Source organism: Ursus arctos, unplaced genomic scaffold, assembly GCF_023065955.2.
Source record: "Ursus arctos isolate Adak ecotype North America unplaced genomic scaffold, UrsArc2.0 scaffold_11, whole genome shotgun sequence".
NCBI lineage: Eukaryota > Metazoa > Chordata > Mammalia > Carnivora > Ursidae > Ursus > Ursus arctos.
This window is the reverse complement of record NW_026622775.1, coordinates 858,227-930,315: the sequence shown is the minus strand read 5'-3', so window position 1 is coordinate 930,315 and position 72,089 is coordinate 858,227.

Here is a 72,089-nt window from a genome sequence, read left to right as displayed (position 1 = left end):
TTGTGAGACTTATACCTAGGTATTTCACTGTTTGGGGCATTATGCTAAATGGTATTTTTTAAAAATGTTAAGTATTTATTATTAGTGTATAAGAAAGCATTTTTTATGTACTTATTTTGTACCTTGTGGCCTTGCTATACTCGCTTATTAGTTCCAGATTTTTTGGTCATTTTTTAAAAGTTTTCTACATAGACAATTATGTCATGTGAATAGAAATAATTTTATTTCTTCATTCCTAATCTTTATAATTTTTCCTCCCTGTCTTGTTTCATTGCATTCACTAGGACTTCCAGTATAATGTTAAATGAGAGTGATGAGAGAGGACATTCTTGCCTTGGTCCCAATTTTAGTTGGAAAGTGCCCAGTTTTCCATCATTAAGTATCCACTATTTAAAGCTGTTGAGTCTCTCCAGCCTCCAGAACTCTCTAAGCTTCTTGTTAAAATTTTCTTCATAAAAGCTAACCATAATCATATGTATTTTATTTCATTTAGTATCTGTGTTTTGGAAGTAGAGTGTAAGCTCCACAAAGAGAGGATTATTTTTAAGGAATATTTATTTACTATATCCATACCACCAAAAATAGTGCACTTATGGATGTTTAATAGTATTTGTTGAATAAGTGAACAATTGAAAACGTGAAAATAAATATGCACAGATACGCTGAGTTTAAATATATGCACAGAGATGGAAAATTATTTATTTCAATTTTTGCTCATATACATGCATATATTTACTTATATACAGAAATGGATTATCAAGGTCAGCAGGTCAACAGTTTTGATATCTTTCCGTCATAGTCTACATAAATTAAATTGGTTCCAATAATTACAATTCACATTCATATAGCAGTTTATGATTTTCAAAGCACTTTCGTATAGTATTTCATATAATCCTCATCTCCACGGTATTATTTCTGTACGTCCTCTTTTCATGTAAAGAAACTGAAACCCAGTTTCTTGCCAAAGGGGATGCATCAAATGAGTGTCAAAGTCTAAAATTAACTCCAGGTCTTATTATTTCAAGTCTATTTTCCTTCCTTTCACACAGTGCCCTGTGTTTTTCATTATTTATAATGATTATAATTATACAGCACATTTCTATCAATTGCATAGGGTTAGTTGAAACCTGTCATATACGGAAATACAAAATGATCAGTGGGTGAATATAATTGGCATACTTAATAGCTAAAAGTTTTCAACAATTAAAAAGCTAAAAGAACCTTTATATACTCGAAAACTCTATCACTGCCTTTAGGAGGGCCTTAGTTCAATGTCCTTAAGACTAAAACCAGAGTAAATGATGCTGTATATCTTCTCCCTACACAGATTTTCATTGTTTCTAAACTTGACCATGTTTGCTTTCCTTGTTGTTGGCATCAGTTTCCACCAAAATAAGATACCTGAGAAATGTACTTAATTTCTACTTTTCCTAGCCTCACCACTATAACTAATTAATGATCAAAATCTGTTAATTTTACTTAGCAAATACTTCCAGAATATGTGTATTTTCCACTTCCCCTTTCTCTGTAGTAGTTCAGGCTCTCACCATCTTTCACCTGACCTCCAGAGACAGCATCTTAACTTTTCCCCCTTGAACAATCTCAGACAAGTCTTCAGTACGTCCTCTGCATAATGGTATTTCTCTACCACAGCCCCATGTATACTCTTCTGTAAAGGATAGATAATAAATATTTTAGTTGGGGCATATGGTCTCTGTTGCAACTACTAAATTCTGCTATTGTAGTGCAAAAGTTGACATAAACAACATAAAATTGAGCAGCTGTGTTTCAATAAACTCTTATTATAAAAACAGACTGTGAGTCAGATTTGGCCCATGGGCGTTAGTTGCCAATTCCTGTTCTTAGAGAATAGGGCCTTTGTTATCATCTATGCCATCACCACCTAGGTGCTCAGCACTTAGTAGAAGCTAAATAAAAACTGATTGGAAAAATAAATGAGTGATTCAAAAAAGGAATAGATAGTGGGTGACCAAAAGTCACACATCTACCCCAAGAGACTTTAGGTATAAACTGTGGAACTGATTTGGTCACTTAGAAATTGTCCATGAGAGGGGCGCCTGGGTGGCACAGCGGTTAAGTGTCTGCCTTCAGCTCAGGGCGTGATCCTGGCGTTATGGGATCGAGGCCCACCTCAGGCTCCTCCGCTATGAGCCTGCTTCTTCCTCTCCCACTCCCCCTGCTTGTGTTCCCTCTCTCGCTGGCTGTCTATCTCTGTCAAATAAATAAATAAATAAATAAAATTAAAAAAAAAAATTGTCCATGAGAGAAAAATATATAATCTTCCATTGTACATAATTAGTTTAAGGTCTTCATAAGTTAGCCAATGTATTTGGTTGGTTCTGGGCTGGAAATGTAAATTTTGGAGGTAATAGCATAGCAGTAGCATTTGAAGTCATAGCTATGAGGGAGCTGAGTGATTACAGAAAAACCAAGGGCGCAACTAGGGAGTACCAAGGACGTAACTAAGGAGAACATCAACTTTAAAGAGCTAATAATGATAGTAGATGCTACCTACAGAGGTCTGAGATATAGCCAACACGAAAGAAACAATCCTGAAAATGACACTTTCATGAGTCAGGGTGAAAAGAGCTTAAAAAGTAAAGAAGTAAGCAAGATGGTAAATGCCACCAAGATACTCAGTAAAGTTAATCACTGAAAAATGGTCATGAATTCAGAATTAGAAGTCATGAATCACCTTATCAATTTATCAATTTAGAGCAGTGAAGATAAAAGCCAAATGCTGTGGGGTTTACTAGTGGATGTGAGGTAAGAAAGTGGAGATAAGTTAGTGACTTTAAAAGAAACAAACAGTGCACCTGGGTGGCTGTCAGTTAAGCATTGGATTCTTGGTTTTGGCTCAGGTCCTGATTTCAGGGTCATGAGATTGAGCTCCACATCGGGCTCTGCACTCAGCACAGATTCTGCCTGAGATTTTCTCCCTCTCCCCCTCCCCATCTTCCTCCTGCTCACTCTCTCTTTCTCTCTCAAATAATAAATAAATAAATAAAATCTTTAAAAACAAACAAAAAACACTGTAGAACTATTGAGTATGCCATATCATGGGAGAGTTTGTTTTAGGCTTATCTTGCTTATTTATGAGTTTCTGTAAGATGGAAAGGCATTGTGCATATCTAAGTGGCTAAAAGGGATCAATACATAAGACTATATTGGAGATTCAAGAAAATCTCAAAAGAAATAATGGACAAAGTTCTTAAAACTGAAAATGAGAAAAATAGCTAGAACAGAGTTGGCCTAAGGGAGCAGAGGAGACACATCTTCATCTGAAAGTATTGGAAGAAGTTAAGGATAGAAGTAACAGAAACATTGTAGACAGAGAAGAAGCTGAGAGTAAAAAAACAAAAACAAAAACCAAAAACCAAAAAACAAAAACGGTTGATCTTTTATGTGGAAAAAATATAATAAAGTAAGTCCAATAGCTGAGAAGGAGACAGAAAGAAAGAATTGAGAGCTTAAGGAAGTTTCAGAAAGCTTTTGAGAGAAAATGGGCGGAATTGATCATTAAGTACATGTAAAGGGTTCTAGGGTAGTACGGAGCGCAGAGCTCTGAGTAAATCTTGAATCTCTAATAGCACAAATACACACCGTTAGATTTTTGTTTTGTTTTGGCTTTTTGCAATATTCAGCAGCACAGTGTGGGTGCCGAGAAATGAGATGCCGAAAATTATCTGCCATTGGGATTTGGATAATCCATGAAATCAAAGAACAATGCCGTAAAGGAAGGAGGGTGTTACCAATAAATAGCAATTGAAATGATATCCCATAATTGTCGTGTTACAATGATAGGATCAAAGCTACAAGGGAGCTCGTAGAAAACGGACATCTGTGGCTGCAGATCACTGTGAAGTTAGGGATAAGTCTTCTGGAGATGAGTGAGAATACCAGAAGGAGAAGAAGTTATGTTCGGAAATGAGATACTAGAATTTATACCTCCAAAGCAGAAACGTTCTGGGCAATGAGAAGAACCAAACTGTAGCTACGGTTATTGGAGTCTGATGTAGAGTGCAGGTAAAGGGGAACTCATGACATCAGGGATTGTTGTAATTGCTATCCACTGGAGCTGACACTGCAATGCCCTGCTTCACTCCTTCACCTGTACCAATTACCAGCCTTACATCTTATTGCCAACCCCCGTGCTTTCTTTTTCCCCTGAGGGTTTCCCTAGTTTCTGGAGCCTGCTTTGCTGTCTGTGAGATAGAATGGAAACGCTGGAAAATTAATGTCCTCTCTTCTCCTTAAAGCTCTTAACCAATGATGGACCAGCTCCCTCACCCTTTGGATGGGATAGCACTCAGTGTGTGTTTTGCACAAGTTCAAAGATTTCTTCCAATAGAAATAAGTTTCAGTATTCAGTGGTAGTTAGTTTGAAAACACTCTTTCCTGGTTCCATTTTCTTCCTTATCTATCTTGTTATTTTAAACTCAAATTTTTACCTTTGGGTTCTTTTTCCACCCACACTATGACATTTACACGGATCCTCAAGTTCCTTACAGTGACGCAGGCAGTGGAGGGTGGAAGCAGCAGATAAAACAAGAGTCAGAGGTGACTTCAATGAGAAGAGTTAAATAATACGTATTTACACACAGGGATTGAAATAGAACAACTTAAAAAGCAGATGAGGAGCTATAAAGAATGACTGACAGAGCTTCTTGTCCCAGTGACACCAATGCATAGTAACTCTTCACAGAGAAGACCCCAAAACAGTACTCAAGAAGAAGTCCACAGTCATCTAACAAACTTTATTGAATATTTATCATGTGGTAGGACTAAACGAGGTCCCAGAAACATGAAAATAAATAAGGTACCATTCGTGACCTTAATGTGTTTGCATACTGTTGTGGAGTAAACGTCTAATCAGAAAATTCTAACGCAGTGTAAAAGTAATGACTAAAATATACATTGTATGTTGTTGGCATAAATACAAAAGATACCTTAAGGTCTAGACACACCAGAGAAGACTTCATGGAAGAGATGACTTCTGAACTCAGTTTTAAAATTAAGTAGATGTTGGGGCCCTGGCTGGTTTATTCGGTAGAGTATGAAACTTGATCTTTCAGGGTCATGAATTTGAGCCCCACGTTGGGTGTAGAGATTACTTTGAAAATTTTAAAAAATAAAAGTAAGTAGATGCTAATAATCAAAGGAGTAGAGGTAAAGAGGTTGGGTATCTTAGGATGAGGGGATGAACAACGTTACACAGGGTAAAAGTAGCATGATATGCATAAAAAATTACAAGAAGCTTAGTGCTTCGGGAACTAAGGAGGGGAAAAAAAGGTGTTGGAGAGCCAGGCAAGGGACAGATCATTACTTGTATGTTGGCTCTTGGAAAGCTCTCCTTATACAATGAAGTGTAATTGAGGAATGTTCAGTAAGTGAAAAAGTTTGCCAACATTTGTACCAGAAATAGAATAGAGTGTGTGTGTGTGTGTGTGTGTGTGTGTGTGTGTGAGTGTGTGTGTGTGTGTGTGTGTGTGTGGTGAGATTGAGAGAAGTTAATTAACACAAAAATAAATTCAAAATCAGAAAAATATCAGAGATTGGTAGAGAATTTATCTTTGACGATGTAATAATGCATGGGTAATTTCTGTAGATGCACGAGCTTAGTAGACCGTCTCTGAAGAAGCAGAATATATGGTGAGATTTAAATAATTAGGAGCCAGCTATGTGAAGGTAGAGTAGGGCATACAGACAGAGAAAACAGCTAGTGTGGAGGGCCTCTGGTGGATGTGATTTGTCCTGACTGCGAATAGAATATTCTGGCTGGGATAGTGGTACAAAGGAGATGGATTTGGAGATAGTAAGAGAAGCCTAGATAAAGTAGGGTTTTAGAAACCGAAATAAAAAGTTTGTGTTTTATTCTAGTGTGATGCTTGTGAAACAGAATAATGGACCTCCAAAGTGATCCACATCCTAGTCCCTGGAACCTGTGAATAGGTTATATTACACCTGGTAAAGAGAGTTAAGGTTGCAGGTGGACTTAGGGTTTCTAATCGGCTAACCCAAGATAGGGAGATTATCCTGCATTATCTGGTTTAATCGCAAGCATCTTTGAAAGTGGAAGAGGAAGAAGAAGCAGAAGAAAGAGTCAGAGGTAGATATGGCTATGAAAGAAAAGCACAAAGAGATGCAGTGTTGACGGCTTTGAAGATGGAGAAAGGAGCCTTGAGCACCGGAATGTGAGTTACCCCTAGAAGCTAGAAAAGACAAGAAATGGAGCTCTTTTCGATCCTACAGAAAAGGTAGGTTTGCCAATATTTTTATTTTTAGTCCTGGGGGACTCAGGTTTCTCACCCAGAACTGTAAGATAGTACATTTGTATTATTTTAATCCACTCATTCTGTGGTAATTTATTATAGCAATAGTAGAAAACTAATGCATGAAACATAGGGGGTTGGCAAACGAGGGGATTGCAATAACCACATATGATTTTAAAATTTTCTGTCATTGTATGGACGGTGGGTTATGGCAAAAGAACAACAAAAATAAGGAAGTCAGTTATGAGTTGGCTACAGTAATTTAAGTGAAAGATGATGGTTGTTTGGACACCAATATTAATGGTAAGTATAAAGAGAACTGAACAGGTTTGGGTTATGATTTGGAATTAGAATTGAGAGAAGTTGTTCATTGATTGGATTCAGGTAGTAAAATAAAAGTAGCTATCAAGAAAAATACATACACTCACATCGGGCTGATTGTGACACCACTCACAGAGCAAGGGAAGAACAGTGCAAAGGCAAGTTGGTGAGACAAATGAAGAGTTCTGAGACTATAATGCTATGTTATATTCCTGCTGTCGTATCAAGGAAACAGTCGGATATATAAGTCTGAGTTTTGGGGAAAGGTCAGACATGTATGTTTAGATTTGGGAATCGTAAGCAGGGAGGTGCTCTTTAAAGCCATGGGTCTAGATTCCGTCATCGAGGGAAAAAATATATATCAAGAGAAAAGGAAATGAGAGACACAGCAATGGTGCCCTGCAAAAATGAGGGATAAACAAGCATACGAGAAAATAAAGAACCTAGAAAGAGCGGTCAGGGACATAGGAAGACATCAATCAGAGCTACATGATACCACAAAAGCCAAGGTAACAACATGTTTCTAGAATAGGTCTCAGATACTGCTGTGGGGTTAGTAAGATGAGTTGAAACAAAACAAAACAAAACAAAACAAAAAGATGAGTTAAAACCATTAGATTTGGCAAATGGAGGTAAACAGAAATCTTGACTAAGTCTCAGTGAAGTGCCAGTAGGAGCCCAACTGAAGTAAGGTGAGGTTAGACTGAAAGACCAGGAAGGATAGGCAGTGATTTCATGGTAATCATTTCAATACATTTTTCTGTAAAGGGAATCATCAAAGTGGGTTAGTGATTATAGTCAGGTGTTTTCCTTGTCAGCATAATAACTTTCCAATAAACTTACATGAAGTGAATGTTTACACACCACTTTTCTTCCTCCCACCTCATCCTGAAGCATAACCCTTAACTTACTTTCCACTTCAAGTACATTTATTCATTATTTAGTCACTTGTTTATTTCCTCATTAATTTTCAATAGATGTTGATTGAGTGCCTCAAAGTAGAAGGCACTGAGGTGCTATCTGGAGAGAGGTCCGATCTGTAGGTTTAGATTTGGAAGTCATAAGCATAGAGAAGACGTATAGATATAGATAGTATTTGGCATCTAAGAATAATAATTTAGTAATTTCCCTTAGATTACAGTTCTTCATATAGTAAAAGTATATAGATTAGTTGTCCAAAACCATTGTCATGAACTAGTAATGGCTCTATTCAAAATTGCCTACCGTCCTTAAAACCATTGCTTTTTTAAGGGACTATTATGCCACTTTCAACACATATTTTGTATTTTTATTTCTCAGTGCTCTCTGTTTTCCTTAAGAATATTTTCTGTGTCAGGTCAATTCATAGAAATAGTAGACATAGAAATTGAGGACTTACTAATATTTTACTTCATCCAAAAGTCTTTGGAAAAATTGACTATCCAGCCATAGAGATCTTTTTGCTTTGAAGTATTGTATCAGTTGTCGTTCACACTGTGTATATGGACTTATCATAGTGCTTTAATTTGCCTGTGGGGAAGGGGTTCTTATCTTACTTTCACTGTGTTCTCAAAAATATCTTTCCAGAGTGATTAAACTTAGTAACTCTTAATGAATACACGTTGAATAGATATCCTGCACTGCTTCGTGAAATAATTAGGGGAAAACAACACAAAACTGAGCTCTCAACATGCTAAAATGATTGATTCAGCCCATATTCTAGCTGCTGTATTTACTAGTGGCTAGATACAAGCAAATCCCTCCAAATCTAGCTTAATGAAACAAGATCCTACAAATTCTCTAAGGCATTTATTACTGATGTGTTATTCTGTGAATGCTACCTGCTTCTCTTTGGTATTCATTTGATAGAAGAAATAGCAAGTTCATTTTATAATGAATTCAGAGAGTCCCATTCAAACGTTCTTTTAACCTCATTACAGTCAAATGGCATGACAGATACTGAATGCCGAACTTAAATTTTGAGAACTTATGTTAAATAGATGAATGCTTCGTCAGCAAGGTCTTTCATCAGCAATTGATTATTTTAGGCACTGAAATATAAAAAGTACTCTTGAAAGTTAGAAGAAAAAATGTACAGCCCCCCGCCAAATGATTTAAATTGAAATAATTCTGTGTTTCATTTTGGAGAAAATTGTAAAAGATCAGACTTTCCCCATAGGAATTATAGTACTTCCAGGTTTGGGTTTAAGTTATAAATATCTCAGAAACTGCCTTACTCATGGTGTTTCAAATTATTCCCAGTTGGGTCTCATACTGAAACAAAGATGCATGACTATGCCTGTATATAGTGGGGGAAATGTTCCAACTCTTTGAAAAGGTTACATCTAGTTCAAATTTGGATCTGGCCTTTCCATGAGCTAAACTAGTTTTTCAATAATTACAAAAAGAAAAGGATTCTATGATACCCTTGCCTGGTGTGTACATTTTATTTTATCTGAAACTGATCTCGTACCTTCTGGGCTTTTGGGGAGGGGGTATTCGTCCACATATATGAAATGTCATGAAGATGAACAGCAAACATCCCTCTATTTTAGTATCTATCAAAAGTCCAAAACACATTGCGACATTATATTAAAATAAAATTTTCTCTGTATTTTGTCACATGATACGGAAACCTAATAATTATTTCTCATTTTTAAATCCTAAAGTTGAATACTGTATGTGAGCTTATATTGTACACCATATAGTAATAAAAGCAGGGAGTCAAGTAAGAGGATGACAAAAGTCAAACAACAACAGTCACAGAGAAAAAGGAGAAAAATATAGAATTTCCAGATAGTCTTTGAAAGAAGAATCATTACAAAGAAGCTGCATTTCATAGTAAGGAAGCAACATGTTTGTAGCCTGAACCCCACAGGCACTGTCTCTGAGCTTTTGGCAGGAAATAAAATTGAATCAGCAAAAGAAAATTCATCTGCTTTATGAGTAGGTTGATAGACAGTGTTAGCAAGATGTCAGAAAAAAATAAAACAGCTTTATTTTTTTTAAGCATTAGAAAAAGAAAATCAAATTTTAAATATTCAGCCTCTTTATAAATTCTGAACTTCCCGTTTGTATGACTATTCATTATTTCATTTCCTTGATTTACAAACAGAAACATGTTTGTTTCCTTCTCATAAAACTTCTTCCTACTAAAGTTATAACAAATAGTTTCAAATGTAAGTGATCAGAACTTCTACATCTTGGAATGAGGATTAGAAATTGAACTTTTTCTTGTAAAGTTCAACCTGAGATATATCAGAAGGTGTTAGCCGCATTCAACCCTGCTCGTGATTATATAGCAATTACCCGTCGGCCCATTCCCAATTCCACACAAATAAAAATGTGAGAACCTAGGTATTAGGGGAAGAAATTTGAGAAGTGTGATGATTTTAAAGACAGAGAAGGGCTACGCAGCCTAAGAGAAATTTTATGTTCCTAATTCACAGATTGATCTCCTGTAGCTTCTGGCACTTGCTCCCAGCAGTGATTCATACACGCTACAACACAGATGAACGCTGAAAACAGAACAGCCCAGAGTTTGACTAAGCTACTCCGTGGTGATGGTGCCTCGACATCTATTTTGGGTGACCAAGCAGCCTGTAGGGAGGGACCTTAGCCTGACACTAACCCCTCACACAGCACATGCCCTAGATAACAGCCACAGAGTCACACACAAATGTAAGTTCCTGGTGAGCAACAGTTCTGCCTCCAGGGTCTTCCCCTTATTCGCCACATAGGAAAGCCCTCCCTGAGCCTCATCAAGACTCCTTTCTTTTGGTTTGAATGGATCAGTTCAGCCTGAGCCCAAGAACCCCCAGACACTCTCTCTGGACCCTAAAAAAGGCATGGACCCCAGGTGTTCTTGTTCTCTCCATCTGCACTCTGGTGGCTCCATGAGGCCGGCCAGGTACTTCCTCCAAGACTGAGTAATAAACCTCTATTTCAATTTCTCTTGTGGTTGGTTGTTGAACCAAGGCTCACCATCCCGCATCTGTGCTCCATTTAACGAGTATGAATTTGATAGACTCATAACGACAATGCTGGGTGAAAGAAACTAGTCACAAAAGAGCACATATTGTATGATTGCACTTACATGAAATATATGAATCTATCTGGGCAAATATGTACACACAGAAAGTAGATGAGTAGTCGCCAGTGGGGAGTGGTGAATGGCGGCTAATGAGAATGGAATCTCGTTTGGGGAACGAGAACCTTCTAAAACTAGGTAGCAGTGATGGTAGCATAATTCTAGAAATACACTAAAAGTGAAAAAACATGATTATATACTTAAAAAAGGGTGAGTTTATGATATATAAATTATATCTCAATAAAACTGCTACAAAATTCAGTGTGGCAAATTTTGGATATGCAGCCAATGATTTAAATATTGTCTTTAATTGGCAAACTAGACTATACATATTTAATACTATCATGTATTTTAAAAACTGTCTACTTTTATACAGTGCTTCACAGAATGTAGTTTTATATACATTATCTTTCTTAAACTCACAATAACTCTGTTACTGAAATCACAGTTCTCATTTTAAGGAAGAGGACTTTAAGACTTAAAGAAAGTGAATGATTTGTCCAGTGTTAATGGATCTAGTGAGCGACATATTTAGGACTCTTTTCAGTCAAGCTTCGCCATCTTTCCTGACATTACAGATGACTCCTTAAAGATTTACTGAGAGCAACACATGAATGGATAGGAGTGAAATGGGAGAGTCTGGATTCCAGAGAGGACTGCTTTAGTCATAACTACCCTCTCCAGAGAAAATGCGGATGGTGCAGAGTGGGAAGTCAGCAGCAATTTATTGTTTGATTTCCACATTCCCAGCACTAATGTAAAAAGAAACCACTGAGTATGGGGTTATGGTTAGACAGGGGATGCTGTTTTATAGGAACACTGAAAATAGAAATGATTCAGTAAAATTTAAAAGTAAGAACATGGAAATGCCTGGGAAGAAACAGAGCAGAACATTTCTAGAAAAAATATTATTATTAGAGGTATGAAAAAAAGTTATTCACGATCATCAAATATTCTTATATTTCTGTATAAGGACCACTTGACTAGTTCCAGCAAAGGAAACGTGAACGGAAGTGAAGAACGTCCTATCTACACAGAGGAAGTGAAAAACCCACGCTGCTCCTTCATCTTGCTCTCTTTCCAGTGGACCTGTCATGCTCCAGGTTGCACAATGACAAGATGGACTTACATAGTGACTCACATTAGACCGTGAGGTAAGAGAGAGAAAATGGTTTTTTTCTTTTAAGCTACCAAAATTGTAAGGTTTGCTCGATCTTGCAGTATAGCCTATCCCATCCTTGCTAACCTGAAGTTAAGTTCTGTCCTTTTTTTTTTTTTTAAATATGTGGTGGCACAGATGTAGCAATTGGTAAAAGCAGAGGGGAAAAAAACAATTATGTGGAATTTCAAAAGTTAGCAATCTATAGTATGCCCAGACCACACAGTAAAACATTCTGGGATGTAATGTGAGTCAGACTGCTTTGTGTGTGTGTACTATTCACTGGGGTTGGCAAAGTATTCAAAATAAAGAAACATCATTAAGGCAGAATTAACCAAGTTGTAAGCAGAACTAGAAAGAAATAGAGTTGTTTGAGCTCAGAGGCTCAGCCAACTGGAAAATACTTCTAAAAATAGGATAAAAGAGCATTTGGGCAATAAAGACCTATCGGGCTTTCTCAGTTGATATAGACCAAGGACCCAGGTAAGGGTGTGGTTTTTTCTCCCAAGCCTGACAACCTCAAAGCAGCCATTGTTAATGAGGTGGGGGTTTGAGGATGAGAAAGTGAGAGAAAACAAACGCAACAGATCTGAAACAGATGTCTCAAAAAGATTTGGGGTATGGATATTGACACATTGAACTGACTGGAAGAAAAATAGATTCAAACACTCATATTTGAAGAAAATGGTATTGATAAAATGAATTCAAGTGTTTAAGACTTAAAACAAGCCTTAGGCCTTTAATCTTTCTTAAGCGGGTATTGGACTTAGAAAAAGCTGTCTATTCCCCAAGCAGAGCATACTCACCATCTCCAACCTTCAGATGGAGTCAAGAATGATAATGGAAAGGAAGAAAGCTTTCCTAGAAGCTAAGGAAAACTGTGGACAAAAGTGTTCCTAGATAGCAGAATTACAGACTAAAAAAAAACAACAAAACAAAAGACAAAAAACAAAACTCCTCTGCTCCCAGGGCTAGGGACCTCACAGTGTTTGCTATGCCTCCCATTATCTTGTTTTCTGATTAAGGGCTTTATTGTGGTTATGTCTTTGCTATACTCTTCTTTTGAACATGTTTGCTTTTTAGTTCATATGACACAACGCCAGTAGGAAATACATTTGGACCTAATGTGAAAGGCTGTGTGGACAAGCTTCCTCCATTTGCTACGAAGGAAGTAGAGGACATTGGACATTGGGAGGCAAACTGTAGCGTCATCCCATTGTGTGGCACCAATAAATACGCCCTCGGCAGTAGTACCCAAGAAAATCATTCATTTATTTGCTATTTCATACTGAATTTAACATAAGTAAGAAGAGTAAGGGGATTAGATCCATATCCTTCCTTTTAACAAAAGAGATATTTATATATTCCTATTTATATACTCGTCTTTATTGTTTTTCTTTAATTATGGTAGTATATAGGCAAATGGAGAACTTTAAAATGGTATAAAAGACTTACATTTTCTCACTTTCAGCTCTGTTTAAATTATATGCATTATTCTTATTTGCTCAACATCCCTTCTCTCCATCTCCCGGTGGCAGACCTCTGCTCCATGGCTATGTTTGTGGGCATACCACCTAAACAACGTCAGATGTAGTAATTCAGCTTCTGTGGTCACAGTGACTATTTCAGAGGCTGAGCACATGGTCCTATACCTTATATTTTGTATGATTTTAGCCAGTGTTCATAAGTTCACACGGGAGTAAACTCAAATCTTTAGGTGATAAAGTTACCCTGCCTTCTGGATAAAGTTGATTTGATATAATTATGTTATTATATGAGAAAGGGTCAGATTTTCTAAGAAGACAGGCAGAAGAAGTTCTGGGCTTCTTTGAGTCTCTGTGATTTCAAACACTCCTGGGCCTAGCACCACATTTGCCTTTTCTACTGATAGACTTATAGATTAATGGAAATAACATTCTTCTTTTCATTTAACTTAGGTTGGCTTAGATTTTTGCCACTGTGAATAAAATGACTTCTAATTAATTTCCTTCCAGCCGTACCCGTAGTGGTAAATAGTTAGTACGTGTTTCCTTGTGTATTGTCCCAGAAAATTTCCGTCCATATGTATACTGACTATCTAGGTGTAGCATGTTTTACGTACTGTTTTGTGCAACTTTATTTTCACTGGAGAGTTAGTCATCATTCCATTAGACTTCTTTGCTTATTTATTCCGTAATTTCACGTGGTGCCGGCCAACTTGAGTACCGTAGATGAACTAGAAAAAGCCACTCTACCCAAGTAACTGAGATTATAATCAGACTGGGGAAATACTTTTTTGGGTGGCCCAGAAATGAAGGATCTGGGGAAGTGCATTTGGGATGGTCAGTGCACAGCTCTAAGTTGAGTATCCTGGAGTACTAGAGAACAGCCCAGCGAACGCAATAGGCAGTAATAAATCGGGGTCACAGAGGTTGTGGAGGTACTTGTACAGTAAGGAAATCCCCAGATTGTTTTGAGTGGAGAACTGAAATGATCTAATTTAGGTATTAAAAAGAACACTCAGGGGCACCTGGTTGAGGGCCCCGAAACTGGGTTTCGGCTTAGGTTGTAATCGTGTGGTTGTGGGATCAGCCCTGCATGGGTCCTCCCTTCAGAGTCGGCTTCGGATTCTCTCCCCTGCCCCCTCTGCCCTCCCCACTGCTCTTGTGCTTGCATGTGCGTGCTCTCTCTAAAATAAATAAATAAAATCTAAAAAGAAGAAAAAGAGCAACACCACCACCACTCAGGCAGCTTTAAAGAAAACAGACCAGAGGAGAGCTACGTGCAGTATGGAAACCAACGGGGATGCTACCCCACAGGCAAAGCAAGAGATGGTGGTGGCAGTGTTGAGAGAGGGTTAAGTTCTGAATATATTTTTAAGGAAGTTGTGAGAAAATTTGCTGATGAAGTGAATATAAAGAAAAAGAGGAGTCTGACTCTGAAATTACTGACCCAAGAATTAGAAGAATGGAGTAACCATTTATGGAGAGGGAAAAGGAGGAGGAGGAGCAGACTTGCAAGGTAGTGGGCAGCAATCAGAAAGGTCAGTTTTGGAAATATTCATTCTGAGATATTCAAAATGTGAGTGGAGTATTGGGGATCTGGCTATAGAAATGAATTTGCAAATTGTGAAATGCGATTCCCTAAGTAACAACCACAAATAGAAAAAGGAAGATGTCCAAGAACTGAATTCAGGAAAATATCAATATCAGAGGCTGGGGGACTAAAAGGAGACAGAGAAGGAGTATCCTTTTGGTTGGGGCAGAAATCCTAGAAAATAAATGAAACAAGTGTTTCAAGAAAGAAGCGATCAAAGCACCAAACACTACTAATCGGTTGAGTATGACCCGGAGTGAGAACTGACTCTAGGATTTGATACGTGAATAGAAAAAGAAAGCTCGCTGCAGAGCAATGAAATTCAAAAGTATTTATTTTAAATATTAAGTATAATGGTAATTATTTGTTTTAAATGGAAAAATTGATAGTGTACAGAAGACAGAAAGGAGGACAAATGTCTTTTAATAACCAAAGACAGTGTAATCCACTGTATTAATAAGTGAAGGTTTTGGCATCAAAAAGGAACAAAGTCTTGGAAGAAAGAATAACATGGGTACAGAGGCTGGTAACTTTGTGGATATTTATGTGGGTGTTGTATTTGTCTTAAGACTGTTATCACTTTTGCAAGCAAAATAAGAAGGGCATCATCCAAGAAAAAAGAGGAAGGGGTGTTGGAGGTTGGGAAGCAAGGAGAGAACAGATACAGTTGTGGAGAGTGTGGGAGAAGAAATGTACAAGGATCACCGGACAACACTAATGGTCCACCCCAGGTCTGTGACAATGAACACGAAGTATAGCAAGTTAGGATGATGGGTTTTGAACTCTGTTTTAGTTACACTGAAGATTACAGGTGCTAGGTGAACAGCGTATCGGATTTCCCAAGATTTGAGTTTTTTCCAGCTAGGTGCTCTGGATAAAAAATAAAGTGTCAGGGGAAATAAAGGATGAAAGCAAAGCAGCAGTTTAATGATGGATCGAGGCTGGGAAATGATGGGAAGAAGCACATGGAAGGGGCGAAGGACAGAAAAAAATGTAGCGGATCAGTGGAAGAAAGATTCTAGTCATGCAAAAAATGTTTTTGAAGTTTGAATATTAGAGAATTGATCGGGAAGGCTAGGAAATTTGAAAGTGAGAAGCTTGAAATTCTGAGGGCAAAGGGCTATGAGGTTATTGGATATGTAGGTCGAAGGGTGATGAGAAATAGCTAATGAAATGGAGACCAGGTTACAGGAGGGAACTTCACTGTGGATATTGAAAATTATCAAGAATTATGATAGAAGTATTGCAGAGAGAGAAAGAGAAAGAAAGAGAGAAGGGAGGACAAAGGGTGGGAGGAAAGGAGGAGAGAGGGAGGAAAGAGCCCTCTGTGTTGAGACATTGAAGGGCCATACGAGCTCACACAAAGTGGGTAACTGGCTGCTACAAGTGGAGAGAGTTCATGGCAGTGTGTGATGACAGAGAGGTTTCAAAACTCCCTCCCCTTTCTTTGTTAATGGCTGCACAGAATACATTGTATAAATATATAACAACTCATGTTGTCAATACCTGATTGAAACAAGTAGAGCAATTGTTAATTCGAAGTATGTGTTTCTTTGAATTGGGGTAATATTTTTTCAAATTGATCTCCCAAGTTTTTTGAATACTGCCTTTTTCACTATAGCTTTAAAGATTTAAAGGGTGCCTGGGTGGCTCAGTTGATTAAGTGTCTGCCTTTGGCTCAGGTCACGATCCCAGGATCCTGGGATTGAGCCCCACATTCCTCTCCTTGCTCAGTGGGTAGCCTGCTTCTCCCTTTCCCTCTGCCTACTGCTCCCCTCACTTGTGCTCTCTTGCTCTCTCTCTGTCGAATAAATAAAATATTTTAAAAATAAATAAATAAAATGTTTTTCTAAAATGAATTGATCTCTGGCAATCCGATATGTAAGGGAAAAAAATCTCATTTCTTAAAAAAGAACAGATTTATAGAGATATAATTACATAACTTACAATTCACCCTTTTAAAATACACAATTCATTTAATTTTAATATATTCACAGACTTGTACAACCATTCACCACAATGGATTTCAGAACATATTTATCACTTGACCAGAGAAAACCCATACCTATCAGCAGTCACTCATTCTCTATTTGTCCCCAAACCCTACAGCCTAGGAAAAGACTAATATGCTTTCTGTCTTTATAGATTTACTTGTTCTGGACTTTTCATATAAATTAATAATACAATATGTGGCCTCCTGTGACTGGCTTATTTCATTTAGTGTAATGTTTTCAAGGCTCACCCATGTTATAGCATGTATCATTTTATTTATTTTTATGGCTTAATATTATTCCATTGTACAGATGTATTTTATTTATCTGTTCATCAGTTCATGGGTATTTAAGGTTGTCTCCACTTTTTGGTTGTTATGAGTAATGCTACCAAGAACATTTCTGTACAGACGTTTTTGTGTTGACATATGTTTTCATTTCTCTTGAGTAGATACCTAGGACCGGAATGACTGGCTCCTATGGCTATTCTCCGTTCAACATTTTGAGGAATTGCCAAACTGTTTTGAAAAGCAGCTGCACCATTTTACATTCCCAGCAGTAATGTATAAGGTCCTGATTTCTCTACATCCTTGCAAAGCTGGGTATGATCTATCTTTTTTATTATATACATCCTAGTAAGTGTGAGTATATTTCATTGTGATTTTGATTTGTAGTCCCTAATAGCTAATAATGCTGAGCATTCTTTCATTTTGTTATTGGTCCTTTGTATCTTTGAAGAAACATCTCTTCAAAACCTTTGCTCATTTTTTGATTGGGTTATCTCTTTATTATTGAATTGCAAGTTTTTTACATATTCTAGGTATAATTTATAAAACTTCCAAATATGTTCTTCATTCTATAGGTTATCTTTTTACATTCTTGATAATATCTTTTAATGCACAAAAGTTTTCAATTTCTATGAAGTCTAATTTATTTTTTACATTGCTTGTACTTTGGTGTTGTATATGAGAAGAATTACCTAACCCGAAGTCAAGATGTATTCCTATGTCTTCTCAAGTGTTTCATAGTTTTAGCTCTTATATTTAAGCTTATGATCCATTTTGGATTATATTTTGTGTAGGGTATAAAGAAGGGGTCCAACATAATTCTGTCAAAATAAAACTGAATAGCATGTGGCTGTCCAGTTGTCCCAGTATTATTTGTTGAAAAGACAATTCTTTTCCCATTGAATTGTCTTGGCATTTTTGATAAAAATCATTTGACATTAAAAGAGAGAGAGAGAGAGAGAGAGAGAGAGAAACCAAGAAACAGAGTCTTAACTATAGACAAACAGTTGGTTACCAGGGGCGAGGTGGGTGGGGAGATGTGTGAAATAGGTGATGGGGATTGAGAGTACACTTTCCATGATGAGCACTGAGTAATGCATGGAATTGTTGAATCACTGTTTTGTAAGCCTGAAATGAGTATAACACTGTATATTAGCTACACTGGAATTAAAATTTTTAAAATCATTTGACCAGGGATGTAAGGGTTTGTTTCTGAACTCTCAGTATTATTCCACTGATCCATGTCTGTCCTTATGCCAGTACTATGCCGGTTCACTTAATTTGGAGTAAGTTTGGAAAACTGAGATGTGTGTGTTCTTCAGTTTTTCTAAGAGTATTTTTTCTGCCTATTTGGTGCCACTTGCATAGGCACATGAATTTTATAATCAGCTTGGGAATTTGAAAGCGATTGCATTTAATTTAACATACAGGTAAGTTTGAAGATTATTGCCACCTTGAAGATAGTAAGTCTCCCAAACTGTGAACATGGTATATCTTTCCATTTATTCACATCTCCTTTAATTCCTTTCAACAATTTTTTGTAGTTTCAGAGTATGAATTTTGTACATCTTAGGTTAAATTTATCCCGAAGTTTTATTATTTTTATGCTATTGTAAAGGAAATTATTTTCTCAATTCCAATTTGAGGCTGTTAATTGCTGGTTTAAGGAAATGCAATTAGGTTTTGTGTATCAATCTTATATCCTGATATGAGTTATATATTAGTTATTTTTTTGTGGATTCCCTAGGGTTTTCTATAAGTAAGATCATATTCTCTGCAAATATAGTTTTACTGCTTCCTTTCCAATCTGAATGCCTTTTTTTCCTCCTCCCTCCCTCCCTTCTTTTCATTTTTTCCCTAACTGTCCTGGCTAGAACTTCCAGTGCTGAAAAGAAGTGGTAGGAGTGGATATCCTTGTCTTATTCCTGACCTTAGAGGGATAACATTCAGTTTTTCATCATTAAGTATGATAGCTGCTAGTTTTTTAAAAAGATTGATTGATGATTTATTGATTGATTGATTGATTAGAGACAGAGAGAGAGAGAGAGCACTAGTGTGAAAGCTCACAAGAGTCAGGGGGAGGGGCAGAGGGAGAGAGAGGGAGAGAATCCTCCAACAAACTCCCCACTGAGCACAGAGTCCAATGGACTTGGGGCTCAAACCAGGGCTCAGTCTCACAACCCTGAGATCATGACCCAAACCCAAACCAAGACTGAGATGCTGAACGGACTGAGCCACCAGGCACCCCCGATAGCTGCTGTTTTGCTCTCTGTGAATGTCATTTGTAGGGGTGAGGAAGTTCTCTTCTGTCCTAGTGTTCTCCGTGTTTTTAACTATGACACGGTGTTGTCTTTTTAAATTTTTTAAAAAATTATTCAGACACTTTTACATAATTTTGTCTACTATATTTGTTCCAAATTCTTCCCTTGGTAAACTGGTAAAAGAAAAAAATATATATAAAGACATATATTCTTCTTTATTGGTTCTTGATAGAAGTCAATTTTCCCTCAAGCTACATTTTTAATTCAAACATCCTTTCTTTCAGCACCAAATGTAAAATTTTGATCAGTTCCTTTTTTTTCTTGGTGTGAGAACTCAAGTAAGTATCCAACTTTACTTGTTTTTTTTTTTTCTGAATTAGCTACCACTTTCCCCAAACTAAAGTTTTTTTGTTTCCCACTCTTTTCACAGAAACTAAATCAAAACATGCCACACAGCAGGCTCTCAAAGAGATTTGTTTAATCAGTGAAAGAAAACAGATTATTGTGTTTTGTTTAGACTAAATTTTACACACAAATTTAATGAAATAGTAGTAACTAAAACCACAGGAACAAAGCTCAGACAATAATTTGATGTTCCCTAAAAATTTCAGAATGCTCGCTACATTATGTCTATGTGTGTGTGTGTGTGTGTGTGCACATCAGAGAGAAAGAGAGAGAGAGTCTGTATGTTTGGGTTATTTTCATTAATTTTATAAATTTTTATTATTAATTTTGGGTAGTTTTTCTAAAAAGTTTGCTTGCAAATAAATAATGACATTTTTCAGGCATAAGTTATAGAATATAAATGATGAATATATGAAAAAGCTTAAACAAACTGGAAGGAAATGTTGAATGCATACAGCAAAATAGATGTCAAATATGTTTGTAGCAAAATTTCAGAATAAAGAGATATAAGAAGTTATTCACAGGAAGTTTTTAACTAAAGAATAGATGTTTTAACACAGTTCGAGTAGGAAATCAAAAGAGGTCTCTGATAAGGAAGTAACATGGCTTTAACCTGAAAAAACTAAGAAAAGTATTTGGGAATATAAGCAGGAGAGTATTAGAAATGATTAAAGGATTGGACATCAAGACCGAGGAGGAACAGCTTATGGAATTGTAAATCTTGAAATGAGAGAGAAAGTATTCCTAGACTTCGTCCTCAAAGGGCTCTTAATTTCACCCTAATCTGAATGGTTCGAAAAATTTTATAGAATGCTCTCTTTTGTCTAATTTTATTTATTTTATTTTTTTATAATAATATTTTTTATTATATTATGTTAGTAACCATACAGTACATCCCTGGTTTTTGATGTAAGGCTCGATGATTCATTAGTTGCATATAACACCCAGTGCACCATGCAATACGTGCCCTCCTTACTACCCATCACTGGTCTATCCCATTCCCCCACCCCACTCCCCTCTGAAGCCCTCAATTTGTTTCTCAGAGTCCATAGTCTCTCATGCTTCACTCCCCCCTCTGATTACCCCTCTTTCTTTATCCCTTTCTTCCCCTACCGATCTTCCTAGTTCTTATGTTCCATAGATGAGAGAAACCATATGATAATTGTCTTTCTCTGCTTGACTTATTTCACTTAGCATTATCTCCTCCAGTGCCGTCCATGTTGCAGCAAATGTTGAGAACTCGTTCTTTTTGATAGCTGAGTAATATTCCATTGTATATATGGACCACATCTTCTTAATCCAGTCATCTTTTGAAAGGCATCTCGGCTCCTTCCACGATTTAGCTATTGTGGACAATGCTGCTATGAACATTGGGGTGCATATAGCCCTTCTCTTCACTAAGTCTGTATCTTTGGGGTAAATACCCAGTAGTGCAATGACTCGTCATAGGGTAGCTCAATTTTTAACTTTTTAAGGGACCTCCACACTGTTTTCCAGAGTGGCTGTACCAACTTGCATTCCCACCAACAATGTAGGAGGGATCCCCTTTCTCCACATCCTCTCCAGCAATTGTTGTTTCTTGCCTTGTCAATTTTTGCCATTCTAACTGGCGTAAGGTGGTATCTCAGTGTGGTTTTGATTTGAATTTTCCTGATGGCTAATGATTTTGAACATTTTTTCATGTGTCTGTTAGCCATTTGTATGTCTTCATTGGGAAAGTGTCTGTTCATATCTTCTGCCCATTTTATTATTTGTTTATTTGTTTCTTGCATATTGAGTTTGTTTTCTTAGTTTCCACTCACCTTTAGGATTAGAATAATACCAATTGTTGTTAAGGGGAAAAAAAAAAAAATATATATATATATATATATACATAGTAAACATCAAATCATTTACCAAGTTTCGTCCATGTGTTTTTAGTTATTACTGTTTAGATTGAGTGTAAAGTTTAGTCTAATACAAAACACAATAATCTCTTTTCTTTCCCTAAATGAACAGATATTTACTGGAAGTCATATAATATATAATTTTTTAAATTATGCTTTTTCTTTAGAAACTGGAGATAGCGGATGAGCGAATTCTGGAGCCAACTTTAAAATTAGCTGGTCTTATTTAAATCCATCTCTTCGATACATCAAAATACAATGAAATCAGTAACAGAATATGGATATAATCCCCTCAGATTACTTTCCACGGAGTGAAGGTGGGAGCCCTATGGCCATTTACAATGTGTGAATGTGGCACTTTTGGTTTTAGAGAATCCAGCGCTAACTTAGATCACGCTCGTTTGGAAGTGCTTGTGTACGATTTAGATCATTTAAATCTGGATAATAATTATTAGATCATCTGCTAGACTATTCGATTTTATTTTGTTGTTCTTTGGCTTTATTTATGATTTTTTCAGTGCAGATAAAATTGATATAAGAATTTAAAAGAAAATATAGGTCCTCCCTTCATTGTTCTGGCTGGCTGGCTTAGTGTAGTGGCTTAAAGCTCAAAAGACTGCACTGAGAGCCACAGGTTGGAAACTGTATCTCCCCGCAGCTGGGTGATTGGGGCAGGTGAGTTAGTCAGTCTGCGCCTCATAGAATTATACTAACTATGGCATATGGTTGTTATGAGGACAAAACTTGTTAATATTTTTAAATCACTTAAAATGGTTTCTGACACACAGTAAGCAAATAATAAATAATCCCTCTACGTCTATGGAATTCTTCACGAAATAACCTGTAGATTGCTTGCTAGCCATGAAAGAACACCTCCCTAGGATTAATGGAAAAACACCACAGTGCTTTTGATGAATGGATGGTGCCCAGTCAAGCACCACATTTAAAAAAAAGAATAAAACCAAATGTAAGAAAATGGTCTTTTATTTCTCAAACAAGAACATTAATATAATCACATAGATAAAATGTATAAATATCAATAGAAACATCTCCCATACCAAGCTGGCATACATTTACCTTGTGAAGTTTAAATAAATTGTATATGGTTGTAAAAGATTTACGTATTAGTACTCCAGTTTCTTTTGCATTTCTAAGTTTGGATTTATATCTTTTTTCTTCTTATTCTTCTTCTCAGGATGGAGTTATTTAATCATTTAATAAAGGGGAACTTTCAAAGGCTTTCTGTCTTTTTTCTATTATTTTGGAAATACTAGATTTTTTTTTTAATTTTTTAAGCATTTTGTGTGATCTGTGATAGTCTCTATCTTTCTCTTTCTCCTCCCTCTTGACTACATCAATTTTCCCCCATTTCTTTGGACATTTCTCCTTGCAAAAATTTAAACAATTCCATCTGTTTTCTGAAGCCTTTCTAAATGTTGTCATTTTAACATTTCCCAGGGACAAAGGCAGAGTGCTCTGTTCTAGTCCCCACCATGAAAGGAAGGATTTGTACTGCTCTATTCTGACAGGAACTTTAACAATTTAAAGCCAAATGGCTTAGCTTCCCTTTTCTGTCTCAACTCAAAAGCTAAGGCGATATTTCTTATTTCCAATGTTATACACCCCTTCAAAAACACTTGTTCTGAGATTTAAATATCCTGAGTGCAATGAGATCTCAGTGGATTAGAGGAACTTTGAGCTATGAAGAAACAGCAGTCCCACAGCCTCAAGGGTGAAGCCTCAGAGGGTGAACTGGGTTTCCTCCAGTGTAGACTAAGATACCAGAAAGGGAGGCAATTCGTGCCCCTGGCTCTCAGGACGCTCATCTCTGCTCTACTGCGGTCAGCGCGGCACAGGAGAGACTCCTCACCGGATAACAGCCCCACTACTTGCCATATATACATATACTTAAGTTATGGTCTTTTTCGGGGGGGGGGGGAAGACTAGCTTTTATACCTGTGACTAGATGTAAATTATAATTTCTTGAACAGCAATGTGGATGGTTATGCTAAAGTCCACAGCTGCCAAGCCTATTCCGCCGACTTGAAGTCACGGATCAGAAGGGTCTAAAAACAGAATCCAAAGATGTTCCTTTGGTAAAGGTTTCTTTTAAAAAAAAAAAAAATTGTGTGAATGACGACAGCCTGCCATCCATATGACCCACGTCATATGACTTGGAACCAGCTGACTGAATTGTCTGTGATTTTGTGCTATTCTTTCTTTGTATAATGTTGCCCCTGAAATAACAGTACACTCTACAGTCTTTTCTAAGAACTCGTAAAACCAGTCTGGGATTGAAAAATTTTAAAAGGGCACTGAAGGAAGGACTTGTAAAGACCTGAAATAGCAGATGGGAGAAGGAGAAGAGCTTGAAAGAAGTGGCATGAAAACCAAAGTATTTTTCTCCTCAAATTTTGTCTGTTTCAAGTGTATAATTACCTTGATAGGCTCAAAGCATTAAGAATATTCCTGCAAAGAAGTTGTTCATTGGAAATGAAATGCCTGAGTACAATAATCATATGTATGATTATAACATGTAAAATATATATATAAACAAGAATACTGCAGTGAAGGACCACCACAGAATATTAAAAGGAAACTGTCAGTAATTTGGGGGCAAAAATGAATAATTTTAAATTTTTAGATTCTAAGCAGCTACTAATATGAGGCTGGAAAATAAGTAATAATGACACAGTTACCTTTTTCTTTTTATACTCACAAACACTCAACATTTAGCAGCAGAGTGACTTCCGTAAGGTTGTAATTTGGAGAAGAGAGAGCTACAACAGTGCTGTCAGCTCTAGCATTCAATATAGCAATTGCTAAGAGTAATTTGTAGAATTTTTTTTTCTTCAGATCAGCAACTAGTTTTAATAATGTCACAGATTTAACCTATTGTTAAGTGTCATATACACATAGACTGGATATCTATAATTAATAATTTGAATTATAACATGCCTTACTCCTTCCTACATACTTAGTGATATTGAAAGGTAAGTTTTAAACTTGAAAATTGTATCAAGATGATTGAGTAATGAGTTCTCTAATAATATATACAGTAAAATAATTTCAATGGAGTAATATACTTAATATGTGCGATGTATATATTTCTTTATGGACTTTTTCATCCACCAAATATATTAATATAATTATAGTACAGTTAATTAACATCTTACTCTATGCTGTTTATGATCCTAACATTCCCAAGGTTTTTATTTTGGATTTGTACCCCCCAAAGAGCACTTTATTAGAACTATAATAATACCATAAATAATAATTATTGACCTCTTTTATTTTACAACTTTAGTATATTTCTAGGTAACATTAATGATGTAAAATTAAAGATACTATAAATTGGATATCAACTACTGGCCTGATAAGACCAGTATGGTCTGCCTGTCTGGTCTCTTCATTATCAACATAATTTATCAGTGATTATAATACTAATATTTATGAGCTCTTCATGGGCCACGTATAATATACATGAGCATTAAGTCCAAAATAGCTTCTGACCATTCTCTTGAAATCTGTGAATTGAAGAAGGCCTGGGAGCCACTGCGTCACACAGACAGACAAACACATGCACATACCAACATCAATTCATGCCGTTCTCCATGCCTCAATCATACAGTGAATCCAGTTATGCCCAGACCAAAAATAAATAAATAAATAAATAAATAAATAAATAAATAAATAAATAAAATCCCTGAAAGTTTTATATTTAAAATCAGAGATCTGAGAAAGTAATTCCCTTGTTGGGTTACCAGCAATGTCACATTTAATGCATTAGATGATCATTAGAGAGATTTCAAATTAACAGAACAATTTGATTTACTAATTAATTTTTCATTCAATTCTAATCTTTCTCATTTAAACATTTTTAATTTAATTTAATTATTTTATTTATTTTGCTTATTAGCATCTTCATAATTGGGAGGAAAAATTAATGAGAGGTATCTTGTTCTCTTATATTTGAAATATTTAATTAAAGATTTTTAAAATATGAGCTAAAATCATACTTACTGTTTTAATCTATTTTTCCTCTCATTTTTAATAATCCAAATTGCAGAGATACTATTATTAAAAATTTGTTTCTGGAAACTCTAGACTCCTTTCCTATACCTGTGTTGAATTTATATGATTTAGTAGACTGCACAGAGAGCCTAATGGTGAGAATATAACGTCTCTTTTCAAGAAATCTGGAGAACTAGAAACTCTGCAAATCCCTCCCGCTGAAAGAAAAACAGATTCTGTATAAAATATGCTTTCTAATGCACTTCTGGGGTCGTAAAAATAAGGAAAACCTCCCAGATTCATAAATAAATGAAAAAATAAATCAGTTAATAAAACAAAAATATTTGAGCTAAGATCAGTGTGGGAGACTTGCACCTTAGACAAATCTGAAAGATAGACAAACCTGAGACAAAATACGTTTGGTAGGCTTTGGTCTTTTGAAGCATGTGGGAGCTAAAACTCTATCATTAAGTCTAAAAGTTGGAAGGGAACTAAAATTAACCCAGATTGATGGTGTTTTTTGGCTTTTTAAATAAGCAAATGTAAACCTTTTTTTTTCTTTTTTTTGAAGAATGAATGTAATACAGCTCTTAAGATTCTTATCAGTTATGATCAAGCAATATAAGCTTACAATCAAATATCACAAATACATATAGAAACAAAGAGATTAGAAGCCAAATATTTCAGGCATCGTAATTATTAGATAATATACAATATAAAACAGAAATGTGTAAAATGCCAAAAGAAAAATAAAAATGGAATCACGAAATGAGAAAGGAAAATATGATTATGAAAAGCAATTTTGTTGAGGCAGATTGTGAGAAAAAAAATAGAAATTCAGAATTAAAAATATAATCACTGAATTGTAAATTTATTGAATGTTTTAGTGTAAAGGTTAGAGACAATTGAAGAGAGCATTTTAAAGAATTGTTATTGCCTTGTACTATATTGTATTGTACAGTGGAATAAACTTAGAAGTTACTGACAAAAGCAAAATTAAAATGTTATAAAATGATAGATTTTAGAATGTTACCCACATACCTTTAAGACAAACATAAATCATATCCAAGATTAAAAATAATTAGCATTAAAAAATAATAAAAAAGCTACATATCCAACTTTTGAAGAAACAAAAATAACAAATTGGAAGAAATTTAAACCATTACATGTCCTTATTAGAATATAAGAAAAGCTACATATTAATGAACACAGAAACCAACTCAAGATTTTAAAAATATTAAAAGTAATCCAAAGAAATTGGAAAGAATGTAATAATAAAGATTTGAATTTTTAAGAAATATTTTATTTATTTTTTTGAGAGAGAAAGAGACCACGAGAATGGGGAAGGGCAGAGGGAGAAGCAAACTCCCCACTGAGCAGGGAGCCCAACGAGGGGCTCCATCCCAGGACCCTGAGATCATGGCCTGAGCGGAAGTCAGATGCTTAACTGACTGAGCCACCCAGGATCCTCTGAAATTTTTGAAATAGTAAACAAAAAGCATAATTACTGAACAATACAAACATAGTCTATAAGTCAAGGAAAAGACAAAACAGAACGAAGAAATAGACATAACAATTTCAATGAGGACAAAAGTGTCGGAGAATAATATGAGAAATTTTCTGCTAAAAATAAATGTGAAAACCTAGACAAATTAGACAAATTCCTAGTAAAGTATTACTTATTAAATCTGAATGAGGAGGAAACAAAAGGCCTGAACAGTTCAAGAATGTCAGAGGAAACTATATCTTTAATAAACTGTTCTTCCTCAAAGGAAAAACTAATTCTCTTGTTTTACAGGAAAATGTTATTATAATTTTAAAGAACAAATCACTTCAACTTCCTAAAAATGTTCCCAAAGAATAAATAGGAGAAATACTTAACTCATTTTATTAATTTAAATTACAAAAGTAGATAAGAACAGTATGAGAATGGAAATTTTAAGATTTTATTAATTCATGGAATGATGCAAATATGTTAAAAATATTAGCAAACAAAATCCAATAATTTCTATATATTGGTATATTATGACCAAGTTGGATTTATTCCAGAAGTTCAAGAGTAGTATACAATCAGTAAATTGATACAATTATTAGACTGCATTATGGAATGGGGGAAATTATGATCATCTTATTAGACACCATTAAATACATTTGATGTAATTCAAAACACACTCATAATAAAAGTTATTTACAAAATACAAATACTGAGGAAGTTTCTTATTAGAGAAAAGGGGTATCGGCCAAAAGCTGCAGAAACTATTACTGCATCGGTGAAAGTTAAAAGCATTCCCTTTGAAATCAAGAGCTACACAGACCCTTTGTTACTAACTCGCATTTCTGCAACGTACAAGAAGTCTACAAGTCTCAGAAAGCCAAAAAAAAGTAAAAAAAGAGGGACATAAACTTTCCAAGGATGAAGGATTGAACAGGGAAAAACTGATGAAATGAATGTATGCAGAAAACAGATGAATTGTTTGAAATAACAAAAGCAGGTTTAGCAAACTGGAGATCAGATAAATATGTAAGAACTGATTGGATTTTATACACAACCAACCACCAATAAGAGCACAAATTGCTAGGACTCTTAGTAATAATAATGGGAAACTTCTAAGAGCAAATCTAACAGAAGATTTGAAAGAAAACATGAGAATTTTATAAAACCTTCTTGAAAAACAACTTTTTAAAAGACCTAAATAAAAGGAGAGCTGTATCATGCTTATGGATTGGAAGAGGTAATATTATAAAGATCTTCATTCTCCCCTAATTATCTATATATTCAATGCAATTTTATTGACTCCTACTCTGTGTGTGTGTGTGTGTGTGTGTGTGTGTGTGTGTGTTTAACTTGAGAAGCTAATTCTAACATTTATATGAAAAAGTATAAGAGCAAGGGATCAATAATCACCAAAATAGTCCAGAAGAAGAACTGGCCTTGTAAGGTACCTGTTTTAGTCCATTTGGGCTGCTACAACAACATACCACAAACTGGGTATTAATTGGTTTATAAACAGCGGAAGTATATTGCTCACAGTTCTGGAGGCTGAAAGTCAGAGATCAGGCTGCCAGCATGGCAACATGAGGACCCTGGTCCAGGCTGCAGACCCTCGTGGTTAGAGGGGCTAGGGAGCTCTGTGGGATCTCTTTGATGTAAAAGCACTTGCCTCATTCATGAGAGTTCTACTCTCATGACCTAATCATCTCCCAAAGGCCCCATCTACTAAATACCATCACCTTGGGAGTTAGAATTCCCATAGTATGAATTTGGGCTGGGGGAACACAAACACTGAGACCATAGCATTATAAAACTTGTTATACAGATAAAATAAAAAAGGTATTATGGAATTGATTCAGGGATACTGACAAATGCAGGAGCCTAGAGAAACTCAAAATTGACCCAACCACAAAGGCATTTCTCCCATTACTCAGGGCTCTATTTCTATCCCCTAGAAGTTTACCCGACACATAGTAAACACTCAGCAAATAATTGTTGGATGGAATTCACAAAATCTGTAAGTATGTAGCACTGCTGAAAACTGGGAAAAAGACACCATGAATCATTCTGGAATGATTGGTTACTCTTGCATAATGAACTCCTTGACAATTTTTGTATAGAAAGAAGTTCAAAATACTTTGGATATTTAAATGTAAAAAGAAAAAAATAAATGTGAAAGAAAACATTGTATTTTGATTTTAAAATGTGGGAAAATACAGTTATGATCTTAAGGAAGATTTTTAAACAAGATATTTAATGTTCTAAGCTATAAAAACATTAAAACATATTGAAATTAAGAAATTCCAGGGGCACCTGGGTGGCTCATTCAGTTAAGCATCTGCTTTCAGCTTAAGTCATGACCCCTGGGATAGAGCCCCACATACTCAGTTCCCTACTCATCTGGGAGTCTTCTTCCCCTCTCCCTCTGCCCCTCCCCCTGCTCATGCTCTCTCTCCCTCCCTCTTTCTGTCTCTCCCAACTAAATAAATAAAATCTTAAGAAAAAGAAATTAAGAAATTCTATTTTTCAAAAAGCACAATATGAAATATTTGAATATATACAACTGAGAAAAATAATTATACAGAGTATATAAAGGATTCTTACAAATCAATAAAAAAAAGATAAACAACCTGATATTAAGTTGGGCAAACAACATAAATATTTGTAAAACCTGAATAGTAAATAAAGATATGGAGACATGTTCAACTCCCTTAGTAATCAGAGAATTAGTAAGTAATACTACAAGGGTCTATGATGTTACCCCCACCAGATCACAACAATTATTACTGACATTACAAGCTTTGGTAAGGATATAGATTAATGAGAACCTCCGTGTGCTGCTAGCGGGTTGTAAGGTAGTACAATTCTTTTGGAAATTAATTTGACATTGTTGTGTAAGTATGAACATTCTCATTCCCTACAACTCAGCAATTCTACTTCTAGATCAATAAATACCATAGAGAACCCTTACACATGTGTATCACGAGACCTGTACAAGAATATTCACAGTACTATTTTTCTTAATGGCAAAAACTCAAGACAACCTAAACACCTATCAACAGGAAAATGGAAAAATAAAGTATGGAGTAATCACACAGAAGAATCTTAGATAATAAATGAACTATAGTTTTTTTGAAACCACAGGAATGAATTTTTAAACCTTCAGAGTGATATATCACCAAACTACTTTTTAAAAGCAAAGAAATGGTAAACACAAATTTAAAGAGGGAGTTACCTGTGTTGGAAAGGTAGAAGGGTGGGATCGAGGAGACACATACCCACTGAGGGCACAGTATGATGACGCTCTATTTTATAGCTATACTGATGGACTCATAAATGTCCTTTTTATTACACTTTATAACCTGTATCAGCATGTACCAAATGTTACATAATTAAATTATACCTACATAATACATTTTAGAGTACTCATCAGAGCTTCACACAAGGACAAAAATAAAGTCATCTGATATAGAATACTTAACACTATACACTCATTACACACTGATTGTTATATGTTCCTTCCAAGTTAGTGATAAAAATAATTGACTTTCTGTATTGTTTTAGGAAGAAAATCTCATCTGCAAGTACCAGTAACAAAATTTAAAATTTTTATTGAGGTAATAACACAACATATTTCTACCTTAAATGTTTCCATCTAAGGCAAACATCTTGGTAATTAGTACTACCAAATGAATAAGAAAGATTAATTTGAGAAAGAGGAAGAAAAGAATCTTTGTGATACTGTTAAAATAGAATATGCTTTTTCAATGGTCCCATTCCTACTGATAACTTCAGAAGAGAGGAGTAAATGAGAGTTTCAAAATGGCATGTTTTGGCCTTTGGAATATTGTAATTATTCTCCATGAAACTATGTCTGAAAGCAACATAATTCTAATTTAACTATAAGAAAAAGATAAATGTAAATATTTTCCCAAAAGTATTAACCCAGATTTTCATAAATGGGAAATTGTGAAGAATAAGATTGAACTATTATAAGCCGATTGGGCACCATAGGCCTCTAAGTATTTTTAACTTTCTCATTTTTTATTTACAGACACTCAGGGATCTTTAGAATAGATTTCTTCTCAAAATCACAAGGTTCAATAAGTGCTCATTAAACCTCTGTTGATATTAATTATGATTTGAATTATGTAAGCTTGCTGCTAAAAAAAGTCTTGGGTTTTTTCCTCAGTAGGCCACTTTCAATTTCGCGGTGGCACCCTGGCTCTCTAACCCCGACACACAGCTCAGCAATCATGCTTCATCATTTAATAAGGAGGATAGCACAGCTGATCTCAGGGATGAGTACATTTCTAAACCTAAAATCCAAGAGAAATCCAGTAATGGATAAGACAATACATTTTACCACTTAGAATTTTTAAGAAGGAGAAGGAAAGAGGAAAAGACAATAAAGGGTTTCTGATTTGGGCTCTTCAAAAAGTGAACCCTTCACTGAAGCAAAGTAGATGAAACTAGATGAAGGCAAGATTTTAGGATGAGGTCATTACTTCGTTCTGATTATGAAATATCTCAGACAGACCAGGAGGAGACGTCTGATGCTAGAAGTGAGCTCCAAGCTGGAGATCCAACTTAGGGAGTATTGGTGTAGAGCTAGACCTGTGGTATGGACAAGCTCTCCCAGGGAGAAAGTTAAACCTGAGAAGAGGCCTAAAGAGAATTGGGTGGAGCACAGACAAGGCGCTCCTTTAGAAGGCTGGCTCAGTCTCACCCCGCAGGTAGAGGCTGAAACCCAGAAACCTGTATTTTTATCAAGCAAATGTTCTCCGGATCATATCTAAAGAGAGGCTAAATAGCAAGGAGGGGCTGCTCTTTGGTTTCCTCGAGTTTTAATTGTTTGCATATATGCATCATGTCTTATTTTATTTCTAAAGTAGTTTTATGTGTCTTTATTACATAAAGGAGGGAGTCTTGAAGGGGTGTGATGACATACAACAAGGGATGCAAGTAGCTTCAACTATGAAAGAATGTACTGTGTGAAAGAAAATTATACCTGACTGTATGCCTGAAAATAGCTAATTTTATAAATAGCATAACTATTCATGACTATCAAAAATGATTCTATGAAAACACATAAATTCCATATATGGAAATCATTTCCCTGAGTAATGAATGTAACTCTGAATATTGTAGTGAGAAACACACCCATTTCATGGAGAGCAGCTCCATGGTTACTCAAAACACAAAATCGCTTCTTCGAACGATATCGACTAGATGACCAATTTATCCATTCTTCTAATTTTGGTGGACCTAAATTGCTCCAGACAATCTAGCAGAAAGAATCAGCTTTCAAAGATAATGTTAAAAATATCTTTATTGAAGAGTAGATTAACCTAGTCTGGTTTGGCTAACTTACAATTTAAGTATTTTGAATGTATTGATTTTACCAACATGGACACTTCAATTAAAGGAAAATCACAGTATCAGTAAGACTTTAATCTTTTCACATCATAAAAACTTGAATTTTCTTATTGAAAAAAGTGTATATTCGTGATTGTCATTCTTGTGCTGTTAATAATATGAAAGAAACAGAATAATGAGGTAAAACAGAAATTGAATTCACACCCAAGTAATAAGAAGTCATGGTGAGAATAAAATATTAATAGCAAGTAGATGGAATATAGCTAGATTTTTCATTATCCTAATAAAAGATTCTAAAATCTGGTGTATTTTAGAAAAGTCCTTGATTGAAGCATTCAAAATTACAAAGGACATTTTTTTTTTAACCTTGTCCCGTAATAAGATGAGGACAAGGAGATACTTGATAAAAATAAGAGGCAGTAAATTCAGAACAAATGAGGTAAATAATGCCTTATGAATGTGTATAGTCAACCTGTGAAATTCATTGACCGAAGAGGTCACTGAGTCAAATACTATGGTTGAATTTAAAAAACAGCTGGGTAATTTTATGACCACTAATAGCTTCGGGAGCTCTGCTCAGCAAGCAGAGATAATGATAAGGGTAATCAAATCTCTTGTTTCAGGATGTAAGTTACCAACGGGGGGTTGTCCAATTCAATGCCTTCCTTTTGTCCTCTGGACATTTCTCGTAAACACCCACCTTCAGGGAGGCTCAGCGATGGGTACTGGTGATGTTATTCAGCACTTTTATGCTTCAGTTTCCAGATTCACCTTCATCGGAAGGACCTGTAATATAGGCCCAGAAAAAACTGGTTTGGAAATAGTATGCTCCACAATGACTGTCAAGACAATCAATGGTTTATATTTTTTGCAGGTGCCTTAGACTAGCTCTCATGATTTTTCAGTGTATCAAACTCAAACAGCTTGAAAATGGGCAATCATTACATTTTGAGGGTATGAGACTCGATAGTGTAATTTTTTGTATACCATTATGTAAAGTGGTATTGGTGAAGTTACGGTTCCTTTAACACTTCATTCTAAATGTGTTACATTTTTTAAAAGATTTATTTATTTGAGAGAGAGAGAGTGTGTGTGTGTGTGGGGAGGGAGGGGCAGAAGGAGAGAATCTCCAGCAGAGTCCCCACCTGGGGCTCAATTTCATATCCATGAGATCATTAACCCCACTGAAACCAAGAGTCTGTCACTTACCTGACTGAGCCATCCAGGCGCCCCTAAATGTGTTATATTTTTAAAAACAAAATGTCAGGGGTGCCTGGGTGGCTCAGTTGTTAAATGGATGCCTTCGGCCCAGGGCGTGATCCCAGAGTCCTCGGATCGAGCCCCCCATCCGGCTTCCTGCTCTGCTGGGAGCCTGCTTCTTCCTCTCCCACTCCCCCTGCTTGTGTTCCCTCTCTCACTGTCTCTCTCTCTCTCTGTCAAATAAATAAAATCTTTAAAAAATAAATAATAAATAAAAACAAAAAGTCATAGAGTTTTAAACTGTGTTCCTCTTTAGAAAAACTGATTGGATCATGCTACCTTTTATCTTTAATCGTATCATAAACCAAGTCTTTTATGTAATTTATTTTTATTTAATTGAAGTCAAAATTCAAGTTTAATTATTTGAATTAATTTTTTTCCAAAGTAGAAAACTTTGAGAGAAAAACAAATAAAACCTAAAATCACCTGCAATCTTAAAATTCAGAATAACTATTACTGTATGTATACAATCGTACACATACCACACACACAATCATGTATGTATATACACACACACACATACATATACATACATCTATGTATATATATTGCTAATTTGGTCATACAAAATTGGGAGCATGTTATATATACTATCCTACAATTTACAATTAAGTTAAGCGTTTTTGAAGTCTGCACATCATTTCCATATACTATAATTTATTTTACCAGTTTCCTCTTTGGACATTTTGATTGGCTGCTGTTCACTGTCATAACTGTAAGAACATCTATGATTATTTTTCTATTATTGGCTCAAAGAGAGTGCAGATTACTTTTGAAGTTTTTGATTCATATTGCCAAATCATTTTTGGGAAATTGAAAATTTTACACAATATCAGTTTATGACAACGTCATTTCCTTGAACAATCAAGGAATAGTATATATGTGTATATACATATACACATACTAATCTTTACTAGTATTATTAGTCAAATAGTAAAAAAAGGGGGAGAATCTCATTAATGATTAAATTTTTGCATCTTTGATCACTTGTACTTTGACCATAATTTTTAAGTTTATTGGTCATTTGTATTTCTTCTTTTGTGAATTGCCAATTCAAGTGCCTTTACTATTTTTAATATTTGAATGTTTAACCTTTTCCCTTCTGCTTGAACATCCTGTTGTTATTAAAGGTATTAGTAATTTGGTGATATATATTTCCCAGCTTGTTGCTTCCTTCTGATTTTACTTATGACATATGTGACATACAGAAGTTTTTTTCTATAATCATTTCCATCAATTTATCATTTTTGCATATGAATAAGTATTCATTCTGATAATATTTACCTCTATTTTCTTCATATGCTTTTTATTTCATTTATCATATTTAATTTCTTTAAAAGGTGATCCTAAATTTGCTCTGCTTTTTCATAAAACAGAATTATCTGAACCTACTTTTTACCTTCTGTAACAAAGAATTTCCAGATTAATTAATAAATATTATTTTCATTCCCCACCAATTTAAAATCATATCTTCATTGTGTATCATATTAATGTCAATAATTAAACCTGCAACTGAGGTTTCTATTGATTTTAATATTTTTTCCTGCATTTCACATTATTTAATTTTATATTTAAATATATGGGAGAAAAAATATCTTTTAGCTCTTATTTTCTGAAAATGTTGGATTAATCATTTGTTTCCTGATAAAATGTTAAATTATTTTAAAGACTTATTAAATAAATACAAATTTTTATTTTAAAATTTTTAGAACATCTTGTTAATTTTTAAGTACACATACTAATAGCTCTCCATTTCTTTTGTTATTTTATTTCATATAGTTCGGTAAATTATGTCAGTGTATCATATTGTTTGTGTACTTTTTTATAACTTTATTACTAGAAAATTCATATTTTTTCATTTACTGAGAATAAAATATTTTTTCTACTGTATTTTCTAATTGAATATTATATAGAGAACCTCTTGATTTTGGTTTTGCTGGTTTTCTTTATTGGTTTTCTGCTGTCCATTTCATTGATTTCTTCTGTAATTTATTGTTTATTTCCTTCTGCTTACCTTGGATTTCATCTGCTCTTTCTTTTCACTTAGTTTCCTAAGATGGAAGCTTAGGAAGCTTTTAGGTTTTTTTTCTTTTCTAATATATGTATTCAATGCAATACATTTCCCTCTAAGCACTGCTTTCACTGTATTCCACAAATTTTGATAGTTTCATTTTCATTTAGTTCAAAATATTTTTAATTTCTCTTAAGATTTCTGCTTTGACCCATGTTTTATCTAGAAGCATATTGTTTACTCTCCATGCACTTTGGGATTTTCCTGCTATCTTTCTCTTACTGATTTCTGGTCTGATTCCACTGTGGTCTGAGAGCAGACACTGTATGATTTCTATACTAAATTTTTAAGGTGTTTTATGGTCCAGTGAAATATATATATTTAAACTCTCCTTTTAATATTCATAACTTTCTTCTTTCTTTTTTCTTCTTCACTTTTTCTTCCTTTCATTTTTTTTTATTTCTCCTTTTCTTTTTTCCCCATCTTTTCCGTTTAACCATCATTAAAAGTCATCTTCAACTGGTGAATTCTGTTCCTAAATATTTTAGTACTTGATAATTATTTAAGTCTGTGGAACTAAAAGATAATTTTATTCTAAATTCTTTCATAAACTGAAGACAGATTGCTTTAGTAGCTCAGCCCTGTCTTAATTTATTGGAGGACCTTAAGCAAATTGAAATTCCATTTTCATAGCATTGTAATTTTCTTCTCTAAATACTGAGAGATTTTCTTCAAGAAATGAATGAACATTTAGACCAGTGAATGTGGATTCTCTAGTCTTATGTCAGACTTTATGACTCTTTATGAGTTTGATACTAATTTCCTAGAGTCAAAGGAACCAGATCATAAAAACACATGTTGGCAACTCAGGTATGTTTTTGTGCAGGAGTGACGTTTCCCCAAGTGAGTCATGAAAGATACAGCTTTTGCAGGACCACTAAGGTGAAGTTCTAGGAAACTTTAGCAAAATGTGGGTATGACAGGGACTGCATTCCTCTTGCTACACTTCATGCAACCTTGGACGTTTGAGAGGCATTCATTTGGGAAATTTTACCTGGGTTCACACTGGGTGTGCAAAGCTGATTTCTGTTCCTGGGTACTGTTGCTTTGAACAGTACCGAACAGAAATCGAATGATCTAACTTGGTAAGGGAATGGGAAGATACGATGGAAGGCCCTTTGCAAATTCTCAATTTGAAGAAAATTGCTCCATAGATGTTTATGAGGAACAAGGTTAACACAGCTTTTATCTATTTTAGTGTTGAAGCGTCTGAGAAAAAAAAAAAAATGAGTGTCACATCTTGCATCTTACCTTATATAACTTCAAATATATATTGTTATTCGTATCTATCTCTCAATAAATGAGATCATATAATTCACAGTGAAAGTCACTTTATTAGGTCCACCTGATATTCCCTTCGATTTCCTAGAACAATAATATCTATCTTCTCTCTTCTTCTGTAGAGAATTTCCAGAGAGGTTCCATGAGGAACTATGGTGGACATAAGAACCAGACTGGTTGAGGCTATATCTAATATATGTATACTCCAAGGATCCCATTGCATATTTCTTAGTAATTGAGAAGGGAAAAGGAAGTATTTGAAAAATTGTACTACATATTTTATCAATTTTCAGATATATATCATAACAGAAAAACTTGAAATTATCTCTTATGACACAAAAGTGTAACTCTAACTAGAGTTACATACTAATGCTAGGTGTACATTTTAAGGGAAAGAATATTCAGAAATGTCTGTCAATTGCACAAAATCTTCAAGAAGCACGGCTCATAAAGGAAGTAAAATGTGATTTTAAGAAGCAAATGAGCAGTATCTACTGACCCAGTAATGAAATAAAAAGGAAATAAAAATTGATGAGGGTATGGCAGTCTATACTCCAATCCTGTTTGCATTTCTTTGACCTCAGTGCCCCTTAAATGCCCTCTAGTTTTCACAATACTATGCTTGGTACAAAACATCAGAAGAGAGATGTTGGGGTCATTTCCATTCCATAAACTTGTAAAAATTCCCACAGTCCCAAAGAATCTAGGTGTTAGGGTGGGAAAAACTGAGAAAAATTTATCAACTAGTACGTTAATATCAAGTAACTGTGTATTTCATTGTCTTTTTCATTTCACTTTGGTGCCTGGATTGAATGATTCATTGCTAGTGGGATTACAGATCAAGTATGGATGCTTTTCTAATGAATCTCCATTTGCAGAATGGTTCTGTGATGTTCTCATTTTCTTAACAACAAAACTACCACCACTACGACCAACACCAACACCTACCACCAATGATAATACAGTCTTTGAGTTTGTGCTACGTTCTAGGCACTGGTATAATTACTATTCATGTGTTAGTTCATTTATTCATTATAGAACCTCTGTGTAAGGTACTAACCTATTTGGAATAACTGAGAAGATCAGTACACTGGAGCTATACAAATACTGCGTATTTAACAAACGTTCTGCAGATAACGCACAATTCAAGAGTGAGAAGACCTCATTCTACCCTTCAAACAGCAGCAGGGATGAAGTGAGAAACAACTTCTTTGGCTCTCTCCTAGTTTTGTTGGGAGGCTTTATTTCTTATTTTAAAATATTTTATTTATTTATTTGGCAGAGCAAGAGAGCACAAGCAGGGGGAGCAGTAGAAGGAGAGGCAGAAGCAGGCTCCCCACTGAACAGGGAGCCCCATGCAGGGCTTCATCCCAGGAACCTGGCATCATGACCTGAGCCAAAGGCAGATGTTTAACCATCGGAGCCACCCAGGTGCCCTGGGATGCTTTAAAAGCAGAACCTAACAAGTATTCTGAGGTCAAGTAATATTATTTGGTGGGATAGTTTTACTAATATAGGTGCATATATACTTTTTCAGGGAATAATTACTTTTCCTCCAGCACTATCAGAACTGTGGGATTTTTCTGTGGGAAATAAATAGGTCCTTCCATGGTGGGAGAGAGACAGACAGAAAGAGAGAGAAAGAGAGATTGGCAGTAAGGGAGGGTGCAAGAGAGAGAGAGAGTTGTTTAGGAGTGGTATATTTCGGTGTGGGAGCCAAGCAGGAAATCAGTCTTTGGGGGATAGGCAGTCTTTGAAGGGCCTTCGGTGGCTGTGGAACAGAAATGAAAGTGGAGGAGGGAATCCCAATGAGCACACGTGGGAACCTACAGGCGACATCGTAATGAATAAGTCTGCCAAACTGAGGGAAGCCCGCAAGGCAGCTCACGTACAGAACAGTAGCGCCGGTCCTTGGACTGGCCTCAAACGGCTTAACAACTGGGAAGACTGGGAAGAGAAGCCTCGGGATAATTTGTCTAAATAGTATTTAAAATAAAGAATGTAGGGAAAGACCTAGAACTTTATGAAGACTTGGTGACAAAAATATAAACCCAGAATCCATAGCACACACTGCGCTAATAGCTAGTACTTACACTTAATATGTATAAGGCACTGCGCTAAAGACTCCACACAGGTCATCTCATTTAGTTCTGTGAAGCAGGTGCTATTAGCGGTCAAGTAAGGCAAACAACGGTAATGTGCCCAACACCAAACTCCTTGAAGGAGATAGCCCTAGAATTGAACTTGGCAGTCTAATCCCAGAGACCATGTTCATAATAACTAGTAAGCATAAGTTGCATCACACACACAGAAAGAGGAAGAGGAAGGAAGGAAGGAAGGAAGGAAGGAAGGAAGGAAGGAAGGAAGGAAGGAAGGAAGGAAGGACTAATCAAAACAGTTAAGACGTAGGTAGGGCCTATCTCTAAGGAATATTTATCAACCCATTGTTGTCCTTACTCACTTGTGACCATCCCTTTTCAAAAAGAGTGAAAATGGATTTCTTTGAGGGTGTCAGGCAGGACAACAACAAACCCTTTGGAATTTAGCAACTGATAATGCTCTCCAGGTGATAAATTTAAGAACTTAGTCATTAGATGGGACTTAGTCAAATATTCTTGATTGCATGTCCAAGTTTGAGAAGCATACACTAAAAATGTTTACTCTAAAAAGTCCCGGATAAAATCTTATAATTTGGTCGTTGAAATAAAGCCCATACAGGGATGTACAGTGCCATTGATTACCTGCTCCCCCACCTTCAGCCTGCCTAACTGACGAGAAATAAGAGCAGTCAGATATTTGAAGTCCACAGCATTTTTCTGGTAACCAGAAATTACAAAAACTCTTCTTTAGGTGATGGAGTTTACAACCACTAAAGAAATGGCTCAAATTGCTTGAAAGGTTAGATAACTCTATGTCATCTTCCTAGGAAGATCAAGATATTAAAAGCTTACCAATCAGGAAGAACTTTACAGAAATAAATGTCCCCCATAAGTAAGAAAAATGATCTGTTTTCACTATATTTTCTGGCTCAAAATTGTATTAAATTACCTAAAAAATGTTAGTGCCATTAGTTACCAGAGGGTGATGATTCATTCCCCCATTTTGAATCTAAGCAAGCAAAGTTTTTTAGGTTCTTTGTTTTTATTTTGGGAAGGGTGGATATTTTTCCTTTCCCTCTGATTCTTCATATTCATTTTAACACAGTAAATAAAAGTCTCAGCAAGATTTTTAAGTTACCTTTTCAGAAAGAAGAGTTTTGTTTTGTTTTATCAGCTGGTGACAGAAGGAATGGATGGCCCACTACCTGATTTTTCTCTGGGAAATGGCCAGTTTAGTGATACACTTTCTCTACTCCCTCATGACAATTTTACTGAGGGCTTTTTATGTGATAGGCCTTGGAGACACAGAGGTGAGTAGGTCAAACGTTTTTCTTCACTCATTGAGTTTAGGATCTATCCAGAGAAATATATCTTAAGCAAGTATGTGCACATATTAATTATTTTTATTACAACTGTAATAGGTACCATAGAGGAGCAAAACAGCATGTTTCTAGCAGTGCAGACTAATCTAGACGGATCAGGGAGTGGGGGTGTAATATAAGTCAGGCAAAACTTTTCTAAGGAAGGCATTTTTAATGTAAACTATGAAGGATACGTATCCGCACGCAGGAGAGGTAGGGAGGAGTCACGGTCTGGGGAGAGTGCATGCAAAGACCAGGAAGGCTGGCGGGAAGCCCAGAAGGTCAATGCTGCTGGAGAAAACAAAGCAGGGAGAACATGGCGGTGGAAGACACGGGTGGGCAGGCCGTGTCACAGCGGTCACTTGGAGTGACGACTGGACCCCAAAGTAGAGAAGGGCTGATCTTGTTTTAAAGACCTTTGCTGGCAACAGTGATCTTGAAAGCCTACATACCGTGGTGTTAATAGATTGGAGGAAAAATTATTTTCCATCTAGCCCCACTTCCATTTTATTGTTCATCAAACCAAATTTTATTGAACTCTGAAAAGAAAAAGGAAATTTAGATGTGAACTGTACTGTGTTTTTGTAGGACTCAGTGTATAAAAGCACTTGAAGAAACCTTGAAAAATGATGTACTTTTCATGTGGTAAAGTTGTAGACATATTTCTTAGAGCAAAATGGATTAAAATTAAAGGGCTAAAACCTGAAATGAGGACAAGCTTACCAGCATGCCAGTTGCTTGGGTTTAGAAATAGTTCCGCCAAGTGCAGAGCAGCCTGAAGAAGTCTAGTTACTTAAATTAGGACGCACCAGTAGACTTTAAGGTTTTAGATTGGGTTTGTCTTTTTTTCCTACTAAAGAATGCTTAAGTGATGAAGGTAGAAAATGAATCTTACCACAAAACTAGCTTCAACTTCACTTTCATCGTGAGAGCATAACAGCCAGTGGTACTAATTGCCCTGCCAACCCAAACACGCTTGAGTTTTTATTCCATTGGGGTTAGGTCTTTCCAAGTAAATCCAAAACCTCCTTAAGCTTGGGGGAAAATAAGGAACACATAAAAATATTGATTAATTTAAAAAAATATGTTGAATGCCTATCACGTGTTGTTTGCTTTTAGGTGTTAAGGGACATAGATGAAGCACAGTTTCTCTACCCGAGCCATTCTGGGAGGACTTTCCTTCCCATATGGAAAATGTCAGAGATGGCAGGATACGACGAAGACGCCGTACTAGATCGGAGGAGGAGAAGCTCAGTGGCAGTAGAAGAATGAGATAAAGAAGCCTCAGACAGGCGGCATTACAATCGCCTTTACAGAATGAACTGGAGCACTTATAATAATGTCAAAACAATACAGTCAACGCTGTCTTTGTTGGCTGTGATGGACTAGTTGCTTCCACACATTTTCGCATTCTTTCCTCACCAGAGTTCTTTGAAATAGTACTGTTACCCACATTTTTGCTGATGAAGAAACTGAGAGAGTGATAAAACAGCTTGCCCTAAGGTTATAACCAGTACTTTTGAGTTTGGGTGTCTTATAGTAAGACTTGCCCCATTATTTACGTTGCATCTCAGGCGGAGGGTTTGGCAAGATGCAAAGATATGAACAGTCAAAGCATATCCTGAAATACTGTTTGTCCTATTTATCAAGGTAGGGTGTGGATAAGAGAGCGAATCCCCAAAGACCGGAAGTCCTATTTGACAATGTAGGGTATCTTACAGCAAGAAAAACAAGTGAAGACGAAATTCTGTAGGGCCTTTTGTGCCAAGTGAGGGATGTGAACACTATTTGGTAGAGCATGGAGAAAATTTAAAAATTCAGATTAGAAGAGTGATATGATGAGTGTAGCATTTACTAGGATGAGTCTAGCACTGGTATGAAAGACATATTCGAGCAGAGAGAAACACTTCAGCAGTCCAGGGGAATGATGCTCAGAGTCTGAGTTTTGGGGTGGCACCAGAGGGAATAAGAAGAGAAAAATATATATGAGAGCCACGGAAAAAGTAAAAGGAGGAAATAGCAGTGAAAAGCTTTGAAAGGTTTTTAATTCAGGAACCCATTATTTTTTAATGTTTTGGGAGCCATAAAAGGTCTCTAAGCAAAAAAAAAAAAAAAAAATCATCTTCTAGGGCTTTTCTTTCCCACGTAAAGATTCTCCGTTTACAGAGCAGTCCACTTTTACGTGGGGTAAATGTCCGCTTGTGCGCATGGCAGGCTTGTGCCGGGCTGCCTCATTACTGCGCCAGCCTTTGTGCCTCGAACGTTCAGATGGGTGGCTTTTCCATCACACATCCCAACGGCGCAGCGCAGGCATGGGCTACCGCAGCCAGCCCGAGCCCTGATGATGCGGGCGGTTAGTAAAACACAGCGTACGCAGGGGAGCGGAAGGCAGCGGGCTTGCTTTTTTTTTTCCCCCCCTTAAAGGTAAACTGGAAAGGTGGAGAAGGGAAAAGGGAACTCAAAAATTAAATAGCGCCTTCTAAGAGATTCAGAATAACTGCCGCAGTGCTGGCAAGAGGCGATGAGATAAGGGGCGCGGAGAACTAGAGGCTGCGGATAATACTGAAACCCACTCTGGGACTCAGTCGTAGAAATCAATTTTAAGATTAAAAAATTGAATTGGTAATTTTGACCCACACTGCGATTGAATTATGTGGATCGTGGATCTTAATTAGAGTTGCATGCCCGTCAAGTAAAACCCTCGGGTGTGTACGAAGCAAAAAGAGCATTTCAATGCCTTTTAAAAATAAAAGCCCCTAACTCTGTCTTGGAAAAATTATTTTTCTAATAATTATCTCACTTTGAGTTTTTATTTTTCAGACCATGAGAATATTCCAAATTCGGGTTGATAATGAAAGCATTGTTCAGCATATCTGAATTGAATACTAGTCATGCAAATTAATAATGCTATGGATCTCAATTTTTCTATCTGAAACATTGACAAAGCCAGATTAATATTTTAGGATAAATGCTGTGCTCTTTGATGGAGTCTTTCTACATACCTCCTAAGCTGATTTGGTCTCTCCCTTAGCAAAACATCCTAGATTACTTTATTTTCAGATTTACAGCTGTGGCTTGTAAAGAGTTTCTCTTCCCTCCCTTATACACAGATCGATTCCCCTTGGGTGCTGGTATCTTAATCATATAATCATTTGGGTTGGAAGGACCTATGCTGGGGCACTAATCTATCCCCGTGAATCACAGCGGGATTGATTTTATTATTACTAAGTCACTCCTGATCAATGGGTGTGGGGTTTCTGCCTTGAATCTCTCCAATGATGACGATTCCACAGCCTCCCCTGGCAGCTAGTGCCATTCCCAACTATTCATATTGTTATAAAGTTAGTCCTTATATTTAACCTAAATTTTCCCTTGTGGAATTGAAGCCTATTGCTTCTTGTTCTGTCCTCATTGACTAATGAGAATGGGTCCCTCTCCTCTTTATAACATCCCTTAACGAATCTGCAGACAGTTATGTTTCCCCCCAGTCTTCTCTTCTCCAGACAGAACATGCCCGCTTCCCTTAACCTTCCCACATAGGTCTAATTTTCCAAACCCTTTATCATCTTTGTGGCTCTCCTCTGAACTCTCTCTATTCTGTCGATGTCTCTTTTGAAATGTGATGCCACAGCCTAAATACAGCTTTTCACTGGAGGCCAAAACAACAGAAGGAAACACAGAATTGTAGCTTTTTGCTGTGTATGAAAATCTGTATTAACTACTTTACTGCCACTTAGTAGAACGAGTAGAAATTGAATGCATATGAGTAGAACGTTGCCCAGGTCCTGCTAAATGTAGGAGCTAAGGTAATGGCAAATCCATTGATATTTGCTCTTACAATCCCTTCAACAGGCCACTGACGGCAGAAGTCTTGTTCCGCAGTAGAAGCATCGAGGAGGTTCCCTGGACTTGCATTCTTTTCAGTGCCCAGCTCTCCCACACCCCCCAAACCAGCAAAAATGCTCATTAAAATAAAGTCTTAAATATCACTCACTTTCAGCATATGTATTAATTCTGTCTTGTCCACACATGATCAAAGAATCAAAAAAGAAACCATACAAGAAAATGGAAAACAAATCACCATGTATTTTGTAAAAGGCAGGGAGTTTGAGGTTTCCCGTCCCAGCTGGCTATCTGTGCATCACGTACATGTAGACTTTTACAAAGTCACGATTTGATACAACGACAACTGTTCCCAGAATGCCCCTGCATAAAATAACAGCAGAACTCACAGAATGCTGGAATGCTACATCTGGAAGAAGTCTTAGAAATAACCCTCTCGGTCAACATTAAATGAAACTTACAACTTAGTGACATTAAATGAATTGCTTAAGATTGACTCTTAAGACTGATTCATTACTTAATGAATTTTTAAAAACAAAAATGTAATTTATCCCTATTAAGCTCCACTCAAGGGTCTTAGGACATGAAATATAAAATCAAATATGAGGTATGTCTCATGCTAAAGAGCTAGTTAGTTGAAGTTTCAGGACCAAAATCTATGTCTCCTGAGTATCACCATTTATTTACTATCACAGAAGCCCACCTGCCATTGTGCCAATGGCCTTCCATTCTTCTCAAAATACAAGAGGATTGCACTGCCAAAGCGCAACTACCAAATAAAGGTCACCTCAGTTGTATTTGAATAGAATCCGTTGGCTAGTAGGACTTCACGAGTCATCATTGATTATGTACTTCCTCTGCAAGCAAAATACAGAATCTCATTTTGGGGAACATAGCCCAGTCTTATAAATTCAGGGCTGTGCTTTTAGAACCACGTGATTTAACTCATATCTCCATAATCCAGTGTGTGCTTTGTAGTGTATGCTCAGTGGTCATCTCTTTCATTGGAAAGATGGATTGGAGGGATAAGAAGGAAAATCTGTACAATAAAATTTAATGTGTATACACAGCTCGGAGGGATCATGATAAAATGCAGGAATGATTGAGTAGGTCCGGGGTGGGACCTGAAATTTTGCATTTCTAAAATATTTCTAGATGATAACAATGCTGCTTGTCCTCAGGCTACACTTAAAATGCAAAAGGTTCTAGAGAGAATTAGTTTAAGATCTATATGAGTTGGACTGGATTCCAACCAGTAAAAGTATCAATGCCCTGAGGAAAAGTAACCAGATGGACACAAAACTTTCACTGGCCTTTCAAAATAGTCACATCACATCTTCTCTTGCTCAATATGCTGTTTCAACATGTGGCAAAATAGGGAATTTGAGTAAAATGGGGCTTTTCTATATCTGCCTGAAGAGAAAATTAAAACAGCTAAATATCCTTCCCTTATCCAAGTGTAATAAGCAAGGCATAATACATCTTGAACTGATTTCACAATTGGCTTCTTGAGACATCATTAGGGTCATTTTTACATATTTTATGTAGAGGCTATACATTGATTTATATAAATTTAAATGTGTACATTTCTAAATCAGATGAGTCTTGTAATGCTTGTCCTTGTCACTTTTAATTTTACTGGTTTCGTCCATGTGAAAATCACTTTGTGACTTTATGCCATCTGTTATTTTAGATATTTTTATAAGATGAAAAATAAACCCAGTCAGTCAATTTGGTCAGTCCAGTCAACAAGCCATCCAACTGGGGGGAAAAAAATCAATATACTGTGCTCTTTTGCTCAATTTCCAAGGCATTTTTTAAAGTTTGCAAGTTGGTTCGTTAGATCAGATTGTTGTCTACCCGGGAGACTCTGACACAACAGAATGCACTCTTCTCTGCAGCCAGATGTTCATGTAAGGACTGGGTACAGTTCACCTAAAAAGATTTCCTAAAATGCTTGATGTTTTCTTATTCATCATATATGATGGTGGGTTATCTATTGAGTCAGTTTTAGTAATAGAAACTGCTATTTAAAAATCGTTTGGTGGAGATTTGAAGTTACCTTGGAGAATACATTTTTATTATGGAAGAACCAGAATTGTAACGAGACAGTGTTTGGCTTCACAAAGACTAGACAGAGAGAATCCCAGCAGTTTTCTCACATATGCAACCACTGCCATGTAGAAACACTGCAAAAGGACCGAGGACCTGAATGATCGGAAACTCTAGAGTCGATTGCTCATTTCCTGAGTTCTGTTAGATAATTTTTTAGATTAATAATTATAGAAACAGTTTTCAAAATATAATCAAATTCTATGAAATAAGCATAATTTAGTAATCTTGAAATTTCTTCCTAACCACTGAAAGGTTGTTTTAAGCGTGGATTGAATTTCATATCTAATCTTCTCCAAAAGACCATTCATTTCTGAGGAATAGACTTCATGCCTTCCTTGTTTAATATGGTATCTAGGTCCAAGTACATGCAGACATACAAGATAAATGGTTGTTGAATGGATTAATAATTACATCACAGTCTCTTTTGTCAATTTTATTGCCCAAAAAAAGGCTCAGGCTTGCCACAGAAAGTATTGATGGTTGTTTCAATATAGTAAGTGCAGAATATTTAGGCACAAAGTTATGTAGATTCAAGATTTCTAGGACAATATTCCAAAAGTAGAAAAAGAACCAAATGCAGTTGTCAGGCCAGGAACTGAACAAGTGGCTTGCGTGTTGTTGTTGTTGTTCTCTTCAATAGTAGATATACAAGAAAGTTTGATTCATATTCATGATTCATCACTGATACAAGGAAGCCATCTTGGTAAGTATACATTTTCTTCATTATTCATACCAAATTGTAAAAGAACTATTGACAAAAGACTCTGGCAGGTGTGATATTTAGTTGTTTCTCAGTCTCCACAGTGTGCTTCCCTCCATCATGACTCTGGAGACACTTGGTATCTCCACTATCAGCCTCATCTTGTCCTATTTTTAACTTTAGTAGAAAATATTTTAGTAGTCCAAAGTAAAACCATTGTTATCAACATTAAGACGATCTTGTTCTTTGTACCTAATGGCTGTGAGTATCAGTCGCACTTTTGCCATGCTCTGAGACATAATCTAAATTTTTATACCTCAGGGCCATTCGTTAAAAAATTTCTTTAAGGGGCGCCTGGGTGGCACAGCGGTTAAGCGTCTGCCTTCGGCTCAGGGCGTGATCCCAGAGTCCTGGGATCGAGCCCCACATCAGGCTCCTCTGCTGGGAGCCTGCTTCTTCCTCTCCCACTCCCCCTGCTGTGTTCCCTCTCTCGCTGGCTGTCTCTATCTCTGTCAAATAAATAAATAAAATCTTTAAAAAAAAAATTTTTCTTTAAATTTATGTTTTTCTAATTATATTTGTAATATATGTTAATTACATAAAATGTTTAAAAAATGTGTAAGTAGAAAGTAAAAATTACCTGTAATTCTAGCTATTATGCCCAGAACTTTTTCCTTGTGCTTAAATATGTCTTGATAACTAGACTAATTCTCCAATCATGTTAAGACAGGGTATTGTCTATTCTTAGTGACTGAGCGTAGCTCTGTATTTTTAATATAGTTCTTTGATTCCTAATCCCCATTAAAATACTTCTGTGAAGTTTCCTGCCTGTGTCTCTGAGTATGAACTGCTTTTATTATTTTTTTTAAGATTTATTTATTCATTTGAGAGAGAAAGAAAGCACAAATGTGCAGGGGGAGAGGCAGAGGGAGAGAGAGAGGCAAAGAAGGAGACTCCCCACTGAGTGAAGAGCACAGTGCAGGGTTCAATCCCAAAACCCTGAGATCATGACCTGAGCTGAAATCAAGAGCCGGACACTTAACAGACTGAGCCACCCAGATGCCTCTATAAACTGCTTTTACATTCTCAATCTCCAGATTAAGTTTATTGTATTTTTCTTAATTCTTACAATTTTTCAATATTGCCATCCTAGATTTCCAACAATTTAATAATGTTGTTTATTAACATATTCTTTTCCCCTCTAGGTTCTGTAACCGGAATGGACAACCTTCTCCCTAAAACCTGTCTTGTCCCACTTCTTTGGTGATACTTTCATCTGAATCATTCAGGGTCCTATCAGGAGACAGAATTGATGCATTAATTTAAGTGTAAGATTGAAATTGTTTGACTAGCTGTAAATCATATTCTAAAGAGTATAGGGATAGCAGTTATATGGAACAGCCACTACCCCAGGGCTGATGCTGAGCACCCCAGTAAGGACCATATGTGGAAGAGGTACAACACGAGGGCCGAGATCCAGACCTCCTTGAAGGGGGTGCAGCTGGGCCTCTTGGAGACTGGGGAAGTTAGTGAAGTGCCAGTAGTCATTGGAAAGCTACCCATGGGGAAATGCCACACTTCAGAATTCATTGTGAAGCCACCTAACTCATCTCATCCATGGAGAGATACCACCAGAGTAGAACTCACTGGGAATCCAGTCTTCAGGATGACAAAGGAAAAGGCCCACAGGGAGTATAAAATTTTGCCAAGAATAACATACATCAGAGTGCCTAGTAACAATAAGCTTAATATCATGCCGGCTGGTGAGGGAGAAAAGTTCCAATATCACAAGAAAGATAATGAAGAGTGGATTTGGATTTGAGAGAAAATGGATTGATAAGGGACACATAATTCGAATGTCAGACTTTCCCAATCTGTCCCCAAGATAGGATATGCCAGCAGAGAGGGGGAAAAAAGTGGAAATTTTGGATCTGAAAAACACAACATCTGAAATTAAAAATCCACTGGATATTTCTTAAGATATGAAAAACATAACAGAATAATGAAAGGTAGAAATCTTAGGACATACTATTTAAGCAATATTAGATATTGCTATATATCTGACACAATATTATTCATCAGGTATTTTGAGGGGTTTCTTGGCATGAATTGTTTTACATTTGCTTTACTTCTAGCTTTAGTTTATGCATTTTATTTTTTCTCTTTGTGTGTTTTGATTTGCTATAAATTTTAAATGTTTTCTTAATTATAAAATGATTGAAATAAGCACGTATCATAAATTATTTCAAGTTAAATCTAATTGGGTATCAGATACTTCCAAATTAATCTTTCATATCATTTTTCTAAAATCTCATGACATTTAATGTAAAAATTAAGAAACCAATTTTCCATATGTAATATTGGGAATATAGTTGTCACTCATATTCTTTTCAGTTCAGTTCAGTTGATGCTTGTGCAGAAATTTGCAATAAATATGAAAAATAACAGTTTGATCTTTTCAGCATGCAAACATACTTAAGAATGGAAAACAAGCAGGAATTTTGGGAAGATGGTGGTGGTACAAGGCTAGGTTTCTAATCTCTACATATTCTCATAAAACCAGACAAAACAACTGTAGAAGAAAACTGAAAACCCAGGGACACAATTCTACGCCAAGTTAGAATATAAAAGACCACATGGAATTGTTATTTCTATCCTAACAATGAGAACAAGCTGGATAAGATAAAAACCATTTAGCTTCGTGTTGAGTTTTACCATAACTGAGCAGAGAAGGCAAAGACTAAAAAAAAACTACATTCCAGAAGATGCAGAAAGTTATGTCTTTCCTAGGGAGAGGATACCCATGACTGCTTTCAGGTAGAAAGAGGAAGCATTCTCTACAGATGGGGTAAGGACAAACCAGCCGCACATTTAGCAGTGTTTAATGTCAACACGCAGCCTGGCATGAAGCAATAGCCGCTAGAGTAGCCCCTGTGACTTAATAAGTTTGCATGCACAATTTCCCACAGGCCTTCACTAGAGGAACAAAGTTTACCGAATTTAAGCCTGATAAAAGGCAAGAGAATTGAAATACATTTCTCCCCTTCAGAGCATTTCCACAAGTCCATGTGGGCAGGTCAAGAGATGAAGCAAATCTCTCCGGGACACACGGCACTGAGTAAAATGTAGTGTACCTCTGAAGGCTGGGGGCTCAGCAGAGCCGAGAGAAATCCCGCTGGGGCCACAGAGCTTTCACCAAGGACACAGACATGGCCCTCCAAAGGTGAGGGGCAGAGCAGCAGGGTGAAGAGAGTTCTCCTGAATCAATAAAAGCCCAGAGGAAGTCTGAGAAGTAAAGACAATTCCCCACTGGTAAAACAACAACAACAACAACAACAAAAGGGGTGGCTAGGCTAGAATGCAGACAAAGGCCTCCTACAAGTTTGAAATTGGCTGCTGAGCTGTAAAGTCTAAAGAGAGATGCAAAGTCTCACAAGTGCTGAGACTCAAAGCTCTACTGAACATAAAATCTTGACCCTGCTCTCAGAATATTTGAAGCATGTGGTGCAGTGAAGCTAACGAAAACTGTGATACCGCTCAGACCCAGCTCAACAGCCGCTTAGACCACTCAGTCCTCGGTACAAGCAGCCTGTCAGGAAAAGATACATGGCCTTTTCTGGAGTATATATTATTTTCTTCAGCCTCCATTTTTTTTAAAGATTTTATTTATTTATTCGACAGAGATAGAGACAGCCAGCGAGAGAGGGAACACAAGCAGGGGGAGTGGGAGAGGAAGAAGCAGGTTCATAGCGGAGGAGCCTGATGTGGGGCTCCATCCCATAACGCCAGGATCACGCCCTGAGCCGAAGGCAGACGCTTAACCGCTGTGCCACCCAGGCGACCCTCAGCCTCCATTTTTTTTAAACTTATTTTATTTCAATTCAATTAGTTAACATATACTGTATTATCAGTTTCAGAGGTAGAGTTCAGTGATTCATCCGTTGCATATAACACCCAGTGCTCATTATATCACATGCCCTCCTTAATGCCCATAACCCAGTTACCCCTTCCTCCTACCCACTTCCCCACCAACAACCCTCAACCAGTTTCTTTTTACATGGCTGTTTAGCATAATATCAAATTATGATACATGGAAAGAAGCAAGGATAGATGACAATTAAGAGAGGAAAAAAAGAACTTAAAAGAAAGAGACCCAGAGATCTCCAGATGTTGGAATAAATAGACAAGGACTTTATATAACAAGGATGTGTATATTGACGGATCTCATGGAAGACTGGGCAGTGTGTTTGAATAGATGAGGAATTCTAGCAGATAAACAGAAATTGTGGTAAAAGGTACAGGAAGAGAGTTCTGCTTTTTCCTAAAGCAATGATTTCCTAAAAAAATAAAAAATAAATAATTAAATAAATAAATAAATAAATAAATAAATATAAATAAAAAACACCTGGTCCTGCCATAGATAAGAACTATAACTTCTGGGAAAGTACAAAAATCAATTGTTGGAGGACTCTGGAAAGTGATCAATGCATGTAGACTTTGGACAAGAACTGAAAAGTGAATTAAGTGAAAAATACATAGTGAAACAAATACATTCATTTCTGTGGTCCTTCCTAGACAGTAGCTGAAATTGTGGTAATGGCAGATGGAAGCTAAAACACCAATAGAAAGTTTAATACATTTCTGCGTAGAAGACCTAGGAGAAAACTGCCAGATACTAGAGGAATACTGTTAGGAAAAAGCCAAAAAAGGGAAGCCCAAAGTCTGTAGAGAAATAACGCTCATGTCTTTCACTGACTCCTGGACCTTGCAAGAATGGGACAGACTGAAAGCACTCAACTGAAATACCAACCACCACCAAAGTCAAGCATGACAGAACTTGAAGTCTAAGCCTAGACACATTAACTTCCTCCTAAAATAAAAATTTCAACACTCATTGGAAGAATACTACAAAATTCAGAGTCTGTACAATTTAATACTCACAATGTCAACCCAAAATTACCCAACATGCAAAAAGTCAGGGAAATAGAAATCATTCTTAAAGGAAGAGACAATCAACAGATGTAACCCCAAGGCAACACAAATGTTGCAACTATCATTAAGGGGCTTTAAAGCCACTAGTAAAACTGTGCTGCATGAAGTTAAAGATAATATACTCAAAGAATATAAAGATAGGACTTGTCAGCAGGGAAAGAGAAAAAAAGATTTTAAGTGGAAATTTGGGATGTGAAAAATACAATATATGAAATAAAAAATCCACTGGATAAAACTAATAGGAAAATGAAAATTACATCAATGAAACTGATGATAAATCAAAAGACATGATCAAATATCAGCACTTAAACTGCTGAAGAACTCTAATATTTAAGTCATTACCTGGTCAAGGGTGCAAAAAAATTTATTAAGGTAAACTTCAACAATAATTGGAATTACTTTCCCAATTTTTAATCTCTTACGTCTGCACTTCCCCCTCTCTGGTCTCATGAGACTTATTATCTACTGCTCAATTCTTTGTCTTTTTCTTTTTATCTGCTGTCTTCCTGGATTTCTCATAAAATGTTGGCTCACTTCGCCCTCACAGTTCTTCCTTTTTAAAATTTGTTCCCTTAATTCTTGGTTTCCTTGGTAGCACTCCAATGTCTTCAAAAATTTTTTTAACTTATTTCAACCACTTTTCTAGCTGTTCTTACTGGGAGCTTTGGACTGTTCGAATTATTCCGTTATTCTTAGAACTATTATAAAATCATAAAATGTTGTTGAGTGAAATTTAAGAAAAACTAAGTAAGTAGGATATGTATCATAATCATAGATTGAAGAATTCAATATCATAAAGATATCAGCCCTCCCCAAATTCAAGCTTAGATTTCTGGAACATATGTAGAAGTTCAAAAGCCAAGATGCTACTGAAGAAATCGGAAAAGATTAAAGATATGTTAGCAAATATCAAGACAAAACATAATAGGTACTATAGGTATGAAGACATTATAGCATCTGGAAATAGACCCATGAAATTTAACGTTGACTGTAAACACTGTCTTCCACATATATGGGAACTTCATTTATGACTGAGGCTAAGTACTTATTATAAGATTGGTAGGAAAGAGTGGATTTTTCACTAAATACTATTAACAAAACTAGATATATAGAGAGAGCTATAGATAGATGATGATAGATAGATAGATAGATAGATAGATAGATATGCAAAATAATGATATTGAAATCTCGCATCATTTCACACATAAAAAGAAAGTCTGGATAAATTAAAGTCAAAACTACTCATTTTAGAAAATGATATGGAATAATATCTTAGTGACCTCTGTTTTGGTATGTTTAATTAAAAATAAACATACAAAAAATCCCAAATTAAGATTTTTTTCATCAGTATATACTATAATGAGAAATAAGGCAAGCTACAAGTAGAAGGTACTTGAGACACATGTAACTGATGCAAGACTAATATCTACACGTCTGTGAAAAAAAGACAAATCAATAAAAAATGGGCCAAAATATTTTAGTAGACATATATAGAAGACATGCAAATGCTTGGTAAATATATGAAAGCTAAGTACTTAACCTCAGTTTAAATTCAGAAAATGCTAATTAAAACCACAAATAGAATTTATTTCTCGTCTACAAGAATGGCATCCAGCCATGTTGGGACTTTATTAAATTAACATTTGGTAAAAAGAGCTCTGCTATATTGGATGGTGAGCCATGGTTCAACAAAAGACCACAAAGGAAAGTGAAAGAGAGATGCTTATTGTCACAATTTCTGGAGGAGGTACATGGCATGCCTGGAGCCGTGCCATACTGCACGGGGAGGTTGAAGCAGGAAGTAGGCTGAAAGAGAGGCAGGACCAGGGGCACAGGACTTTATTAGGGCCTTGGGTGTGCTTTAGCGCCCCTGGGCTAAGTCCAGATTGGCCAATTCAAACCAAAAAGAGTAGGGTTTTGGTTAACATCACAAGCTTACCTAAGGGGCACACAAGGGAAAAGCTCTGGGAGGTGGGGGAGAGTGCTTAAGACAAGGGCGATTGTAGGAGTCATATCAGGAACTCACACGTATTTTGACTCTGCAGGCTGTTTTCTAAGGCTTGTATGCTTCCGGGAGGGTCTCCTACCAGCTCAAGGCCGCTGCAGGTCACTTGGCCACACAAAATGGATGCCGAGGCAACAATATTATGGAGTTGTCTAGCTCACCTCTCAGCAGTCCATTTTGTGACGCCTCAGCAACAGGAATAGCAATCATTTGTGTAGCAGATGTGTTCAAGAACATAGGTACTGCTTTCTTTTTTTTTTTTTTTAAAGATTTTATTTATTTATGTGACAGAGAGACAGCCAGCGAGAGAGGGAACACAAGCAGGGGGAGTGGGAGAGGAAGAAGCAGGCTCATAGCGGAGGAGCCCGATGTGGGACTCGATCCCGGATCGCCAGGATCACGCCCTGAGCCGAAGGCAGACGCTTTAACGACTGCGCTACCCAGGCGCCCCCATAGGTACTGCTTTCTGAAGTCATTGTAAAGCACATTTAACTAAGGCAAGAATGATGGTGACTACGATGAAGCCTATCTACCGTTTGAAATCCCGTTCTCGGTCCTTGCCCCCCGGCGGTAGCAAGAGCAGTGGGAATAAATGAGGGGTCTCAGGGAGAGTGGGGCAGGGTTATGTCTTACCTACATCGGGGCTTACGGATAGATACGCGGAGAAGTGCAGGTGGCAATTTCTAGTACCCGCCATGCCCACTGGCAGAGTAGAACCATATTGGAGCAGGCGGTGGGGGAGTGACAACACTCTGACTGGGCATACAGATGTGGCATTCCTTTTACCCCAGCTCTATCCACACAGGTGGTAAATAATTGCTTCCTTTACTCCCAAACAAAGTTCTGGAAGACTCCCAGGTGGGGGCATGAGCCCTAGGGACCCAGACCATATTCAGGATGGCAAATTGATTTTATTGGACCGCTGGCGCCCTCTGCTGGAGGTAATAGGTATGCAAACACCATCATGGTTACTTTCGCTGGACTCCAGCAAGCTACTCCCTCCTGAAATGCTGCTTCCCATCATGTAATCCTCTTAACCAGGTATGCGCTTGTCTCCTTTGGCCCACCAGCCATTATAGACTTAGATTCAGGTATCCATTTTACCTCCAAGCTGTTCGGTCATGGGCTCTGGAACATGGTACTTCGTATTATTTCTATCTGGCTTGCTAACCCCAAACAACCAGAGGGGCACAACTGCTTACTCAAAGACATGCTCCTCAAGATTTTAAATGGTATGTGGCCCCCCCAATGGATAGTCATTGTACCTCAGACTGTAATACTGCTTAATTCCTTGCCCTTGTGTCTCCAAACCCCCTACACCAACCACCAGTCTTTTCCAAAGGCTGCCTTGTTACTACTGGCAAGTACCCCACTCCTCTGACATTGGAGAGGATTATATTAACATCTATTCACCAGATAAATTTTCTCCTTACTATTTTGATTTCTTGATGGTCTCACCATCTTCCACACACTTGCAACCTGATCGACGGCAAATTGTGCAATATAAGTCTCTTATAATAGAGAACCCAAGGGGATAAACCCCTCCCAAATTGCTTAGAGATGATGATAATACAAATTTTGCTGGCCTGGATATGTTTTAGAAATATGGTGCCAGTAGACTCATCCAGCTTAATTTGTACTCCCTTTACAGTTTCACCTGCTACGCATTATGGCTGTATGAGTTTCCCTTGGGGAATTTAGAGGGATTACCTGGAATTACCGTGACTTAGGCTCTTTGTGTCTGAAAGGGACAAAAATGTCTCGTTATTGCCCTTGTTCCAGTGGACCACCAGAGTCATAAATGAGCAATGGTTCCCAGGAGGTGAAACAAACTCTGAGGAGCTGTGAGTCCCTAGGATAATGTTCTGGGGGTCTTTTAAAAGGTAATGCATTTTAATTGCTTTACCAGAGAATTGCCTCATTTCTGTGGCATTGACTGTTAGCTCAGAGCCAGTATTAAACACTCTCAACAGCCAGTTGGCCCCTTTTTCTCCCTCTGCTACATAGTCTTTTAAAATATTTTGCATCTCAAGGTGTGTAATGTTTTGGATGTGTTTCTAATTCTCTCTCATCTCCCACCGAGTTGATGTTACAAATTGTCACCAGAAAGATCTGCAGTGGACATCCCTGGTGGCCTGTGGTGGACTTGTAGATGGCTGCTTACCTGTCTAGGGTGCCCCAATCCACCTCAGTGGGATTGGCGTCAGTCTCCTTAGTACTCGTACAATGGTGGTAGAATCAGAGCTGTACCCTAGACCCGAGGGTAGAACCAGTGCATATTGGTAGGCTGCAGGGCTGACCAACGCCCAGGCTGCTTTTATGGGTATCTTACATTTAGTGAGGAGCTTGCTAGTTTGCACACACAAGAGAGCAATATATAGAGAAGTTTAGCCAAACTTTCAAGCCAGCATCTAACATTATCAAGTATCAATAAAGATAGAGCAATAGTAATACTTCAACACTGATAGTACAAGCATTTATATGAAATTTAAATATATATCAATAATTGTAAAGAAATAATTATCACAAAAATCAAGATGTCAGTTAATCTTTCTGGGAATGGGAGAAGGCAAAGAGATGCTTCTTGAGTACTAGCAATTTTCTCTTTCTTGATGTGAATATTGGTTAAATAAATGTTAGCTTAAAATTGTACATACCTGTTATATGCTCTTCCTGTGTGATATAATTCATGTTAAAATTTTTCTAAAAAGATAAGATACTTTCCTTTGAATAAGAAAGTACATGTCTAGTAATTTAGCCTACAGACATATTTGTAAGAGGGGGAAATATATACAATCCTTGTAATATTTTTGTTAGTAACAAGCAATTGAAAACAATGTAAAATTTATCTATAGAGGATGAATTATGTTGAGGGTTTCATGGTACAACTGTATTTATGCTGATACTAGAAGAGAAAGCTTATCTGTGCTGATGTAGAGAGATTTCTAGATACTAAAAAAAATTGTGATATAGAAGTCAATATGAAGGTGTGTATACGTGTGATACGTTTCACAGATTTCTCTGGAAGAATAAATCAAAACCTGCTATTTCTTCTTCCCTTCTTCATCCTTCTCTCTGCCCTTGGAGGCTAGTTAAAAGGTTACATCAATGAACTTCCTTGCATTTTGGTTACTTTTTGAGTTAAATCAAAGGGATTGTGGTTGGGGATCCAAGAAAGAAAGGAAAGGAAGGCCAAGTCTAGTATTCCCTGGTCAGCCTCCTCCTTTTAGGCTCCCTGAATTTTGGTTAACTCCTACCTCTTCTCTTCAGATTTCTGTACTGTCTTTTCTGTTTTCCCTACACCTTAGCTACACTTTTGTAAGTAGACCTTTCATTCAATCCTTCGCAAATTGTCATAATATGATTATGTTCCTTTCATGCTGCAACAATAATATATATTTAGTAAAATCGTGCTAAGCACATGGCACTGTTCAAAAGAAAAAGGTAAGACCATTAATACTATTAAGGAATGCTTTCCAAGGTGTACTGTTAAGTGGGGGCAGGGGAAAGGCAAATCAAGAGTAGTTTGATTCCAGTCATATTAAAGTATTATATATTCATAGCTAACTAAGTAAATAAAAAATGCTTTGATATACTAAAAGATAAGTTTTGTTGTTGTTTCTGTTATTTTATGCTATACTGTGATCTTTCCCCCAAGGGATGGCTAGGGACTTCTATGCTTGTTCATTCATTTAGCCATTCATTCAATATGCTTGACATAACAGTTTTTCTGAACATAAAAGCCAATCTTGGCTTTTAAATTTGAAAAGTCTGTGTCCCTGAGTACTGATGACCAAAATAACACCGTTCCCCTTCTATGAAATATTTCAAGAACTAGGAAATAATTGAAAGTAAGAAGACTTTGGATGGTGAAAGTTTCCTGAACTAGGGCTTTGTGGTTGCATCTTTTTTCAAAATGGTATGATTACCAGACATATTTAGCAAGTCTTAGGCAGGAAGTGGTCTCTAGCCATTTCCAGGGAGGTTCCTCCAAAAAACAAGATTTTAATTGATTTCTTCTGTTCAACAGAATATGAAAATAAGGAAAATACGACTTTGAAGCATTTCCAATGACCTCAGCATAGAGTAAGAACAGTAGTCAATTTCCCACTATTCATTCATTCATTTAAAGGATATTTATTGAAGACTTTCTATATGTAGACATATTACTAGAGACTTGGAATATAGTAATGAATAGAATTATTTGCCTTCGTGGAGTTTACATTGTCAAGTTGGGAACCATAAGCACAATAAAAAATAAAATGTATGTTATATTGGTGAAGACTTCTAAAGAATACACGAAGTATTAAGTATAGAAGAACAAAGTTTTAGATAGATTTATTCTTCCAGAGAAATCTGTGAAACGTATCACACGTATACACACCTTCGTATTGACTTCTATATCATGGAGCATTTCAATGAAAAAGTGACTTTTGAATGAACACTTTAAGGATACCTGTGCAAAGAACGTTGTAAGCAGAAGGAATAATGAGACAATAGAATGGCCTTAAGGTGGAAACATGCTTGGTGGGTTCACAGAACCAGAGGACTAGTGTGTCTGGAACAGAGTAAGCAGGTGGAGATGGGAGAGGGTGGGTCCTGCAGGTAAAGAGGCCAGATCACAAGGGCCTTATAGATCATTGTAATAACTTAAACAGTACCAGGGATGAGATAGGAATCCATTAAAGGGGTTTAAGCAGAGAAGTCACATGATTTGGCTCATGCTTTAACATATAAAACAATAAAACAGATCATAGGGAAAAGGAAGGTAACAGGAGAATGACTAAGATACTATTGCATTTATTTAGGTGAGGTATGTTCTTTAAACCAGGAGAGATAGGACATAGAGAATGAGTGGTAATAAAGAGGCCTTAGAATTGAAAATGAGGGAAGGCATGGGAAAGATACCAGTGAAATGAAGGTCAAAGTCTGGATGAGAATTAGGGTTGTCTTATGGATGCAGGCATGCTCAGATACTGGCATTCAGGTCCACTCGTGGGATCCTGTTGCTGGGGCCATGATACTGTGGTTTTGATACTGTGGCACAGCCCCAGACAAAGCGGGAAGGAATCCAAAGCAAGGAGAGATGAGGTTTCTAATTAAAGCAACTCATACAATTTTCGTTCAACTCTAGAAACTAGAATTTACTCTTCTTTTACACCTGAATTTGTAAATGGGGATCTATTCCTGATATATTTGTATATTGCAAATATACACATATTTGTAATGTGTGTGTAAGTCTTCAGAAGAAGTCTCGGAATGTATACTCACTAAGCTGTCAATAGTGGTTGCCTAAGGGTTAGACAGCGCACCTGTTCGGCGAGTGGAAGAACTGAAGAAAGTTGGATGAGGAAGGAGAGTTTTTAGTTTTTGCTATATTTTTACTACATTTTAAGGGCTTTGTAATTTAAAAAGAAAAAAGAAAACTTGAAAGAAATTAACTATAGTTTCCTAGAATGTGGTATAATGGTTCTATTGCTAGATTTACCTTTTTAAACATTAGGATTCTACAGTGGTATCATATACGCTGCAGACTTGAGTACATTCCAAGTTACTTAGATATTTTTTAAACTAAGTATGACTCAAATTTTGCCCAGTTACATGTTTTTCTCATTAACTCTTATTGCCCTGAGCATCCTGTTCCCATTATAATTGTTGTCAATGACGGAGGTAAAGTAGCTATTAAGAAATTCAACCCTCACCTTGATGCATTTTGCTTTTCCTTCTGTCCCTGAAAAGTAGCAAGCGCACCCTTCCCACTGCGTGCTTTGACTTTGTAATCACTTCTAGTCTCTGACATGCTTCCCTTTACACCCTTTGCTAATGGTAACCTGTTACAGCTTTGCTGTTTATATGTCCCCTGGATGCCCTTACTAATTATTTTTTCTTCGAGCATCATTTTTTTTAAACTTACACTTATTCTCTATACGATTGCCTTCTTTCTTTATTCAGGTGCTTTTTAAAAAATCTGCTCCTTAAGTAGAGAGGAAATCTTTAAAAAGAATAAAAATAAGACATTTTCCAAGGAGAAAGTTCTTTCTTCTTTGTTTCTTGGGTAATAAAATGTAGGTCTATTTCATTTTCTTGAAGAAGTAGTCTACCTTTAGTATGCATTTTCTTTCTAGTCAGTAAGAAACGTTTTTCTCATTTTGTACCCTACGCTGTCCTTGTGACTTGAACAATCAATAGGAAATACTGATACAATGGTCAGGGGAACTGTAATTTTGTGAATTTAAAATATAATGTGAATATAAAAAATTATAAAGCCATTGGTGGGGAATTTTTTTTTGAGCTGCGTGTAAGTAAGTACAGTGTAAATCTTGGATTTCCACTCAAAATGCCTTCTAGGCCCTTCTCATTTCTTGGGAGGAAGGAACATAGGGGTAAAAAAAAAAAGTGAATCTTGGAGAGGCTGGTAGATAAAGAGCATTCTACCATCTATCCGCAATGTACAAAACACAGGTACGGTGTGAGGAATTGAAAGAATCCACGCAACTTAAACAAACTAAAAAAAAATGAGGGGTTCAAAGTATTTCCTTTGGAACCGACAATGTATGTAATCTTATCTACATAAAAATTTGTGTTGTTTTTGTTTGCTTTAATCTCTCTATGGATATTTACTTTCATCTGGGAGCCTCTGAAAGCTATGCTTTAACTTTAGTATATAATACTCAACTATAGAAGGCCAAGTAGGAAGATATTTTCATGGAAGGAATATATATACTTCTATATATATTCCAGTCTAATTTTATATAATATATATATATTTCAGTGCACTTTAATTTTTAGGGCAGTTTTAGGTTCGTAGCAAATTTAAAGTACAAAGAATTTCCATATATCCCTGCCCCCCCTCACACACACAGTTTCCCCCACTATCAACATCCTTCATTAGAGTGGTACATTTTTTACAATCAATCAATTTATGTTGGCATGTGTTTATCGCCCAAAGTCCTTAATTTACATCATGGGTCACTCTGGATGGTATACATTCTATAGCTTTGGGCCAGTGTATAATGGCATGCATCTGCCATTATAGTATTATACAGAGTAATTTCATTGCCCTAAAACTCTTTTGGGCTCTGCCTATTCATCCTCCCCTCGCCCCAACCCCTGGCAACCACTGATCTTCTTACTATATCCGTGATTTTGCCTTTTTTCAAGAACGTCACATAGTTGAAATCATACAGCCTCTTCAGAGTGGCTTCTTTTACTAATATATATTTAAGGTTCTTCCATGTGTTTTTGTGACTTGATAACTCATTTCTTTTTAGCACTGAATTCCATTGTCTGGATATACCACAGTTTAGTTATCCATTCACCTACTGAAGGACATCTTGATTACTTCCCGTTTTGGCAGTCACAAAGAAAGCTGTTACAGATATCCCTGTGCAGGTTTTTTATCAATGTAAGTTTTCAGCTCATTTGGGCACATACCACAGAGCAAGATTGCTGATCATTGGTAAGACTGAGTTTAGTTTTGTGGGAAACTGCCAAACTCTCTTCCAGAGTGGCTGTCCCATTTTACATTTCTACCAGCAATGAATGACAGTGCCTGTTGCTCCATCTCTTTGCCAACATTTGCTGTTGTCAGGATATATGTTTATTAGATAAATACTTTTATATTTTTCTTTCCTCAATATTAAGAGTGTCATCCTCTGTGAATAGATACTTCTTTGTCACTTTGGGGGCGGGGGGGACAAGTGCAGTGTGACTGGTGTCCATGCTAGTGAAGAACCTATGGCCTAGGTTAGTGATGTCAAATAGAAAACACCGAAATACCTAAGTTTGACTTAATAAAAACACCCATGCCAACCAGTGTAATTTTAAATTCACACCATGAATCTCAAATGGGCCCATGGTGCTCCTGGACCATCCCACCACAGATCTTTGGGAAAAGGAAAATCTTTCACTCTCCTCCGTGACTATTTCATACTTCTCCTTTCTCCTCAGACTCCCAACACCATTCCAATTCTCTCTCAGTTGAAGACCTTGCATCCTAGTTTCCTGATTGCTTAGAAACAACCGGGAGAGAAATTTTACATGCTGCAGTTACCAGATGGAGTTAACTGTCTCCATCTGAATGCATATACCTAAATTTCTGTTAGTTCTTCTAGGTGAACTGTGTATGCTTGTACATAAAGCCACATTTTCTTTTGGGCCCTAGAGTCCCTTTCACATATTTAAGGATTTTACTTTTTTATGTGGCCCCATTTTCTCTCTGAATCATTGATTTCCCCATTCTGATAAATGTGAGTATTACAAGTATGTACATATATACTTACATACATAAGTCTATGTGTGTATACAATGTATGTATGTCTTTACAAGTAGGATACATATATATGTGTGTGTACTATACATGTACACATATATGTACATACATAAATACTTTCTCCCATCATAAACAAAACAGAGCTTCTCAACCCCACATGGCACTTCAGCTATTGCTCCCCTTTGCAGCAAATTCTTAAGAGAATTGCTAATAGTGGTCAGTCTCCAATTCCTCCTTTTTTCATTCTCTCTTGAACTTACTCTAACCCAAGCTTTTGTCCTTTTAGTGTCACTAAAAATGTTCTCATCAAGGTCAGTGAACTCCAGTGAACTCCACTCCATTCCTGGACCCAATAGTTATATTTCTGTCCTATTATCACATAAATTATAATCAAATTTTGACAGTTAAGTAATCCCACTTATTTGAAATACTTTCTGCTTCAGCTTCTGTGTATTATTAACTCTCTCTTGTTGTTTTTGTTTGTTTCTTTTTAATCTTACTGATCACTACTTTTCTGTCTTTCTAGTTAGTTATCTTGTGTCTATCAGACCCCTAAATATTTGAATTACCCAGATCTGGGATCTATCCCCTTCCAATTAATACTCACTTTTTTTGTGGTCTCATCCGTTCCCATGATTTGAAATCCCCTCTGTATTATGAGGACTTTTGAATTTAATGTCTTCAGCTTGGATGTCTGATTAAACCTCTAGATATTAATATGCAACTGCTTACTTTACATCTCCACGTGGATGTCTAGAGGGCACGTCCAACTTAACATGTTTATAGATGAAATTTTTATTCTTTCCTTACTCATTACAAACTATTTTTCCTAGTTCTAACCATCTCTTTAAATAGTAACTCAATTTTCCTGATGTTCAAGAAAAATTCTTGGAGTTATCTTTGGCTCATCCCTTTTTCTTACGCTCTTCATCCAATCTGTTAAACAATCTTATCAACCATTTTTGAAATATATCCTAAACTTGACCATTTTTCATCATCTACTGTCACCTCTCTAATAATAATAGCTGATATTTATTGAGCCCTTACTGTGAATAAGGCATTTGTCTAAGTATTCATGGCATAAATTGCCTCATTTAATTCTCAGAACAAATCTATGAAGTAGGTACCATTATTATCAGTGTATCATAGATGAGAAAATAATAGCACTGAGAAATTAAAATGTTTAACCCAAGTCACACAGACAGGAAGTAAAGGAGTCTCAGAGATCTTGCTTATACATTTCCATTTGGAAAGGCACCTCAAATTAGAACTGTCCAAACCTGAAGTCTTGATTTCTGCCTCCCAACAAACCTGCTTCTCCTGCATCCTTCCATATCTCATGAAAGAGATATCCTTCCATATCTCACTAGAAATGCCATCCTACCAGTACTTCAGGCTGTAACATTTGTAAACTTCCTTAACTCATTTTTTTTTCTCTCTCTCATGCGGCAAGTTTTGTTAGCTCCACCTTTGATTATATTTTATCTTTATTAGTAAACCCACTACTCCCATTCCGGTTCAAGTCAGACAATTGGGGTAGTTTTTAACTAACCTGAATACTATCAATTCCTTTGTAAAGCCTTCAGTAAAGCATCCTATGTGATTCTTGAAAATGTAAGTCACATAACGTAACTCCTTTGCTTAGAAATTTCCAATGGTTTCCCATCTCATCAGGAAAATCATCTCAATTTAGCAACACTAATAAAACCCTACATCGTCTATTCCATTTCTCACCCTCTGATCTTACCTTTTCCCACTCTGCCCCACTCACTCTTTTCCAGCCACATTGATGTTCTTTATGTTCATCAAACACTTTCTGTGCTTTCTGTAATCTTTGCCCAAAGTAAACTTCCCTTACATATTTATTTGGTTACCATCTTCATTACTTTCATATCTCTACCAAATCTCAGATGATCAGAGAGACTGTCCTGGACCACACTGTCTAAAATAGACTACCAGGACTCCCGGGTGACTCAGTCAGTTAAGTGTTTGCCTTTGGGTCTGGTCATGATCCTGGGGTCCGGGGATTGAGTCCCACATTGGGCACCTTGCTCAGTGGGGAGCCCGCTTCTCCCTCTGCCTACCACTCTCCCTGCTTGTGCTCACATGATCTCTCTCTCTCTCTCTGACAAATAAATAAAAAATAAAAATAAAAAATAAAATAGACTACCATCTCAATGCTGTCACTCTCTGTCCTCTTACCATGTTTCCCTGTTTTTTCTTAACCTCTTTGTTTTTGATCTTAACTTTCACATCACCTGGATAGTATATATTTGTGAGACACTTTTTAGAATATAAACTCACAAGAACTGTATTTATTGTCAAATCATTTGACTTTTGATTATTTTATGGTCTATAGTTATTATGCAATATGTATTTATTAAATAATAAGTATAGTATTTGCTGAAACATCTTCACAGTCTCCCCTTTGAGTCTTTATTGTATTTAAGAGTCAATGTAATGTGGAAAAGGTTGCCCTTTCCTCTGTTTTCTCAAAAAAAGTTCCTTTTTCTAAATAAGACAACCTCTCATGATTGCTATGGTGACTATCTTTGGTGAACATGGTCACTGGAATGTGCATCAGCCTGGTCTCTCACAATTCTTTTTTCACCTACTAAAAGACATTACAAAACAAGGGCAGTGCAGATGATATGGAGAGCTGCTGACCTAGATGCCATCTGTGAGACTCAAAAAGCTATGGCATAAGGCCCCTGGAGAGCACATTTTATTAACATATTTCTAAGAACAATTAAAAGCCACTGCCTTACATCAAAGAGAAAAGTTTTTATTTGGCATAAGCTATGTTATGACAACTTCAATACTTGGGCAGTTCATTGCTGAAGTTAAAGGAACACTGAAGAGTTCAGTGGACACAGATGTATAGCCACCCAGATGTGGGTATAAGAGATAACTAGAAATCTTAACTCAAATCTTAACCCATGTCCACATGGATATCGAAATGGTTGATTCTCTGCTAGTGTCTCCAGGAGACACAACCCTTAGCAAAGATAACAAAATTGATAAACTTTTAACCAGACTCATAAAAAGAGAGAGAGAGACAGACAGAAAGGACTCAAACAAAATCAGAAATGAAAGAAGAGAAATAACAACTGACACCACAGAAATACAAAAAAAATTGAGAATATTATGAAAAATTATATGCCAACAAATTAGACAACCTAGAATTAGATGAATTCCTAAAAACATATAATTTACCAAAATTAAACCAAGAAGAAATAGAAAATTGAACACATTGATTACCAGCAATAAAATTGAATCAGTAACTTAGAAACTCCCAACAAATGAAAATGTAGGACCAGATGGTTCACAAGTGAATTCTACCAAACATTTAAAGAAGAATTAATACACGTTCTTCTAAAACTATTTCAAAAAATAGAAGAGGAAGGAAATCTTCCATATTCATTCTATGAAGCCAGGATGACCCTGATACCAAAGCCAAATAAAGATACTACCAAGTAAGAGAACTATGGGCCAATGTTTCTGATGAACACAGATGCAAAAATACTCAACAAAATATTAGTAAACTGAATCCAACAATACATTAAAGAAAATCATTCACCAGGATCAAGTGGGATATATTCCTGGGGTGCAAGGGTGGTTCAATATATGCAAATCAATTACCATGATACATCACATCAACAAGAGAAAGGATAAAAACCATATGATCATTTCAATAGAATGCAGAAAAAGCATTCAACAGGGACAGGAAAAAGTATTTGCCCAAGAACAATATCCATTGCTGACAAAAACCCTCAACAAACTAGGTCTAGAGGGAACATACTTCAACATAATAAAGACCTTATATGAAAAAAACCCCACAGCTAACATCCAACTCAATGATGAAAAACCGAGAGCCTAAGATTAGAAACAAGATGAGGATATCCATTCCCATCACTTTCATTCAAATTAGTACTGATGTCCTAGCCACAGCAATCAGACAAGGAAAAAAAAAAAAAGGCATCCAAATTGGTGGGAAATAAATCAAACTTTCACTATTGAAGATGACATGATACTTTAGGGTTTTAGAAAACCCTAAACATGCCACATAAAAACTACTAGAACTGAAAAATAAATTCAGTAAGGTCACAGGTTACAAAATCAACATACAGAAATCTGTTGCATTTCTACATACCAATAATGAAGTAGCAGAAAGAGAAATTAAGAAAACATTCCCATTTACGATTGTGTCAAAAATGATACCTAGGAATAAATTTAACCAGGAAGGTGAAAGAACCTGAACTCTGAAAACTATCCCACATTGATGAAAGAAACTGAAGACAATACAAACAAATGGAAAAAATATTCCCTGCTCATGGGTTGCAAGAACAAATTTTGTTAAAATGCTCATGCTACCCAAAGCAATCTACAGATTAAATGCAATTCCTATCAAAATACCAACAGCATTTTTCACAGAACTAGAACAAATAATCCTAAAATGTATATGGAACCACAAAAGACCCTGAATAGCCAAAGCAAACTTGAAACAGAAGAACAAAACTGGAGGTATCACAATCCCAGATTTCAAGATATACTACAAAGCTATACACGAAGTTCAATGGAACAGAATAGAGAGCCCAGAAATAAACCCATGATTATATGAGGCCCAGAAATAAACCCATGATTATATGATTGATTAATATTCTACAAAGGAGGCAAGAAAATGCAATGAGAGAAAGACAATCTCTTCAACAAATGGTGCAAGGAAAACTAAACAGCTACATGCAAAAGAATGAGATTGGACCACTTTCTTATACCATACACAAAAATGAACCTGAAAATGGATTAAAGACCTAAATATGAGACCTGAAACCATAAAAATCCTGGAAGAGAGCACAGGCAGTAATTTCTCTGACATGGGACATAGCAACATTTTTCTAGATATGTCTCCTAAGGCAAGGGAAACAAAAGTAAAAATCAAAACTATTGAGACTATATCAAAATACAAAGCTTCTGCACAGCCAAGAAAATAATCAACAAAACTAAGACAACCTACTTAATGGGAAAAGATACTTGCAAGTGACATATCCGACAAAAAGTTAATGTCCAAATGTATAAAGAACTGATATGACTCAACACTCAAAAATCAAATAACCAACTTAAAAATGGGCAGAAGACATGAACAGACATTTCTCCAAAGTAGACACACAGATGGCCAATGGAAACATGAAAAGATGCTCAACATCACTCATCATCAGGGAAATGCAAATCAAAACCACAATGAGATGTCACCTTACACCTGTCTATGAGGCCAGAATTACCCTGATACTTTTATATCAGGGTATGATGTAAAAAATGGCTAAAATCAAAAGCACAAGAAACAACAATTGTTGGTGAAGATGTGGGGAAAAGGAAACCCTCTTGCACTGTTGGTGGGAATGCAAATTGGTGCAACCTCTGTGGAAAACAGTATGGAGGTTCCTCAAAAAATGAAAAATAGAATTATCATATAACCCAGTAGTTCCACTCTTGGGTATTTACCCAAAGAATATAAAAATATTAATTCAAAAAATTATATGCATCCATATAGGTATTGAGACATTATTTACAATAGCCAAATCATGGAAGCAGCCCAAGTGGTCTATCAATAAATGAATAGATAAAGAAGTGTGTATATATATAGAGAGAGAGAGAGAGAAAGAGAGAGAGAGAGAAAGAGAGAATGAATTCTTGCCATTGGAAACAACATGAATGGATCTAGAGAGTATAGTGCTAAGTGAAAAAAGTCGGTCAGAGAAAAACAAATACCATATGATTACACTTATATGTGGAATTTAAGAAACAAATGAACAACAACAAAAATCGACAAACCAAAAAATAGATCCTTAACTATGAAGAACAAACTAATGGTTACCAGATGGGAGGTGGGTGACTAGGTGAAGGAGATTAAGAGTATACTTACTATGATGAGTACTGAGTAATGTATAGAACTGTTGAATCACTGTATTGTATACCTAAAACTAATATAATACTGTATGTTAATGATACTGGAATTAAAATAAAATTTAAAAAGTAAAAATAAAAGTTTTGTTGAATAAATGTTAAAAATTAATAAATACAAGAAACGAACTAACGGTCTTCTTTTCTTTACCACAGACTACCACACACAGCTTCCACACTGTAAGGATCATTTCTGCTGAAGCACTGGTGTCGAGCACCACCCACTACTGTTCCCAAGAGCTGTGGCAGCTAGCAGGCAAAGTACGGGAAAGAGTATCTGGGGGAGACCTAAAGTCATGATCAGCTACATCAGTTAGAGTCCCACTTATGGGGAGATGAACTGAACACGGAGCCACAGAGAGTAGGGGCAGTATCTGGCACAGGCCGTCACAGTCAGTATGCATAGTAGTCCTGCTAGGCTGCATGGATTTAACCCTGAGGAGATATGTGATACTTTCTGAGTACTCAGTTCATAATTTGGAAGTATTTTGGTAAGGATGGTGAATAGCACTGAGTATACAGAGACAAGAACCTATTTGAGTGATTACTTATATTACGATTTCATGTGTGGGCAAGAAAAATTTGGGTTACATTTTTCTCTGGTTTTGGCACTATAAACTGGGAGAGTCAATCTTTATTTAATCCCATTTGCCTAGCAGTTACCAGAAAGGAATATTCTCCCACATTCTGACAGTAGCTTGGCTATCATTTCTAGTTCCTAGTTTTAAGGTGCTGTGTTTTTTAACCTTTTTAGGTAAAAGTTAGGTGAAACTGCATTTGGCAGATTTAGTGGTTATTGATTTTTCTCCTTATACAAGAAATATAGGTTCACTGCAGAAATTTTGGGACTAAAATTAGTGAAAGGTAAATAAGAATCACTTCTAATCCCATCACCACTGGTTACTATTTTTAGTATTTTAATTCACTTCTTTTTCTATAAATATACAGTAAGACTGGGAGAAAATCTTCCCAAAAGTCACATTTAATACTGTTACACAAAATATAGAAAGCACTCTTAAAACATAATAATAAGGATGTGACCTGATTTAAAAATGAGCTAAAGATCTGAATAAACACTTCACCAAAGAAGATTTAGAGATGGAAAATAAGCATATGAAAAGAGATACTCAGCATCATATATCATTAGGAAATTGCAAATTATAACAATGAGATACCACGACACATCTACTCGAATGACCAAAACGCTGTCAATAATGAATGTTGGCAAGGATGTGAAACAACAGGCACTCTCATTCATTGCTGGTAGGAATGCAAGATGATCTAGCCATTTTGGAAGTTAATTTGGTAGTTTCTTACAAAACTAAACATAGTCTTACCATACAACCCAGCCATCACACTCTTTGGTATTACCCAAATGAACTGAAAGCTATGATCACACAAAAACCTGCAAATGGATGTTTAAACCAGTTTTATTCAAATTACCAAAACCTGTAAACAACAATCAAAATGTTCTTCAGTAGGTGAATGAATAAACTGTGTACCATCCAGACAGTCACATACTATTCGGTGCTTAAAAAAAAAGCTATCAAGACTTGAAAAGACATGGAGGAACTTAAATGCATATTACTAAGTGAAAGTAGCCAACTGAAAAAGGCTACATATTGGATGATTCCAACTCTATTACTTTCTGGAAAAGGCAAAACTATGGAGAGAGTAAAAAGATCAGTGTTCCTCAGGGGTAAGGAATGAGAGAGATGAATAGTTGGAGCACTGAGGATTTTTAGGGCAGTGAAACTATTCTGTACGATATTATAATGGTGGATACATGTTATTACACATTTGCCTAAGCGCATAGAATTTATACCACCAAGAGTGAACCATAATGTAAACTATGGGATTGGAGTGATAATGATGTGTTAATATAAGTTCAAAATTATAACAAATTTACCACTGTGATGTGGGCTGTTCATAGTGGGAGAGCTATGCATTTGTAGGGGCAGGGAGTATAGGGGAAATCTCTGTACCTTGCACTCATATTTGTTCTAAAAAAGTAAGATCTAGGGGCATCTGGGTGGCTCAGTCAGTTAAGTGTCTGCCTTCAGCTCAGGTCATGATCCCAGAGTCCTGAGATGGAGGCTCATATCGGGCTCCCTGCTCAGCAGGGAAGCTGCTTCTCCCTCTCTCTGTCTGTCTGTCTCCCTGCTGGTCTTCTCTCTCTCTCTCAAATTAATAAGTAAAATCTTTTTTTTTTTTTTATTTTAAAGTAAGGTCTACTGAAAAAAAGAAGAAATTAAGTTCTCAGATATTGTACAACATGGATGGACCTTGAAAACATACTAAGTATAGAAAAAGACACAAAGGGAAGACTATTTTATGATTCCAACTATATAAAATATCTAAAACAAATAAATTTGTAATAACAAAGTGGATTAGAGATTAGCAGGGACCAAAGGGAGAAAGGAATGGGAAGTTATTACTTGATGGGTATGGAGTTTCTGTTTGGAGTGATGGAAAAGTTCTGGAAATAGTGATAATAACTGCACAATATTTTCAAAATAATTAATGCCGTTATATTGCACAGTTAAAATTAAGTAAAGTGTTAAGTTTTAAGTTACATATATTTTACCACAATTAAATTTATAAAAAAGGGTTTTTTTTAAGACCCTGAGAAGGACAGCTTACCCTCTGACAAGCAATATAGATCTACTCAACAAGGTAATACTGTAAGGAAAGATAATACTTTCCTTAGAGAGGATTTTTACTTCTCTTTCTCTTATATATATTTTTATTGTGGTTTAACAGTTTAAGTATAGAGTTTGATCAATTTTGACAAACATGTGGGCTCTCTAACCATCACTCAATCAAATGATATAGTATTAATATTAAATATTTTATTAAAAATTTCATTCTGAAACTTTCCAAACACTGTCATCACCAGAGGCAACCACCGTTCTGATTTTTATCACCATTGCTTTAAATTTCCTTTTAACATCCTCATTAGCATGTCAGCAACAAGCAGGATTAGAAGTCTGTTAGGGCACGATTGAGTCAGGAATAAAATAGATACACTGTAGAGCAGTAAAAGAAAAGCCCATCTACCTCTTGATGGTTGGGGGGGCAATATCAACCTGGGATGTGGCACATTAAAATAACTTTGGTGTCTGAATGATGCCGAGAAGAAGGAAGCACTGAAGTTCGCTCTCCTAACTGTCCTAATCTACTGTGGTATATGACTGCACGTCACAGAGAGAAGCCAGAAATAGTTCCGAGTCTGGCTGTCTTGTCAAATGTAAGATAATGGAATAAAGTGTATCTACTGAAAGCAGTGCCAAAGCCAAGGCAGAAATAAAAGTGATGCTTGCCTGGAAGGATCTTTAGTGCTACCTGAGCCAGAGTGAAGTCCAATGAGCTAAGAAGGATGAGAGAAAATGCCACTCAAGCCAAAAGGAATCAAAGCACAAGTTACAGAGCCACGGACTTTAAAACAAATGTGGTAGGGCAGACTCCCCAGTGAGTGGGGGCCGTTGTCCTTGAGAAGA